We start from the raw sequence: 72,089 nt of genomic DNA, 5'->3' as shown, positions 1-72,089 counted from the left end.
TTCATTATGGTGACAATTAACTTTACATACAGGTACCGTTGTCATTCAACATCAAATTTAGTAAAAAATGTATTTCGTTTGATTCGACGCTGTTTAATGTTTTAACTTGATACCACACAAGAAAATATATTTATATTTAAGTTTATCCTATAGTGCGAAATAGCACAAAATGTTCAATTTATGTTGAGGTAAAATTGCGTAAGGTTGTAACATCACATTTTTATGTGTCATTTTCAGATGTCGCACAAACCATTGGCGCTCTTAGAGCAACACGAATTTGATGAACATTGGCATATACTAGAACTGGTAAGGTAACTTAACAATTGAAAATGATTACATATTTATGTTAGTATAGATACTTGAAATATTAACATTTAAACATGTGTTACTGAAACATACTGAAGTAAATAGTTATTACTGTAAACTATTTCAGGCAATGATTGATCTCGGTTCCAAGTGCGGATTGGTCAACATCAAGACTACAGTCAGTAACATAAAAACAAAAAGATGGGACCTTGAGACATGTGAGATGAAAAGTCTTCGAGGTATGTATACATGTTTAATGACATGTCGTATTATATCGATAATGAAGTGACCCCCCCCATTTTTTTTCTTATTCTTATACAAAATATTTGGCATAAATGATGTATTTCTACGAAATATTGGGCATAAATTATTGTTTCATTTTTTCCTTTTTCATAGAAAACACAAAGTGGTTCTTAGAAAAATATCAGAAGGAAGATCAGTTTTACGTCAAGACTAATTTCTGGAATCAAGCAAACACAATGCTTACCGAAAAACATATCATAATATTGACTGGAAATCCTGGTGAAGGAAAAACAACCATGGCAGCGTACCTAGCGCTAGAAAGATCTAAACCCGAAAAGTGTTTGAAGCTGGCTCATGCTAACGATTGGAGAAAGGTTGACTGGTCGCTGGGTTTATTTAATACGGTTATTATCGATGATATATTCGGTGCACGGGCGTTGGATTCAAACAATTTATCAGAGTGGAGACCTTTTCTTCAAGAAATAGAACGAGCCGCAAAACAAGAAAAACTGAATGTTATTTTAACTTCGAGACGTTATATTATTGAAGAGGCATTTGATGAATTGAATACCTACACTAACATGTTTAAAGATGAAGTTAAAAATTGTGTGCATCTAACGTCAAATGATCTAACAGACTCTGAGAAAAAGGACATTCTCGTTCAACAGGCAAGACTTAATGGCAAAGAGGATTTCATTAAAGACCATAGCATTAATATTGACGAATGCGTTCTGAAATCTAAGGGCACTCATAATACTGGTATTGATAGAGAGCAAAATTTCGTTTTTGGATTCCCAGAGTGTGCCAATTTGTTTGTGACTGGGGAGAACATAATGAAATTGGGAGCCAGGTTTTTTGAAAGCCCCGAGTCTCATTTCAAGACCTATGTCGAGCAGTTGTATAACTCAAGAGACGAAGACATGTTTCACAAATTTCTTAGTCTTGTCCTTGTGTGGGCCGAACAAAGCGGCCGCATTAAAGAGGACGATATTCTTAACGCATCGGTCGTTTCGGAGCACATAAAACACGTGGCAAGTATATTTGGAATAGAAATCAACCATCGATTTATTGAAAATATAAAGGTTTCTTTACAAAGTCATCAGAATGATTTCCTGATACACATAGGACATTCTGGAGAGTATGTGTTCAGTCATAACGTCGTTGGCGATATGGTGGGCGTTGTCCTTGGGCAACAAAGACACAAACCCGTGGAAACAATTAAACTGTGTTCACGCGATTTTCTGATGGATAGGGTTGTTTTGCATGAAGATGACTCAAATAACAATGCATTTCGAGTCGTTGTTGGCAAAGCAAACTATGAACATTTGTGCAAAAGGGTGGCAGACATGATTCTGCGAAATAACTGCAATCATGTTAATAAAAAGGATAACACGGATGACTTTAAAGAGCTGCAGCGTGGCGGTCAACGGTCAAATAAAATTGAAGTGGTATATGAACTTGATTTTGGCATTTTAAAACATAAAATGTTCACGAATGAAGTTTTTGTCAATGATTTCATACAATTTATCAAAAATGAAAAAATACAGGAACGCATTTTGCAAACACCAGTCATGAAAATGAAGGGGTATTTTTTACATTATGGTATTCAAATGAATGAGATGACGATGTGTGTTCCGGGCTATCTTTTATATAGTGGCATGAGCATATTTGCGAAAAGGTTGATTGAAGAAAGCGTTATTCAAAAGGATTCAAATGCCACTCTGTTACTTGCTGCACACTCAGGTGACACACAAATGTTAGAACTTCTTATATCAAAAGGTGCGAAGGTTACTGGAGATACAGTTTATGTTGCTATGCACAATAGCAAGACTACATGTTTACAAGCAGTAATGAGGGGTAATACTGCTGTAAATGATAACGGAAACATTGTAAATGGTAATTATCCGATTATTGTAGCGAGTAGGAAAGGATTGAATGAAGCCGTTACGTGCATGTTAAAAAATGGCGCAAATCCATCTTTGCAAAATGAGAAGAATATGACCGCCTTGCACATAGCAGTTCTTTATAACCGAGCTTCAATTGTAAAGGAACTTTTGGAACATGGAGCACAGATTAACCGGAAGAATAAGAAATATCAGAGGACTCCACTTCACATTGCTGCCGACAAAGGCCACGCTAATATCGTACAATATTTACTGGAAAAGGGCGCAGATATAAATTCCAAGGATTGCAGAGGCCACTATCCAATATTCCTGGCAGCTATTTGCGGTCATGTTTCGACCGTGAAAGTGTTTTTAAAACACAATAAACAACAGGACCAAATGCGTGTAAAATCCTATGGAACAAAATCACTTCTGAAAGGCATGTCGTTATATCACGTTGCTGTTTGGAAAAATAACAAGAAGATGATTCAAATGCTTATAGAAGAAAATGCCGATGTAAACGTAAAAGATTTCTTTGGTCAGACGCCTTTGTTTTATGCCATTATGAGTAACAAGAAGAGGCTTGTTAACATGCTACTTACTCGCGCAGATCAAACAATAGCTCAGAAGCAGGGTTTTACTCCACTTCATGCTGCAATCTTCAAAGGAAATACTGAATTAGCATCGAAACTTTGTGAAAAAGGCGATGTCAACCGACAAGATAAGTACGGCAGAACTCCACTTCACGTTGCCTGTGAAAAAGGAAATATTCGGATGGTTAACCTTCTACTTAATAAATGCAACGCTGACGCTCACTTAGTTACGAAAAGAAAGGATACGGTGTTTCATATTCTTCGGAGAAAAAGGCCCAACCAGGACAACAAAGATCACTGCAAACGTCGTTTGATCGAACGTATGATTCAAAACAAAGATCCGACAGTTTTTGATGAACTTAAAATAATTAAAAACAAAAGTGGAGTGTGTATAGACAAGATGCAAAAACTTACAGCTGCAGATGAAAAACAAATTAAAAAACTCGAAAAGGCTCTGTTGGGTAATTTTGAGAACGCTGACATTACAGTCAATGAGGATAGTGCAACGCATGAATCAAATTCAGACTCTGATGATGACGATAACGATGATTACCAGGATAACGATGAGGACAATAGTGATACTGATTTTGATGACGATAACGACGATGACGGTGATGACGGTTATGACAATTATGAAGATGATGACAATGATGATTATGACGATGACGATGTTAATGAAGATGATGATGATGATGATGATGATGATGATGATTATAATGATGAAGATGGTGACGATGATGACGACATGTACTCATAATAATAAGTAACGTTTTATTGATTTGAGCAGACACGCTTTCGTAGATGTTTCATACAGTTAGGAGAACATTCAAAATGTATAAGCCTCAATAGTGCATAGTTTGATTCCGTTCGATTTCTAATATTTATATATTATCACATGGTTGATCAAAATTGATGTTTACTGGTAGCTTAACTATTTAAATAGCTTAACTGTCGAGTACAATCTAAATTGAATATAAAGTGTATGTAGTGTACTATTATGACACTATTACAGTACTTTCTGTGATATTGACTTGCATGTGATAGTGCTGGTGTATATGTTGACATTTTTAAGTGCTTACTTTACATGTGGTGGCATATACGATGTAATATATGAGCACTTAATGACCAAAGAATAAAATGAGAGAAATAGTGGACCATAGAACAAAATGGAAAAATTCGCGTCACCTCTTTCATTTAGCAGCTCAAATAATAGTGTATGTTTTCAATATTTATCATTTCTTTACTTAACGAACATACGATATGGATACGAAGTGTTGGAAGTTATAAATTCATCCATCTGTATCTGCGATTTAAGCTCCCATAAATGTATAATGATTGTCTTATTTAATATGTCCATTATTAGGTTCTGTGTTATGTAATCTGTATGAATGAGATTAGAATGGTTGTTTGCGTTTTATTATGTAATATGATTAAAGTGCACAATAATTTTGAACAGGAGGATATGGTGTTGGTTCATTGATTTTTCGTTAGTTATGTGTTATAATTGACGAGTTATTTGAATATAATATATGTATAGAAATGGAATGTCGTGTCCGACAGTTATTTCTAGATATTGACGCTAGGTTGTGTTACACGGTACAGATTGAAAAACAAAAATTAACATACACCCACGTCTCTTGACGCTACGTTTTATTTGAAAATTTGTGCAAGATGGGCGGGCGGCTTTCCGCTCCCTAACTCGTACAGTGTTAATATAATCTTCACAAAACTTAATGAAAATGTTTGTTGATATCAAATGGAGGCCAAAGTCGACAACCAGCCAATATGCACCATGCACTTAACAGTAATTGCCGTTTGTTGATACTTTTTTTGTTCGCAAAATTCGACAATTTCGCTCTTTTAGTACCGTTTTCATCAAATCTATAACACCTTTTTTAGAAGATTTGTTCACAGTGATTTCATGTCAAGTACTCGCAGAAGGCACTACAGTGTTATTGCACTTTGTTGATATAAACAATATGCCAATAGCCGTTTCCGCTTTTTATTCGTATGTTGTTTGAACTTACATTTCAACTAGTTTTCACCAAACTTGTCATTTACGTTTGTCGCCATAAAATAGAAGACATGTTCGATTACATACTTACAATATTCCATTCCATGTTGTCCATTTTGTATGGCAGGTGTATAGATGTGGCCATGGCCTTGTTACACTTTTTCGTCATAAATTTCAAATGATTTGCATATGTTAGGACTTGCTTGTAGTTGTTTTGCATGTCGAGCTATTGACTCAGCGAATTAAATCAAGACAGTAATACAATCTCGGGTATCCGTTAAAAAAACGGTATACCCAGCACGCATGTTTATTTTACTTATCGACATGTATCGCGTAGTAAAGAAAGTTATTTAATAAGAGGACTTGAACGCACTGTATAGACCAGTGCGCATGTTATCGACCGAAAAATGGTATGCTGCCTCTATTATTGCGTAATCTTATCGGATACAACGTAAATTTTAAGGATTTGCTGAAAAGTCATAAGTACAAAGTTGCAATATTTATGTATTCAATAAATAATTTATATTCACATTACAAAAAACATATACGCATTTTAAGCATGGTCTTTCAAGAAGGTAATCTGTAAAACGGTAAACGGAAATACACAGTAGTTATTACTATTTTCTTCCCCATATACAGTTCACTTTAGTGGTAAACTCAAGTTAAAATTTGAAAACAAATTGGAGATACACGGTTACCAATACATAACTAACTACACGTTTTAAATCGTATACAACTGGACAATGAAGAATATAATTACGATTTAAGTTGTATATGCAACAACTTTATAAACCTTAACCTTTTGGTTGTGTTCACTTAACGTATTATTAATGCTCTCGGGAAGAGTTTTGGCATGCATTTCATTAGATTGTAATTATAGATTTGGAAATCGAAACTCCTCATACTGGCTCAAGAATTAGTTAATCAAGTTTGATTATTAATCATTTACATTTTGGCATAAATATGGATGAAATGTATAAGGCGGTGGTGGCTGTATATCCTTGCTGGGGAAGTATCAATAGCATCGTTCCTTGCCCTGGACAGATAAATGTTGAGGATATTTGTTCATGTCAGTGTAAGGTCGTTTGTTATTTCACGAGTGATCATAGAAAATATTATTTTTCCCTTTCGCTGAAAAGTTACCCTTTCTCCCGTGGCGTGCCTCTGACCTCAATACATTTCAATACACAAAATGACGTCATTAGTGTTTGTTATACCAGCGAAATTCTCCGGTTAAACTCTTTTACAATGTGAATAAGCGGTGAAAAAAGCATGAAATAAAACGAAAATTTGTTGGATTCGGTGGAATGTCGATTTTAACAAGCAAGTACTTGTTCAGTGGGTCAAACAAGGGAAGTAAATCTTGATATGAATATCTAAAAATAGAAAAAGTAGTTCCGAAAATTTGTTATTTTCACCGGTGAAAATACTTGTTTATTTTTCCTGCTGTTATTTCACTGCAGAAATGTCATATTTTATCATAAGGTATAAAAGAAAATACTAATCTATAACAAAAAGATATACGGCGTTGATGTTAATTGGTTTTTGTTGTTGAAAACGATTGTCAAATAAATGCAAAAGTTATTATTAATGGCTCTACTATTGTTAGCCTCTTACATTCACATGCATTTAAATGGAGACTAACGTAGTTTACAATCTTATCGGAGAACTAACTTCGAGAATGAAAACGTCCAACGAAGTTCAATATATGTGAAAACAAAATTGGAAACAAACAAACATGATATCTGTCACTCTGTTGATCACTCCAGATATCAATAACAAATTGGTTCATAAAAATTGGATATACAAATATGTCGCTTTGTTACTTTTTTCAAATAAGAATTTTAATTTGCAAATGCACATTTTACATTTAATACGTTTCTTTTCATATCTTCATGAGCACATTTCAATCTTGCAGTAAAATAAATTAGGCTCAGGAGTTTATATGTTGACAATATCACTGTTTGTTATTGTAAGCACAAGGCCGATACCGACACGTTCACTCGTATAGGTTGCAGAAATGAACAAAGATAGTCAACACGTTTGTTTTACATAATTTAACACCTTATGAAGACAAGACAGAACTTTTTCTATTTTGAATATATATGAGCCGTGATCTGTGTAAAGGGGGTTTAATGCATGTGCGTAAAGTGTCGTCCCAGATAAGTCTGTGCAGTCCGCAATCAGGGACGACACTTTCCGCCTAAACTTGATTTTTGCTATGAAGCGACTTTCTTTAAACAGAAAATATCATAAAAGCGGAAAGTGTCGTCCCTGATTCGCCTGGGCGCACTACACAGGCTTATCTGGACGACACTTTACGCACATGCATTTAACCCCTTTTTCACAGAGCACGGCCAATATATTTTAGGTATTTTTAAGCGATGCGATTATTCTAGTTATTCGTTTGGGCCAACTGGCTGGACATTTCTGCAACATTTTTTGGATCTCGATATATGTTATTTTAGGTGATAACCTGTGTCAGAAAGCTACGCTGATAATGTTTATTTACAGATCTTTGATTAAACAAATATTAAAGTGAAATACACATGTTAACTATGAATTTTAAACCCCAGAAGACACCGACTTAGCGAAAACATATCCCTATACTTATAGCTTACTATCGATTGAAGCATGTTATACCAAACATAGAGAATTTCAATCTGTCACAATGCATCGACAGATAAATCGATAGTTTAAACCTCTGTCGACATTTATTTTAAGTAAGGCAGGTCAAAGCTCTATAAATAAACATATATGAATATTTGTTTATAGATCTTGGAGCAGGTAAATGCAGCTTTCAACGTAAATATAAAAATATAAAATGAACAAATTTGCCATGAATGTAGAATCATAAGATAATGCATATTTCCGGAATACGATAGCTTATTTTTTGCGTAAAACTTGATGCCTGTACAGCGATATCGTTATTGTTAAGTGGTAGACAAGCACACAGATGAGTGTTAACCAGAACATTGTAGGATTCAGAATTGCCTACCTATATAAATATCGGAAATAACAAATATTAGTAGAGGTAGGAAGAACGCAAAAAACCCGTACCACTGAGTCACTGGCCTCGTTATTGCCAGACATTGTCACACAATGAAAAACACGTTATCGTGTAACGCACGGTTGATAAAAACCAATTTCATTTGCGACTGAGGGGCAACCTCAATACGCGTCTCTTACCTTACCTTTTTTGTTTTCTTATTAAAAATAAGCGCCGTCACTGTTTGTGCCTAATTTCCTTAAAGTATTGTTATGACCCACGTGAGATGTTGACGTTCAAAATTTCGTAAAACAGTCAAAGTTTATTCATTTACTGAAATCATATCTTTTGACGATTTAAAAACCTGAAAATTATAAATCGTTGCAACACGAAACGATTGCATATGTGGAGAGTTCTGTTGTTGTCGTTATATTTTGTGAAACTACGAGGATTGCTTATATAAAGTATAAAATACACCCAAGATTGTGTGAGTACGGATGGCCGAGTGGTCTAAGTAGTAAGTGGTAGACTTTTACTCCAAGACTACATGGGTCAGTGGTTCGAGCCCTGTTGAATGGTACTTTTTTGTCCTTTTTTAAATCTTATTCTTAGTGATCGGACCGTTCGCCCGTCCGTCTGTCCGTCCGTCCGTCCTTCCGTCACACTTTGCGTTTAGGTTTCGTGTTTAGGTCTCGAAAAATGCTCATAACTTCTATGTCCCTTCACATAGCAACTTGATATTTGGCATGCATGTGTATCTCATGGAGCTGCACATTTTGAGTGATGAAAGGTCAAGGTCATCCTTCAAGGTCAAAGGTAAAAAGATGCATCAAAGCGTCGCAGTAGGGGGCATTGTGTTTCTGACAAACACATCTCTTGTTTACTGGAGCTTTTAGATCATATGTTTACATTTATCTATATAAAGCATTTAATGACAACCTTCAATACAACTATGACGACAACAGTATAACCACTAGTACAAGTAATTAAATGTTCAGTACAGTATGTGCAAACATCAGGAAAGCGGTCTGTGTACTACTATGACGCCGTGGCCTTAATTGTGTCGAAAGTCGTCGATTATCAATACGGTATATCATTTTATATTTAACTCGGGTCATAAAATATTACATTATATATTACAGCTAAAATTGCCGGTATGGTTCTCGAAGGAACGTATGCTTTTTCAACTCTGAATGACAGAAATTCATGTGTTAAAAAATCCCAAATAGTTTTATTGCACGAAAGGCCTGCTTAATCTGTATTTGTTACAAACTCATACGAAGTTTACAAATGTTTGGTGACCTATTCTAAAATATACTTTTCAAATAAGTACCGTACATAACAACAATCCACGGATGATTTATTTTATAACCAACTGTGATAGATTGGGTCCTGTGACGTTCTAGAGGCACCATGGCCGCTGTGGCAGAAACATGTCTGATTGTAGCGTTGAATTGATCTAGAAAAACTGCATGCGAGGCGGTGTCGCTGTTAATTGTCGCATCAACTGTCGCTGCTTTGGCAGGTGTTGCTGCTGTAGTGCTGGACTATTAAGGCATGAATTTTAGAAATAATTTTATATTTCTCTTGACAAAAAATACATCAAATAATATATATACACACATAGTGATTAAAACTGCTGTCTCATAATTATCATACGTCTGTGAAAATTTGAAACATCCATTTCCATAACAGTCAGAACATAATCACTTTATTAATACATCATCGACTTACCGTTCATACATGTTTCTGTTTAGTTGACAAATTTAATGTACATAGTTGCAAAACTTTCTGGTAATATAAGCAATACTTCAATTTAAAGTGTTAAGCCATCACTCAACTAATTAAACAAGAGGACCATGATAGCCCTCAAACGCTAACCTTAGATAACCGACACCAATTTTTGAAGACATGACCTGATACAAGGCACGAACTTAGAAAGAAAAAAATAGGATAGACCTATGTTAAAAGGACACGTGCCAATAAGAAAAGGATCCCCCATTTTAATTTTGTGACAAAAACCTTATTACAGCAATATTTGAACGCGACAGTAAAGACAAATATCGAGTATCGCTTCGTGTGTCTAGTGTCGCGGTCTGAAATTAGACCGCGATACACGAGATTCGGATAATATGGGCGATATTTGAAAAATAAAACATCGTGCGTCGCCGCGACTGTCAATAAAAAGATCAAGTATCGCTTCGTGTGTCTAGTGTCGCCCTTTAAACGCGACACTTGACACACGAAGCGATACTTGATCTTTTTCTTGACAGTCGCGGCGATACTTGATCTTTTTCTTGACAGTCGCGGCGACGCACGATATATTTAACACGATATATCGCCTTTTTGGCTACCTTCACAAGGGCGATATATCGTGTAAAATATATCGTGCGTCGCTGCGACTGTCAAGAAAAAGATCAAGTATCGCCGCGACTGTCAAGAAAAAAAAGAGCAAGTATCGCCGCGACTGTCAAGAAAGATGATCAAGTATCGCTTATTGTGTCTAGCGTCGCCCTTGATGAAAGAAGTGCGAGATTATAGGTGGCACTATTCGGATTCCGTAGTTAAGTGTATGCAAGCTATCGCCTTTAAGCTGAGGTTATTTGCATGAAAGGGAGAACGGTCCCATTACGAAGCTTTGTAGTAGTACGCCATGTTACTAGTATTGTCCTTCTGTTCCTAATTCAATCCAAATGTCATGACAACCGAGACCAAAGATTGGTTTTAGTTTTAAAAAAAACGAACGGCATACGCCTGCATATGAATCATAACGAATGATATTTACGATATGCTTACCAGCGCATCACAAAGCATCTTAATATGTTGCTAATACTCAAGTACCTAAGTAGTCTTAGGAAGAAATGTGAAATCTCAGATATGCAAGATATAAAAGAAAATGCTTATTTCAAGATAAGTTATTCTTTCTTTGAAATAGAAGACACACAACTCCGCAGATGTTGCAGTATATAACTGCTACGGCACACCTAGAAGTGTTCTAGCAACATTTTTACATCCACCTGTTTGTCAGCTAACGGCTGCGGTTGACAAGAGCATTGCATCGGGACACGACCATGGCTGCATCACTAGACCAAAGTAGCATTTTATGATTAGCTCATGGTTGAGCTCTGTGGAGAAGATCATGAAACTATCAAGAAATTATTGAAAAGGTCAGCTGAGATATATGATGAAATATTCGAGAGAGCCCTTCATCGCCTATGGGAGCAACACATCTTGTACAGGGAGCCATTCGATATAGGCCTCTAGTTACCTGCCACTCTTTGCTTCTTGGTTTCTGGTGCAAGAACGAATAAAGAACTCTGTTATACAATGAGTGAGAAGCATGTTGATGAGGTGAATTTAAAAATCGTACCGACTGTTTTCTAAAGAGGTGCGACGGTTCTATTACGTTACTGCCTGAAAGCTCTGGCTCATAATATTATAATAACCATGCTTCTTTAATCAGTTTCCTACTGGCTATTGTCGACACTAACTAAACTTTTGTGTAAATTGAACTGGTAAGTGAGTGTAAGTACCTGTGTATTTCACTTCATTTTTTATGTCATGCATAAACATATTGAAATGTATGTCTATGTATTGCGATACGTATTAACTATTCAATATCAATTAGGATATATTTCACATAGAGCTATACTGCATCGCACTACCTGAAGAGTTTGTTTCTATTGTTTAACGTAACAATTGGTTATGTATTCATACTTATTTCGTCCAATGTACCCATCAGGATGTTGTGAGTCTCCCATAGACGTCCGAAGATATGAGTCATCTTATTGATATCTGGCTCGGAACAATAGTGTCCATTTTTACCAAAATGTGATAGATGATGCGGATCATCTCATAGAACATGGCTTAAATGTTTAGCTTAAGATGATATTTAGAGTTTTCACTCAGCTGAGTATTGACAATTAGGTCAGCTCAATAACAATCTATAATCTCAGCTATAAGGTTATTCACTTATTCGTGTGTGTTGTCTGATCTATTTTTGTCATTTGTGATTGCATCTAAAAAGAAAGAAATGCATTCATGAATATAATATTGATTAAATAGGTTTTGCAATCTATTAACTAATCATAAATTCATTATACTTAATATGAGTATGATTATTATTGTTACTTTTACTAGAGACACTTTTAATATTAGGCTCATCATCATGGAGCCATCCAAGGGAAACTTTTCAAACCACAAAGCTTGGAATGGACGTTATATCGGATTCGTCTTTTAGGAAAACAGACATGTCCTGGTTGAACAGGAATAATCATTGTCAGCATTAAAAATACGCATAAATCAATAAACATTGCCAATCAAATTATAAATGAAAACACTTTATGATCACACCAGTTTAAGTTAAATATTATTTGACATGTCAACATTCCACTTGTTGCGACAAACAATTGGGATTAAAGAAACAAAAAATGTTATCAAATTTTATCAAAACACCGACACTGCATTCTCAATATACGACCATATAATGATAAATGGGATGAGAGTTGATCAAATGCCAATCTTTATGACACATACACATGCAGCTTTCAACACATAGGGACGCATCGAGAGTCGGTATTCGACGAATATACTTTGTACGAGCACGATGAATATTGTGCGTTTTGTAAATACGAATAGCCCAAATATTGGATTGGGCGGCGACTGACATCCCTGCCGCCCAGTTAAGTACACTATTGTCTACCCACCCCCCTTCCGACTCAATTTTTCATAATGTGGAGCAAATTAAAATTAATTTGTTTGAAATGAGGCATTAATTCGACCTGATCTGATAGCGTCCTGATGGAGGGGGGAAACTATTCCGGAATGCTGTTGACGATCTTCGGCAGAATGCAAAAAAGAGCTTAAGTTCGCATATATGCGCTTTGAAAATCTTTTGGAAAGAACAAACTTTTCTTGCGCGAGTCACGTATAACATACTTACCGTTCGTCACATTTTTTTTTCGGTCAGTTTGCGCCATATTTACAAATTTTATCAATTCTCCATATTGCGTTCAATGGATTTACCTATTTGCTAAACACGATAAGCTTGATAAGTTGAAAAGTTTCGAGAATCCACCTGATATTTATGCTTACTTTTTAAACTGAACTTGTTTAAAAAGAAATATAAGGGCTCGATACAATGTCTAGACAGACGTGGAAAAAAGGTGGGACCAAGTTTAATCCCAAATACGCCCGAAAGAGGAAAAGACGAGGTAAAGGCAATAAGATGGGTCGGAAATGGAGTATGGCAATGTGAACAAAACACCTGCTACTGCTTATACTGCTCGAGATAACACATATTCAAGACTCTACATACATGTTTGTCATTTGAAGCAGAGACAATAGCGTAAGGATGACCAAACACAACACATATTTGTGTTCTAGATGGTGCCGATGGCAGGGAACTTACAGTAGACCTGGGAAAGAAACTGCAGTATCCCGACATCGTCCATACCAACCTGCACCCAGATGTTGGCTTCAGCTCAAAGAAACTCAAGACGTCAGTGACAATCAAGCTCAATTCCCTTTTGAAAGTGCGGCGTTTTCGGGCTAATGAGAGGAAACGGCTGAAGTTGGCAGACCTTGTTGCAGATGCCATAAGCTGGTTGATATGTCCGAAACGAGCAAGTTGAGATGAGATCCCGATGTTTCTAGCCACATTGATATGGAAGATGCTGACAGATTTTGGAAAGAATGGTTCATGTAGAAAACATGCATCGAAAACAAGCACACAAATACTGCTTAAAGGAGATAAATTTGGCTGTGGTTAAATTGGAGCGACCTGACCTGTCAGCCTACCAGTTGATGACGTTTGCTGGATGTATTAAATCTGTGTTGTGAATCTATAATATTTCGAATACTCTTACTTAATTCTAATAGCAAGACAAATACAATATTACCCCCCCCCCCCCCGGAATCAAACTTTGGTAGCAGAATATAACGAAGTTATCGATGAAAGCGATACAAACGAATAATCATTTTACCGTTTTAAGATTGATCGTTATCTGTAAACGAAGCAATGTTTATTTGAAGTCAGGATAATTATTTCAATTGTTTGAACTTCATGGTCTCTCACCATGCCGTAAGCGTTTTCGCTGCGTCTATACTGCGATCTCTGGGCGTTCACGTGCCGATCATCGGCGACGTCATGGCTTGCACACTGTGGTTTTTATGTTTTTTTCTACGACTATACTGATATCTTGGCATTTGCATTACAACTTAATAATGATCAAGAGCTCAGCAAACTCATAATACAAACCCCCAAAACGTACTGATGTGCATTAGGGTCGCCGCAGAAGCTCCGTGCGTCTGTGAACTTAATTCCTGCGTTTCCACGGCGATTCTAGAGCGATTATTCTAGGTCCCTTTTGGCGTTTCTATCGCGTTCCTGTTGCGATTATTGCGTACTCGGGGTGAGCAATGGCATTCTAGCAGTAAGAACGCCGACAATATGCTTTGAGTTTAACCATGTTTAAAGGGGTCGCCGTAACGTCGCCCTCTTTGCTATTTAATGATCATAATTATTGCGGGAGCAATTTGTATGAGTATCGATATTTTTACAATCGTTTCTATATAGTTTTGTTTTGATGTTCGTGTATGCCATTATGCAATTAGTTTTTACCCAAAATACAGTCATCATCCGATAATCTTAAAATTACTCCTGACATTTTAAAAGTAAATATGTGCGGGAAAGTGCGGCATGTGCTGCTAGAACTATCTATAACCAGGCGAATTGATGTTACCCAGGCACACAATACTTTAAACAATAACAGTTTGTGGTACCCTAAATATTACATTTGAACACTCGTATAGTACGTGTCGTTCAAGTTGTATCACATCTTCACATTGATTACTTATGACAAGCAAATAGCCAATCTCTTGCACGACGGTTACATGTGAGAGCAAGGAACGACAACTCTGCGTGGAGATTGGAAATAATAGCCTTGGTGTTGTGTAGCCATTCTGTTTGACATCGATACTTTTATTCGTAAACACACATTTTCAAGATGGCAGACAAAATGTCAGGTACGACCATGTGTTTGTAGTCAATACACGTTTATGTTTTTGCCTTTTATAAAATGTTTTAAAGAGACATTTTTACTTAACGTTTTTATATTCTAACATTATTTGTTTTTTGTTTGTGTCTGAAGTAGTTTTATATTTGGTGTCAGATAAGACGATTATATTTTTTAAAATTTGGAAACATTTCATTTTCCTCCGAACTTATTATCATTCTTTTCCATAGTAATTACAATTTTCTCATAAAAGTTAGGTTAAATATGATAACATTAGCTTACGAGCTAATGCTTAATTGATAAACATGTAGCCTGCAACACGGTATTCTTAGGGAATGTCTAAGCACCATGTTTATATATCCTCCAGGCTCCAGTTCCTGTATCAAGTGGTGAAAGAAATAAGTACAAAGAATCTGAAGTAATTCAAACTAGAAATGGCGCGGCAGAGGCCGACGCGTATCCCCACGCCGCATGTTTGACCCAAGGGCGCCCCAGGGTTGATCATGGGGCCATGCATAGTTGAGATTGACTGTATTGTCATAAGAGAAGTTCAGTATCAATTAGAAGTGAATGGGTGTAAAAATAAAGAAGTTATAGTAAAAGGCAATTTTGGGAGGGTGTGGCCTATGTGGGCGGGGTGCCCCAGGGTTGGTAATGGGGCCATGCATAGTTGAGATTGACCGTATTGTCATAAGAGAGGTTCAGTATCAATTTGAAGTGAATCAGTGTATTAATGAAGAAATTATAGTAAAAGGCAATTTTGGGCGGGTGTGGTCTATGTGGGCGTGGCGCCCCAGGGTTGGCAACGGGGCCATGCATAGTTGAGTTTGACCGTTTTGTCATAAGAGAGGTTCAGTATCAATTTGAAGTGAATCAGTGTAGAAATGAAGAAGTTAATGTAAAATAACCTAAATTTTTTTTATAGTAAATGGATTTTTTTGGTGGGTGTGGCCTATTAGGGCGGGCGCCCCAGGGTTGGGATTGGGGCCATGCATAGTTGAGATTGACCCTAATGTCATAACAAAAGTTCAGTATCAATTTGAAGTGAATCCGTGTAGAAATGAAAAAATTATAGTAAATGGAAATTTTTGGTGGGTGTGGCCTATGTGGGCGGGGCGCCCCAGGGTTGGGAATGGGGCCATGCATGGTTGAGATTGACCGTATTGTCATAGGTGAGGTCCAGTATCAATTTGAAGTCAATCGGTGTAGAAATAAAGAAGTAAATGTAAAATAACCTAAAAAAATGAGTGATAATTTCTGACGCGGCCCCACCCCAACCCCTATAACTTTTGACCCAGGGGTCAGATCAAAATTCCAAATAGTGCACCGTCGCACATATGCTCATAGCTACCATGTGTGTAAATTTCAAGGTTCTAGTGCTTTTAGTGTAGGAGGAGATAGTGGCCAGGACGGACGGACAGACGGACGGACAGACGGACGGACGGACGGCGGAGATCACCACAATATCCCCACCTTTTTTTCAAAAAGCGTGGGGATAACAATGCAGCAATAAACAATTTACCTTTGAAGATTTATTCATTTCCCGAAAAAATCCCTGTCAAATATGTTTATTTACAGCGTGTTTAACTATGCAAGACACTTAGTTGTAATAATCCAACTCCCAGCTATTGACCCTCCAGGTCGCTGGGAGTCGCAACTGGTAACAAGTTATTTCATAGAAACGTGCCGCCCAGATTCCGGGTGGCACTTTAATCGGTAATATTAGCAACATAAACTATTTTCTGGCATAAACTATTTTCTGGCATCGATAAACACTAAAAGATCTCATTTATATCACTAATGCTCACATTAAAACAACTCACATGATATGGTGTGCTCGCATAGTAATGATATTAATCCAAAGTTTCAAACACGTCAATGGTTAATGAAAATGTGTAAGTTTTTGCAATGGAAAACGCCAAGTGTTCCGAATTTGAAAATAAACATGTACTCCGTCAACTTTCTCCGGAATCATCTACGAGAAAGATCTCGTGTCTAATCAACCAATGTATTACATCAACTTTCTCCGGAACCGCAATAAGATAGATCAAATCATTAATTCAAAATTTCGGCTTTCGGTTTGATAACAGTTTTTAGCTTGACTATTAAATATGAAATGTATATAGTGGAGCTATCCTACTCACCCCAGCGTGAGCGTGCAAATGTAAAAGTGTACGTACAGTACACTCCACCTGTTTCCCCCAAAAAGGCGCTTACGCAGCGTTATTTTCCTGCTAGCGAGTGTTAACGCAGAGTTTGACAGCGAGGTAAAACGCGGCTCCGCCATGTTCGCTAATACCGGCGGCGTGTATTACTTTAGCCTAGTCAGTAAATGCAGACAATTTCCGTTCTTATCAGCAACCGCCGCGCAACACCGCGTTAGCAGTGTGCTACTGGGCATGCCAAAAAAATAAAATCATTGTTATTAAAAATTGTTTAAATACTGTGGCTTATAAAAATAAAGATAATTGTATAAACAATTCATATATGTTTTTATTCACAGGTACGTCGACAATATGAATGAATACACGACATGTAAAGCGTTTTGACAAATTAATATTTAATTCATAACACATATAACACCAGAATAAATGTTCCGTTTAAATTCCAGATAAGAATAATTGTTTGTAATCCGAAACACGCTTCCGATTTTTAATGTTAACACGACGTTTACAAGTGCTTCCAATATACAGTCATCATGTATATTTCCCGACAAAAGCGCGCGAAAATTATGCTGCAATGTACAAGTTCATGGTTTATGCGTGGAAAGTGTGGAAAGCGTGCGTGTATTTCAAACTTTGTAGTGCAGAGAACACTGAATTCTGTTGATTTCGTTTAAAAGTTTTTTAGTATTTTTTAACACAATTATATCGCAAATAATTATATATTTCCTCCAAATTAATTTCAATTCAAATATCTTTATCGTTACGGTATTTTAGTAAAGTAATTATTGAAACAGTTATTGTACTGTATACTGATTAAAGAGAACATCTGGACGGAACTGGATAAAGTGTTTGGCGTTATGAAAACACGCAAAGCTTGTCTACTGACTTGAGACTTTTAATAGGGTCCTCGGTCATTTGTTTACATGTTCAGTATAGAAAAAACACCTGCTAACATGAACACCTTGCATTAAATTATCAAAATAAAAACAATGTTGCAAACTGTGATTATATTAATTGGTATCAGTTTAAAGACGGCGTTTTGTTTGTCGTAAATCAACGAGTTTTCTATACAACTACTTCTACAACCACGTGGGGTTCGATCTATCTTGGTTGTTTTTTTTAATTGTATATAATATATATATATATAAATAAATATATATGTACTTGTTATATATGTAATTTTATATGAAAATCGGGAAGTCAAACAAAGTTAAATTGATCGTTATCTCGTAAAACACGGAGTTTCCTCGCATTGCCAACGCCGAGGGCCTCCGGCTTATCGATTTTACCGATCGTTCAATGCGGCGTCCAAAATCATGCAAACGCTGCGTATCACGAAATTTTCTTAATCTCCGCGGCGTTACTGCACGCAGCGTATGGAGGGAAATTGGGGAAAACGCGTGGAGTGTACTGTACCACCCCAAATATTTCCTATTTCCCTTGACATATTGCTTTAAAATTTTGCATACTTCTTTACCAACATGACCCCAACCTATAAACAAGAGCAGACAACTGTATCAAGCATTTTGTAAGAATTATTGCCCTTTTTTCACTTAGCATATGCATTTTATTGATAAATTTATGTTTAAGTTTGCATACCACCTCAAATATTTACTATCCTCTGTTCATTTCATGTATTTACTTACCCAACTCAAGCCCGTCTAAAGGCGGAGCGTTATTGTATTAGACACTCAACATTGACTAATGAGAGAGCGTGCGTTATGAGCAATAACCCTTGCAGGCATGCAATTCCTGCAGTTTAATTATGCCGGCAACTTGTGTTGTAGATGTTTTTGCCACAAAAATCTTGGGCAGTTATTAAGAAGACTGATGATGGCAACCTGCTGTAATTTTCGTGGAAATTGTGCATTTCATGAATTTTTCTGTCAAAACATGTTTTACTCTCGTAAAGCGTTTTAACAAATTAATCTTGAATTCATTAAGCAGTGTGTGATATCATTTTCCCCCAAAGGTTAAACTGCTTAAATCTTTACAAGTTTTATGTGATAATTTTTACAATTTTAGAGCAAAAATTGAAGAAGCTGATGAAGAAAAAAATGAAAAAGAAGCAAAAAATGTTAGAAATACAGAGTACACAGTTCAAAAAAGGTATGTTTACTTTTCTGTTGTAAGGACAATTCTATATTGAAGTGTTTCTTTGGAGTCCAAATAATTCTTTAGCATAGTTTGCTTAAAGGATGTTTATTTTATTTAACTTTAAGTTTGGGAATCCCCCTACAAATAAGACTAAATGAAACAAACTTCTTGTACATGTTTCACCACTGTAGATACATCTGATAAATTTGACTAATGCACTGGCTTCTTAGTTATTTTCCTTGGCATCAAATTAGCTGACGGTGGTTCTATTTGACAAAGTTTACTGATATAAGCCATCGATTTTGTTTGCACAATTGGGAAAAGTATTGGTACCAGCACAAGTGGGAAAATGTGCGCGAAAGACCCTGAAATTGGGAAAATTCTGGTAATGAAGTCTTCACATTGGCAAATTGGTGTATTTAATTTTTTGCTCCCAAATACGTTAACATTGATAACCAAGTGTTGTCAAGTTGTCATATTATATTCACTTAGGCTCAAGCCATATAGCTGCAAAGGGAAACAATCGAAATGTTGCATTTCATTTAAAAAAAGTTGTTGTTGGAAACTTTTAAATGGGAATTATTTGGAAGCAATTTTGAAATTTGTAGTTTTTTCCCAATTGCGGAAATGGCGTCTTTCGGTACTTTATAAAGAAGGGAAAAAAACGCTGTTAGCTGACGGCGGTTTCTTTTTGATAATTTTTATTGATATAACCTTGACAAATCCAAACAATATAAAGTTATTTAACCTTTTTGCTAATTCGATAAAAAGCCTGGCACTATTATTTTATTTATGCTACACTTCCTCTAAGATCTAAAAGTGATAAATACAGAATAGAAAACATGGAAGTATCTTTATGCGGTGTGACTGTATTAAACGTTTATCTTTGAAAATCGTTAGTAAAATATTTGAAATAGCTTATTTTCTAACACGTTGGATTTTTGTGTTATCTCAAATCGGGTGATCTATAACAGTTTTTCTATCACCCATACTGAGATATCAACACATTTTTATCAGCCGAATGGTTTATTTTGCACACCTTGACTTGCATTTTGATCATTCCAAATGTCATTTTCAAGTCATTTGATTGCTGGGTTTACATCAGCGATTTTTTGTCCAATTGGGAAAAGAACCTGTATTATACCAATTGGGAAAAATTGTCGCAAAAAAATCACGAAATTGCGAAAATGTGTGTCATGATTCTTCAGATAACTTCTTAGTATACATTGCATTAATTCATTTAATATTCATTTACATGCATTATGACTTGAAATATTCAGTTTCTGTGCTCATGTTATTTGTTAACTTGCAGATAATACTATTTTGGAACCAAATTGACAACATTTTCCTCTCTTTTGGTAATTTTTCAGATGGGCAATTGAAAATTTTGTAGTATTTCCTTAATTGGGAAAGTACTTTTTACAGGTACTTTATAAAGAAGGAAAAAGATCGCTGTCCATGTACGCTGATATTGCATGAAAAAATAATTTATACAAGATGTTTAAAAAGCTAGTTTGATGACTCATGAGGCTGAATTTTGCAATAACTAAAACAAGTGTTTTGAAGGTAATTTACTTAGAGTACGTGTATGTACTAACTAATACATTGCTACTAATTCCCTCTAATACCCATTTTAGTTCCAAGTCAAGTCAGTACACAACACCAGATGTTGACTCCAGGACAACAGCCAAATAAACGAAAACTGGAGGAAAACAATGGTTTGCTTATTTCCTTATCTAATTAAGATATTTTAAAGTGAAATGTGACAATCTCTTTAATTTTAAGCTCAGCTGTTTTCAGAGAAAACCCGAGGTATTGTCATAGCCAGCTCGTCGTGTCGTGTGGTCTGCGTCATGCTAAAACCTTGACATTTTGTCAAGGTTTTGAACATTGGCTCTAAAATCAAAGTGCTTCAACCTACATCTTTGAAACTTCATATGTAGCTGCACCTTGATGAGTTCTACATGCCTCACCCACTTTTGGCTCACTAGGTTAAAGGTCACTGTGACCTCTAAAAAAAAAATAATTTCTGACAAGTTTTCATATATTCAAAACTGCACCCGCAGCCGAGCGTGGCATCCGTTATGCTGTGCTCTTGTTACTGTTGCTGTGGTACACAATAATTCTATAATATTAGTTTACCGTCCTGTATTTACAGATACTTTGAGTCATCTAAATGGACTACTGTTTTAAAAGAATTTAAACCTTGTCTCAGATCACTCTTTCCCAAAAGTTATTAGTTTACTGTTACTTGTTGTTGTATTCTCATGTCATATTGTATGCTTTAGTCACAGACACAGTGAGTAAAAAGAAAGCACGACTTGAAAAGAAGAAAAAGAAGAAGCAGAAGTTACAACAGTTACACACTCAACAAGAACTGGAGGCCCAGGTCCTAGCAAATAAACATGCTGATGAAAGTGATGAAAATGATGATGATGATGGTAGTGAAAGTGAAGACACTGAGAGTAGTGCAAACATACAGAAAATATCCATAAAACAGAAACACAAGCCTTCAGTAAAAGAAAATGGTGACAAATCTGCAGAGGACAACAGTGGAGATGATGAGGAGGAAGATGATGAAGGCATGAAGCCTATCAAGGTTGGTCTACAAATTATTGAAATGTTCATATTAATCAGTTTATCTGTAACAGTTATCCTGACTTCGACAGACATGACAAAAGACCATCACAATTTACAGGCCTTACTGGCCTAGGAGGAGAAATAATTTACAGGCCAGTTGTTAATTTCACCGGACTCAATTTTCATGGTTAAATCTTGGTGGGACATTGCATATTAAATTCAAAAAGTAAAAGTTAACATGTGGTTGATTTATAAAAGGGCAAAAACAGTGTGAACTGGCTGATTGAATAAATAAATTAAGTGTATTTTTCAGTTTGAGTAAAATATTTTCACATAAACATACGTAATTGGGTTTTATTGATGTATTAAACACAGATTTATTATGCCCCCGGATCGAATGATCGGGGGTATAGTTTTTTTTGCCTGTCTGTCTTTCATTGTGTGTGTCTGTCTCTCCCAAAACTTTAACCTTGCTTATAAAATCAAAAAAACTTGGGTCTATGTTCTTTAAACTTCACATGTGCATGCACCTCATGGAGATCTACATGTACAAGCAAACATGGTTTGAGGTCACTAGGTCAAAAGTCAAGGTCACTGTGACCTTAACATACAAAATATAACATTGTTCCACAAATAGCTAGGGGGCATTGTGTTTCACAAACACAGCTTTTGTTAATATATAAAATACGTTTACCTTTTATTTTCTTCCATTTCACTAACATGCCAAAACAGCATACATGCCTTACGTCTTGGATTCCAGAAATGAAGAATGTGTCCCGCAGTCCCGGAAATCTGTCAAATGTCCCGGATTTTACAAAATCCATATATACATGTACCTTATCTTAGGTTTAATTGAACCTCGAATCTGTCTTCTCCACTGTGAATGAACAAAAACTGTCACGTGACCACAAAAGTCAACGTCAGTAGTCATTTTATGACAACAAACAGCCGCGCAAGATAGGTTTTTTCCAATATCTTTGCTGATCATCCTCTTACTTTCATACAACCTAGTGCAGGCAATATGGCATGCATATAGCTTTCTATCGGTATATCACGCGTTTTGTGTGTTGCGGTGGTTTTCGAGAACACTTCTGCGCAAATTTCCATTTAAGAAGCAAACGTCAGTAGTAAAATTACAAAGAATCAGTGTTCTCGAAAATTAACGATCACAGAACTGTCTATGCTTTACCGGACGAACATATATTACATATGTCTATGCATAAACAAACAAAAATATCTACCAGATATTAAATAAACGTTTAAAGAGTGAAAACAAATATGGCAAACGTCAGTAGTACGTTTAGGAATGGCAAACGTCAGTAGCAAAAATATGCAAACGGCAGTAGCCGAATAAATGCAAGAGTTCAGCTGAAAAAATTAACAGGTCAAAAGAGTTAGTTAAAATGTGGTTAATGACCAATTATCTGCAATGCATCTTGCTACCAGTTGTTTATAAAAATATATATTATATTCGATAGTTTACGTGACTGGTGAGTCCTCTTAGTCGAAATGACCCGTAAAACAAAAAAGTGTCTTTGTGTCGTATGAACGAATCTGCATAAAACTCAATTTAGATTCACATCGAATCATTCCTGTCGTCAGTTGTCAAAATGAAAGTACGGTTGATATTCAAAAGCATTATATTTCTCTTTCCGGGATATTTTTTCAATATGTTGATGCTGCATTAACGAATATACGTGTAAATGAAGTGAAAACACCAAAAATAAACAACGGTTGCGATAGACACCTATAAACTGTTAGATGCACATAATATCACTTAAACATAAGTTCATTTTTGTTGTTGCAGAATTTATATATGTCGTGCATTAATTTATGACATCAATATTAACTTGTTATATCTAATTTTAATCTAAATTAGCATAAATTATATTGTTTCACATGTTTTTCATTAAATTAAACGCTTGCATTTATTCGGCTACTGCCTTTTGCATATTTTTGCTACTGACGTTTGTCATTTCTTAACGTACTACTGATCTTTGCCATATTTGTTTACACTCTTTAAACGTTTATTTAATATCTGGTAGATATTTTTGTTTGTTTATGCATAGACATATGTAATATATGTTCGTCCGGTAAAGCATAGACAGTTCTGTGATCGTTTATTTTTGAGAACACTGACTCTTTGTAATTTTTACTACTGACGTTTGCTTCTTAAATGGAAATTTGCGCCGAAGTGTTCACGAAAACCAGAGCAACACACAAAACGCGTGATGTCCCGATCGAAAGTTATATGCATGCCATATTGCCTGCACTAGGTCGTATGAAAGTAAGAGGATGATCAGCAAAGATATTGGAAAAAAACCTACCTTGCATGGCTGGTTGTTGTCATAAAATGACTACTGACGTTGACTTTTGTGGTCACGTGACAGTTTTTGTTCATTCACAGTGTTCTCACTAATCCACAGCGTCTCCATGGCAATGCGTACCCAAATAGGTGACTACGCTATGTGTCATAATCGTTCAGTTAACAAGGGTCCTGTTATCATATCGATTGTCTCACGTTCGCAGTTAAACCGAAAAGGCAGCATTGTTTAATGTGGTTGTTAATTGGCTTTAAAATACTACGTTATAATTTCCCTCTGCGTAAGGGCAAAGGAGTTTTTTACACATCTGAAGATTCGTGCGGTTGTGAATTAGTCATGCGTGAATAACCCCGTGTTAATATCAATCTAAAGTTTCAGTGGCTTTGTTATACCAAGCACACTAATCGGTCCGTATTGTGTACTCTCCACGATAAAATCGTGGACAGTTACTTCGGAGACTTTTGATGAAAACATTGATGTTGTCCTCGTGGAAATTGTGCATTTCATACATTATTCAGTTATATCAAAACATTTATTTTTTATGAGAGATTAAATTAAAAAAACAACACACAAACAATGTGTTTAGCGCACCTGCCACTTCCATCATTTCTACAAGATGACGGACATTAAAGAAAATAAATTGTGACTCGGTAAACATGGCAAATAAAGATCGAATTAACGATGGAGATCATACACTTAGAAAAGATTAATGAAATACCTGTGCTAATCAACAATGCATAAAATCATTTTAGATGCTAACAACATATTTATTAGTACTTGTAACGCACTCAATTTACGATGTGAAAAAAATGCGTACCAAAGATGCATACAAGTCAGTCAAATTCAGTTAAATTAAATGTATCGTTACTCTGACAATTAAGTAAAACAGAGAAATATATAGTCTTTACTAGCATCACAAACTCATCTTAATTAAATTTATTTAGTACAAAAACACGGGACAGCATCATCATCTTCTCTTCTTACTCTTTATCTTCCTGGTTTGAACACAGTCAGCTTCATATTACTATACTTATTTCTGACGCGTTCTGGTTGCCTTGCATCGCATCCGCTGGTTTGGTTTCCTGGCTAACCTAGGAGTTTTGAAGACAGTGAACCTTCCATCAGAGGATGTTGCAGTGAGTGATTTCAGTTTTGCTGTAGCTTGGAGGAATTTTTAAAGTGTCTTCATGTCCCCCACCACTATAGTGAGGGACATATTTTTTTTGCCCTGTCTGTTGGTTTGTTTGTTTGCGTCAAACTTTAACATTTGCCATAACTTTTGCAATATTGAAGATATAAATAGCAACTTCATATTTGGCATGCATGGGTATCTCATGGAGCTGCACATTTTGAGTGGTGAAAGGTCAAGGTCATCCTTGAAGGTCAAATGTCAAATATATGGGTCAAAAGTGCTCATTTAATGTACACTTGCAATAATGAAGATAGCAACTTGATATTTGCCATGCATGTGTATCTCATGGAGCTGCACATTTTGAGTGGTGAAAGGTCAAGATTAAGGTCATCCTTCATGGATAAAGGTCATATATATGGAGTCTTTCACAAACACATCTTGTTTTATCTTGTTCTGATTCCACCATCCAAATTGACTTACTTGTGAAATATTTTGAGACTCCTGAATTAAATACAAAGTTACCAGTACCATATAGTGCGCATCTCATGTCCCTCATTTGTACCCTGACCAGTTTGTACACCTTTTCGACAAGCTCGTCTGTTTTTCTGGGCTGCCAGCCTAACACAACTTTGAGGCAGTGGTTGACTGACTCTGTGTTATTATCCCCTGCCATAGGCGGAGGGATATTGTTTTGGCGTTGTCCGTCCGTCTTTCCGTCCGTCCGTCCGTCGCCATATCTTGGAAGTGCTTTGGCAAATTTAATTGAAACTTGGTATGAATATGTATATGGATAAGAGGATGATGCACGCCAAATGGCATTGTACACCATCTGTTAATAACGGAGTTATGGCCCTTTGTATCTTGAAAAAATGCTTTAACGAGTGTCAAATATTATGCTTTTGTGTCCAGAAGCACATTGGCGGGGAATATCAATTCAACGAATTACCTTGTTGTTTGTCCATAGTTTTCCATTAACAGAAAGAATATGGTCGCGAATTTTCGTTTCAATGTGTTTCGTTTCGTATTCATAAACATCTTCGTGTGTTTCCTCAAATGGACTGTTTGTGAGTTTAAACTCCTCACTGTCAGTCGCACATGCCGCGCCCATTTGTGCAAATATCCTATTCACAATGTCTCAGTCTCTTTTTATGCCTCCGAAGGAGGGCATATAGTGATCCGACTGTCCGTCCATCTGTCCGTCACACTTTGCGTTTAGGTTTCAAAAAATGCTCATAACTTCTATGTCCCTTGAGATATAATCTTCATATTTGGTATGCATGTGTATATGGACAAGGCCTTTTCATACGCACACAAATTTTGTGACCTTGACCTTGAACTTAGGGTCCGTGTAAGGTTTCGAAATCTGCGTTTAGGTCTTGAAAAATGCTCATAACTTCTATCAAAGCGTTTATAGGGAGCATATGTCATCCTATGGTGACAGCTCTTGTTTCTTGCATAGTTTTAGGCATTTTCTCTGTAAGCTGTCTGATAACATTGTCTTTTATATGCTTTGCACACAGCTTTTTCGAGCGTCCTGGGAATGCAATTGTCAATGGCATTTGTCATCGCCCTTTCATCGTCGCTACCAATTGTTAATTCAATGTTTTCAATGTTAACCCCTAACACTCCTCGAAGGAGAGAGAAAAAAAATCTAAACTAACCATCCTGTTTACTGTCCCAATGCAACATTAGCGGTCCTAGCATGATTGGTGGCTCTCTATTGTTTCTACGTATGACTTTGATTAATAGAGTGGACAATACTAAACAAGATTATGAATGTGTGTATTTGAGATAATTTAAATGTCCGACTGTAATTTTTGGACTGCCTTTGCTATAATTGACTTGCCTGATATTAATTCAACTCTAGCACAAGTAAAGAAAAGAACAACAAATATTTATGTTCAACAATGTTTTCCATCTCAATATTTTCTCATTTGCCTTAAATTTGTTAATTTAGTGTGGGTTTATTTGACTTTGCGTGCCTTTGCTTGACTTTGCGTGCCTTTGTAGTGTTAAGTGTGATCGTGTCCGCCATCTTGGAATATTTGCAACATGCATGCAACGAAAAGAACAATGTTGAATGTCTGACTCTTTTCTCCGACATGTGAAATTATTCATGTTTTGAATTTTGCTTGAAATTATGGATGTTGCAAAATAATATCAACGTACGAAATTTGGCGAAAACGACCTTTGAATAATCGGAAATATCATAATTTGGTAACCACAAAATAATGTTGTAAAACTGCAACCGGGTTATTTTTTTTTTTTAAACAAAAATTACCGGACAAAAAGTCTGACGATCTTGCATTTCACTCTTAGCTTTTGAATTGTTCCTCGGAAATGTCCGACGGCCTTTCGCCATGTCTGCTTAGACTGCTTGCTTAAATTTGCACTTTGCCTTGTAAGCGTCATCATTTTTACGCCCCCCTTCGAAGAAGAGGGGGTATATTGCTTTGCTCATGTCGGTCGGTCCGTCAACCAGGTGGTTGTCATACGATGACTCAACAAAGCTTGGGCCTAGGATCATGAAACTTCATAGGTGCATTGATCATGACTCGAAGATGACCCCTATTGATTTTGAGGTCACTAGGTCAAAGGTCAAGGTCACGGTAATTCGAAATAGTAAAATAGTTTTTGAATGATAACTCAAGAATGCATACGCGGCCAACAGGGCACACTCTGAACAATATTACTGAAGCAACTGGTCTGTAATCCTAAATCTATAATTATCAGTCCATTGAAACATCATCCTTTTAGTAAAATACAGTGGATCAGTAAAAATATTATCAGAATATGAGATTTTTTGTATATTTTGTATATTAAATATGGCGTTAATGTTTAATTTTGTTAATTAATATAAATATAAGCAGGACAGGGGAGGTAATACACTATTATATCTTTCTTATATACAGGGGAAACAAATGCAATAAGTTTAAATTTATTGTTACAGCATTTGCCTCCCTTGTAATATATTTAAATTTTACCAAATGTAAGGCTAACTGCATTTTTGTAATGCATACTACTACTACTACTACTGCTGCTGCTGCTGCTGCTGCTGCTGCTGCTGCAACTACTACTACTACTATTACTTCTGCTACCACCACCACCACCACCACCACCACCACCACCACCACCACCACCACCACCATTTATTTAAGTAGACAGTAGAGGTCACAGTTTTCATCCAATCTTTATGAAATTTGGTCAGAATGTTTATCTTGATAACATCTGGGTTGGGATTGTATTTGGGTCATCTGGGGTCAAAAACTAGGTCACTAGGTCAAATCATATAAAAACCTTGTTAAGACAATAGAGGTCACCATCATATTGCTGATGGTCTTGCCATTTATATCAAAAATACTATTAATTACGAATACCTGGTAGTGAAAAACCAATTAAAACCGGATGGTAGCACAGCTATTGAGGCATTAGCCATTAAATTGTTTGTTGTAAACTGTTTATTTTTGTTATGCACACATGATGATTATAGTAATAAACATATTAAAGCTTCTTTTTGTAGTTTCTTCTTTAACACCCCTTAGCCTAGACTTACAACAGGTGGTTCCGAATGCTTTGCTAAAACTTTGGCTTTAGTTTCTAAAATTTGGCTACACAAAATTCCATTTGGCTAAAATGTTGGCTACAGAAATTTTTGGGCCAGGGGAGCCCTGTTTGGATTGTATTTGGGTCATCTGGGGTCAACAACTAGGTCACTAGGTCAAATAATAGAAAAACCTTGTGTAGACTATAGAGGTCACAGTTTTCATCAGACCTTAATGAAATATGGTCAGAATGTTTGTCTTGTTAAAATCTGGGTTGGGATAAAATTTGGGTCATCTAGGGTTAAAAACTAGGTCAAATTAAAAAAAACACTTGTAGACAGTAGAGGTCACAGTTTTCATCAAATCTTTATGAAATTTGGCCAGAATATTAATCTTGATGAAATCTGGGTTGGGATTGTATTAGGGTCATCTGGGGTCAAAAACTAGGTCACTAGGTCAAATCATAGAAAAACTTTGTGAAGACCATAGAGGTCATAGTTTTCATATGATCTTAATGAAATATGGTCAGAATGTTTATCTTGATGATATCTGATTTTGGATCGTATATGGGTTAAAAATTAGGTCACCGGGCCAATTCTAGTAAAACCTTGTGTAGATGAAAGAGGTCACAGTTTTCATCACATCTTAATGAAATTTTGTCAGAATGTACTAATTAATGAAATTTGGCATGGGATTGTATATGGGTCTAATAAAATTTAAGTTCAGGAAGCAAGGTTAGTCAGGTGAGCGATTCAGGGCCATCTTGGCCCTCTTGTTTTGTTTAAAGGTTTATAACTTGGCAGTTTTTCTTCTAAATGTTTTGTTGATTTTCAGACATCTGACAACCATTCAAGTGAAGATGATGGTGAGGAGGATGCTGAAGAAGAGAATGAAAATGAGGACGATACAACCATTACGCCACCAAAAGAACAGAAATGTCAGTTTGCGTTCTTTTTCTTGCAATTAAATGATCAACACAGAGATATATCATTTTAGAAGTTGATCCAGTAATTGTTGACAGATTGGGCATTGTGGTCAATTAAATGTTTTTTGGTGAAATTAACACAAATGACAAGTAATATTCTCATAGCATATTAGTATGATTTTAAACTTATTTAAAGTGTTAGTCAAGCACTATGCTCACTGATGTGCGTACATGTAAATGTTTTCCCTAATCTCTACCAAGTATAAAGTACATGTTTAGTATATCGTATCAATGTTGATAGACCACTGGACCTCAAGTCCATAAATAATAAGATTTATACCTGGCCATGTCTCATGTCTTGCTGGTATTGGTCAAGCAATTATTTCTATGCTGTTGTGAGTTTGTCTGTTATTGGCATAAATACACGCACTTATCACTGGAAAACTAGACAACCCAATTAAAGTGTGACTGTGGGTAAGTTAACTGACCAATGTGGTTCGTCTGAAATAAAGTTGAAAAGGGAAAAAAATCCAAATAAACAAACAAATGAGCCTTGCTGTGGGAAAAAGAGGCCAAATGCATAAAGTGTTGTCCGAGAGTAGTCTTGACAGGCTAATCAGGGATGACACTTTCCACTTTTATTGTATATTTCATTGAAAGAAAGTCTCATTTTATCAAATCCAATTTAGACGGAAAGTGTTTTCTCTGATGAGCCTGTGTGGACTTTACAGGCTAATATGGGACAACACACATAATGCACATTAATTAAGCCCCATTTTCGAAAAGTGCAGGTACAATAAAACTTGCTATGAAGGTAACGCTATCCAGCCCTTCCCATTGTAGTGCCGGGCAGCTCCCTGGGTGCGACCATCATGACTGACAAGTCGTTTTCTGCTCTGGAGGGTAAGGTGTCCTCCAGTACACTGGACGCTATCAAGGACATGGGCTTCACACATATGACTGAGATCCAGTCCATGGCCATACCACACCTCCTGGAGGGCAGGTAGGTTCCAAATTATAATTTTGTGGATTGAAATACTTTTTTCAAGAGATTTAATTGAAAGTTAATATAATTAAATATCAGCTCATTATTCCATCAATTAATAGGAATACCTCAATATTTACCAATCATTTAACAATTTATTTAACAACTTCTGTCACTCAGAAATATTCATTGGCAAACTATATATATTTGCTTAAAAAACTATATTGGTCTTAAAATCCAAACTAGTATATCATCAGCATGAAGAGTAGTTCTGAAAACACAGTTCTGACTTGTAGTTATCCACTCATAACACAGTTTTGACTTGTAGTTATCCACTCATTCCTGAGATAACCCTTGGGCATGGCTACTCTGTAAAATGCGTTTGTTTTTTGGCATGAAGTGTTGTACATTTGTATAGTGAACTTCTACATTCCTCAAACCATTAAATTGAAACTTAAAGTGCATATGTGAAAAACATTTTCACATGCACATAAATGTACATGTAACTTTTTGGCATTAGGACCATGGTTTTGACAAAGCAGTGATAGGTTAGTTATTCTATTTTTTTCAAAGCTCTTGTGGTACTTATGAGCATGTACTTTGACATTCTATGATATATGTTGTAATTAAGTACCATTTTTAGCTCACCTGTCACGAAGTGACATGTTGAGCTTATGTGACTGTGTGATGTCCGGCGTTGGTATGTGCGTGTGTCCGTCAACAGTTTGTTTGTGTAGGCAGTAGAGGTTGGTCAGAATGTTTATCTTGATGAAATCTCTGTTGGGATTGTATTTGGGTCATCTGGGGTAAAAAACTAGGTCACTAGGTCAAATAATAGAAAAACCTTGTGTAGACAATAGAGGTCACATTTTTCATCCAATCTTTATGAAATTTGGTCAGAATGTTTGTCTTGAGGAAATCTGAGTTGGGATTATATATGGGCCATCTGGGGTCAAAAACTGGGTCACTAGGTCAAATAATAGAAAAACCATTAACAGCATAATTAATTGTTTTTCACTAAGTGTATAATAATAATTTATATATCAGATTAAAGAGAATAAAATTTTATTTATTATGGTTTTTATTTCATGAAAATCCATAAAGGATAAGTGTTATTAATCGTTGCTTAATTATTGAACAATGTGGATTATCGGTATTGATTTTTTTCCTGACAAATGCCGTCCCAGATATTTAAGTCTTTCAGCTGTAGACTGTGCATCAATACATCGCCGTGTTATTGACCTGAAAAATTGATACACAGTCGGCATTAACACCGGTCAGAACCGGTCATCGAGACAAAGGAATATTACTGGTGTGAAAACAAAACAATGATGTAATCGTATATGGTAGCAGCTTAAATAAACAATTACATCTGATTAAAGATTAAAGATTGCTGCTGATTTAAATCAATTTGAGTAAAAGCTGTTAGCGAATTATCAACTTAGTCACACAATGAACGTAAGTAAAGAAGTTTATAATTGATTTTAATTTCGAGAAGTTCGTAATGTTGTAATGATTAAAGGCTAAATGTGTTACAATTGTGAATGATGATAGATGAAAGGGTATAAAACCCTTGACATTTTCTGTATAAAGTGTCGGACATTGCGACTGTTATTATGGCGACCATAGGCAATAAGCGTCCTTTGGACTCTGACGAATCTAATGACCAGGTCTCAAAAAAAAATCAAATCTGATAATAGATTAGCTAAAGAAACTTCAGCGTACAGTTTATATAGTGTTGACAGACCTGTACGCTGAAGCCAACCCCGTATCGAAAGTCAACCAGAGTCGTAACATATTTATGTCACGCTATAAATAAAAAAAAGCTAATTTTCTTGGACACATTTCTACGTATATTGGTGAATGAATATAAATTACTGCATCGGGGAATATTTTAAGGTTCAAATGTTTCAAATGCATCTTACAATAGATGAAAATAACTCTCATCAGTCTGAAATTCACAATTTTGATGCCATTGTCGCTTTGCTATGTGACGAGTTTTCATTTGGATACTTTCGGATCGACCTTGACATTTTTTGCTGAAATTGTAAACATTACTTTCGTTTTCTGAAATCTATTATTTGTGATAAACAACTTTCGTCTGGTGGATTATAAGACTGATTTCAGTGTGAATCAGGGAGTTTTAAATAATATTTACCTTGAGTTTGTATTTACACTACAATTTGTTTACAAAACAAGCCATAATAATCTAAAATACCAGGAAATGTCATTCTGTATTTGAAAACACTTGAGCACATGGTATGTTGCTAAAAATAGAAATAACGTCATATGACAGTGAAATCTCAGGAGATTAGCATTTCAAGAAAGTCTGTTTTTCTCGATTTTTAAGAGCAGAATAGATAAATTTTAAATGTCTAAGATAGTATTTTGTGAAAGAATATGTCAGTTAAATGTGAAAAATGTCAATCTTTCTGATCAAGTGGTTGATTTGGGCCAATAACTGCATTTAAAAGCTGTTTTGGACCGGTCTTTGTTAACTGTCAACTTTTCGGGAATTTCTGGTTGACTTTACTAATGGGGTTGGTCCATAAATATGAAGTCGAGCCTGTTGAAAATCATAAAAAGCGACATTAAAAGTTATGGTAGCCAGAACTAATAATAGATCATTCAAAGATGTTTGGCTTTCGGAATTCAAGTAGTTAGATTATAAAATAAATATGCATTGATGAAATATGGGTTTTTGAAATTTTGTCAGAATGTATTAATTAATGAAATTTGGCTTGAGATTGTATATGGGTTTATTAAAATTAAAGTTCATGAAGCAAGGTTAGTCAGGTGAGCGATTCAGGGCCATCATGGCCCTCTTGTATATAAATCTTGTCAAGGAAATGTGTTATAAGAAATTGAGTGCTCCTTTAATCAGTTATTGTATGAGCTGACAACTTGTGTCAGATCATATTCGAGCCTTGTTTTGGTATAACTAGGCTTAATGCACGTGTGTAAAGGGTCATCTAATGTTTACCTGTGCAGTCTGCACAGACTAATCAGGGACAACACTTTTAACTGAAAGTGAATTTTTATGTCCCCCACTATAGTAGTGGGGGACATATTGTTTTTGCCCTGTCTGTTGGTTGGTTGGTTGGTCTGTCTGTCTGTCTGTCTGTTTGCGCCAACTTTAACATTTGCAATAACTTTTGCAATATTGAAGATAGCAACTTGATATTTGGCATGCATATGTATCTCATGGAGCTGCACATTTTGAGTGGTGAAAGCTCAAGGTCAAGGTCATCCTTCAAGGTCAAAGGTCAAATATATGGGTCAAAATCGCTAATTTAATGTACACTTTTGCAGTATTTCGATATTCAAGATAGCAACTTGATATTTGGCATGCATGTGTATCTAATGGAGCTGCACATTTTGAGTGGTGAAAGGTCAAGGTCATCCTTCAAGGTCAGAGGTCAAATATATGTGGCCAAAATCGCTCATTTTATGCGTACTTTTGCAATATTGAAGATAGCAACTTGATATTTGGCATGCATGTGTATCTCATGGAGCTGCACATTTTGAGTGGTGAAAGGTCAAGGTCAAGGTCATTCTTCAAGGTCAGAGGTCAAATATATGTGGCCCAAATCGCTTATTTTATGGATACTTTTGCAATATTGAAGATAGCAACTTGATATTTGGCATGCATATGTATGTCATGGAGCTGCATGTTTTGAGTGGTGAAACGTCAAGGTCAAGGTCATCCTTCAAGGTCAAATATATGGGTCAAAATTGCTCATGTAATGTCACTTCTGCAATATGGAAGCTAGCAATTTTATATTTGAAATGCATGTGTATCTCATGGAGCTGCACATTTTGAGTGGTGAAGGGTCAAGGTCAAGGTCATCCTACAAGGTCAAACGTCATATAGGGGAACATTGTGTTTCACAAACGCATCTTGTTATTTATAAAAGACCTCGTTTAAAAGAAAATTTCCTGCACAGGCTAACCTGGGATGACAATTTATACATATGCATTAAGCCCAGTTATCACAGATCGGAGCTCATTTTTTGACACAATATCTACTGTGATAGAGACTTGATGGGTGCAGCCAAGACTGGAAGTGGGAAGACTCTGGCCTTCCTCATCCCAGCAGTGGAGCTGCTTTACAAACTGAAATTCATGCCCAGAAATGGTTGGTATTATATTTAGTTTACATTTAAACTTTATTCCATCTAAAGCTGAAGGCTTATATCTTCATTTCCTGGATAGATAGGGGTGTCTTTGTGGGAGATCTGAAGAAAGCTTCGCAGTGGGGATCAAACCCATGACCTCCAAGTGGCTAGGTCAACACCATATCAATTTCATCATAGAGACCTTTAAGGCTTTGTATTGTAGTGTTCATGCCTAAAATGGTTTATAATTATTACCACTGTTGACTAAAGTTAATGCTTTTGAAATGGTTTATATTACCACTGTTGACTGAAGTTCATGCTTAAAATGGATTTTACTGTTATTTGATGAATTTCATACTGGGTTGAATAAAGAAACTAAAGATGAATAATTTTGATCCCACTCCAAAAGCCTATGGATATAGTATAAGTATTGTCCATCCGTCCGTAAGTCTGCCAGTCTGTCCGGTTGTCTATAACAAGATTTTGTAGGGCTATATCTCTATAACTATTTAAGATATAAACATGAAACTTCAAATGTGTATATATATATATACAAATCAATGAGAAGAAGTGCCATGGACAAGAACCATAACCCTACACTTTCTTAACTAAGAGTTATTGCCCTTTGTTGTTTTTGCATGATGTAACTTTTCAAGGCTACAAGATTTCAACATGAAACTCAATGGGTGTATAGATATTGATGTAGAATTTTGCAACACATATAAACTATTGCCCTACACTTTATTATATTTATCCTTATACCGTATATCAAGTGATTTACACCCATCCACAAACACAATTTATTTGACGGGGGGTATCAATTCAATTAATTTGCTTAGTTATCATTGCTTAGTTATCACAACACGCTGCTATTCAACATCCACTGATTCCTCCCCCTCTGCCTGCAGGTACTGGTGTGATCATCATCTCACCCACCCGTGAGCTGTCCATGCAGACATTTGGTGTTCTGAAGGAGCTGCTGGCCCACCACTGTCACACGTACGGGCTGGTCATGGGGGGCACTAACAGACAGGAGGAGGCCAAGAAACTTGTCAAGGGAGTCAACATCCTTGTTGCCACACCCGGCAGACTGCTGGACCATCTACAGGTTGGTAGCTAATGAAATTTAAGGGGGAAATCTTTGGGCTAATCATTGGCCTCTTTACCCAAAAAATTACATGATTTTGAAGTGAAAAAAATTGGGCCCAAAATAATATATTGTCTTTACATTTTCATAAAAAACCGCCATATGTAAGCTTAAGTTCTTCCAAATTCATTGAAAATAAAAAATTGACTTTTAAGCCCGGTATATTTGAGCAGACTATCAAATTATTCCCTGGGTGTTTACTTTCAGAACACACCTGACTTCATGTTCAAGAACCTGCAGTGCCTGATCATAGACGAGGCTGATCGCATACTGGACATCGGCTTTGAGGAGGAGATGAAACAGATCATTAAACTTCTACCTAGTACTTAAACAGATCATTAAACTTGTACACATTTTGTAAACAGATCATTAAATTTTTACCCAGAACGTAACCATGGCAACCTTCTTGGGGATGGTGCAGATAAGAGATCATTAGACTTCTGCCCAGTATGTTGTGACCATGACAACATTCTTGAGAGTGTTAGGAAAAACAGATCATTAAAATTCTGCCTAGTATGTAAACATGACGGCCGTTGTGTGATTGTCAATCTTATAATTTCACATCAAACCCTCGATTGTTCCACTTCAGAGAGGCGCCAGACGATGCTGTTCTCGGCCACTCAGACTCGTAAGATTGAGGATCTGGCGAGGATTTCCCTCAAGAAGGAGCCTCTGTATGTGGGGGTAGACGACACTAAGGAACTTGCCACTGTGGAGGGGCTTGAACAGGTAGGGGAAAGTGTTGAAGTGCCATGAAATTCCTGAGATCACTTTCTTACATGTGTATACCCTGTCAGGGAGTGTGTATCAGGTGTATTTAGGGGTTACTGTTGATCAGTCAGTCGGTTTGTGTGCATATGTATGTGGAGAAAACAATTCTTAAAAAATTAAATTAGAATTTAAATATGTATTGAACACATTTTTTTTTTTTTTAGCTCCACTGGCCAAAGGCCAGCGGGGCTTATGTCATGGTCCTGTGTCCATCGTGTGTGCGTCAGTGCGTGCGTGCGTCCGTGCGTTAACTTTTTCTTTAAACATCTTCTTCTCCTAAACTACTGGTCCATTTCTGATGAAATTTCTCAGGAATGTTCATGTGGTGAACCTCTTTCAAATTTGTTCAAATTATGCCCCTGGGGTCAAATTTGACCCTGCCCCGGGGGGTCAAAAATTGAAAATTTGCTTATATAAGGCTTATTTTGTGCAAACTTTAAAAATCTTCTTGTCCATAACCATTGGGCGTAGGGCTACCAAATTTAGTATGTAGTGACATCTTATAGTCCTCTACCAAGTTTGTTCAAATTATGTCCCTGGGGTCAAATTTGACCCTGCCCCAGGGGGGTAAAAATTGAAAATTTGCTTATATAAGGCTTATTTTGTGCAAACTTTAAAAATCTTCTTGTCCATAACCATTGGGCGTAGGGCTACCAAATTTAGTATGTAGTGACATCTTATAGTCCTCTACCAAGTTTGTTCAAATTATGTCCCTGGGGTTAAATTTGACCCTGCCCCTGGAGGTTAAAAAATTGAAAATTTGCTTATATAAGGCCTATTTTGTGCAAACTTTAAAAATCTTCTTGTCCATAACCATTGGGCCTAGGGCTACCAAATTTGCTATGTAGTGACATCTTATAGTCCTCTACAAAGTTTTTTCAAATTATGCCCCTGGGGTCAAATTTGACCCTGCCCCGGGGGGTTAAAAAATTGAAAATTTGCTTATATAAGGCCTATTTTGTGCAAACTTTAAAAATCTTCTTGTCCATAACCATTTGGCCTAGGGCTACCAAATTTGCTATGTAGTGACATCTTATAGTCCTCTACCAAGTTTATTCAAATTATGCCCCTGGGGTCAAATTTGACCCTGCCCCGGGGGGGGTAAAAAATTGAAAATTTGCTTATATAATGCCTATTTTGTGCAAACTTTAAAAATCTTCTCGTCCATAACCATTGGGCCTAGGGCTACCACATTTGCTATGTAGTGACTTCTTATAGTCCTCTACCAAGTTTTCTCAAATTATGCCACTGGGGTCAAATTTGACCCTGCCCCGGGGGGTAAAAAAATTGATCATTTGCTTATATAAGGCCTATTTTGTGAAAACTTTAAAAATCTTACTGTCCATAACCATTGGGCCAAGGGCTACCAAATTTGGTATGTAGTAACATCTTATAGTCCTCTACCAAGTTTGTTCAAATAATGCCCCTGGGGTCAAATTTAACCGTTCCCCAGGGGTCACAAAATTGAACATATGCTTATATTGGGCCCATTTTGTGCAAACTAAAAAAATTCTCTTGTCCATAACCATTGGGCCTATTTCTACCAAATTCGGTAGGTAGTGACATATAATAGTTCTCTACTTTGTTTGTTCAAATTATGCCCCTGGGAACAAATTTGACCTTGCCCCAGGGGTCACAAAAATGAACATATGCTTAAATAAGGCCTATTGTGTGCAAACTTTAAAAATCTTCTTGTTCTTAATTATAGAGCCTAGGGCTACTAAATTTGGTATGTAGTGAAAACTAATAGTCCTCTACCAAATTTGTTCAAATTATTCCCCTGGGCTCAAATTTGACCCGGCCCCGGGGCTCACAAAACTGAACATATGACGTTTACCAGTGGAGATTACTGCGGCTGTTTGGCTGTGACCAACAACAACATCAACATCTTGAAAACATGAGATAAAACCCTGTCATTTAGTGCCATTTTAGGTCAGATGGTGACTGCATACAAAGGCATTGAAGTAAGAACATGTGTTATGAATGTTTTTCTTACAAACTGAAAAAAAGATTTAAATATGTCGAAAGTGACCATATATCCGGATGAAAATATTTTGGATGACATGTTAATTTCATGTCTTTTTTGTAGTGTTTAAACCAGTTTAATATGCTATTGATTTTAAAAATACAACTTCCATGAACATAATTATTTCAACAAAAGTCAATATATAATACTGCACGGTAAACTCAAACTTTGTATCCAAGAGAAGGTGTTGAAATTAATGAAGTGCAATGTTCTTAACTATCGTATATGCTGCTTTTAAATAACAAATGATTCATTGTTCCATTTGTGAATCGTGACTCACAAATTGTGGATATGATTGTCAATTGCTCAACAATCCATATATATTTCTGACCATTTTATAATTTTCTTAATATAAGTTATGAATTGATCTTAGAAGTCAAATGTATTACTTAATTAAATACATTTATAAATATAAAGAAATAATCTTGAGATTATCATAATATTCTCAGGCCTGTTGGTCTTAGGGATGTGTGGGTTGATGAGCAATTTCTCCTTTTATCACAATGATTTCTACCCTACCTGATCATTTCCTTCATATTCCATTTTAATTTAATTGACGTCTGCAAACTCTTTCAAATTGGGAAAGTCCAAAATGTGTCGTTTGGTAAAGGGTTAAGGCATTTTGATTCCTATGGGTCTTGTGAATCTGTTTCAAATCAAATGCGAAGATTTGATCTTCAGCATCTAAAAATATGTGACATAGAAAGAACGACAATATCTTTTGGAGAGATAAATGTACCTAAGTTATAAGCAAAGGACCTGTGCAACAATTCCCGGGCTTTTAAGTCTGTTTAGTAAACACGGTAGTAACTTTTTCCATATATAAAAATGCTCATCCTTCCAACTTTAAACCCCCCGTGGGACGAGGGATAGAAAGAGAAAGTCACATGCTTGAGTACATTTCAACCCATGCGCATTGCACGTTTTTTTCGCAAAGAAAAAACAGTGGAGCGATACAGGGCCATCATGGCCCTCTTGTTTAACTTCTGGAGGGGATTTTTTCTACAAAATTGGGGAAAAATGTATACTCTTTCTTGAAGGGAATGGGTCTGAATATCGGCCCCGAAATTGCCATTAAAAAAATACTGTGTGCAGTCCAAACAGGCTAATCAGTTACAGCACTTTCCGCTTTTATGGAATTTTTATGCCCCCTTTCGAAGAAAAGGGGGTATATAGTTTTTGAACTGTCTGTCAGTCTGTCACACTTTTCGTGTCCGCTCTCTAATTCAAATAGTTTTCATCAGATCTTTACGAAACTTGGTCAGAAGTTGTATCTAGACAGAATTTGTATCTAGACAATATCTAGGTCAATTTCGAATATGGGTTATGCCGGGTCAAAAACTAGGTCATGGGGTCGAAAAAACACATCCAAGGGAAGTAATAAGCTTTAAATGGACATTATGATCTGACCTGCCAAATATATATTTTTGATAAATAAATCAAAGGGGCACAGTAGGCGGCATTGTGTTTCTGACAAACACATCGTGGTAAAAGGTCAAGGTCATCCTTCAAGGTCTAAGGTAAAAAATACAAATCCAAGGGAAGTAATAAGCTTTAAAGGGAGATAATAATTCAATATTGAACATAGCAACTTGATATTTGGCATGCATGTGTATCTCATGGAGCTGCACATTTTGTTTGGTGAATCTACAGTCACAGTAGTGGCTTTTAATTATTTGCTACTAAAAATGGAGATTTGTTAGAGACAAGTATTTTCAAGGGAAGTAATTTATAATTAATAAATATAAATCTCTGATTATATATTTCCTTACCAAGAATTTAAGTTCTTTTCACAGTTACTGTACATTTTGATAATTTATAACTCAAATGATTGATTTGTCAAAGTTTTTTTTTTCAATGATATAATTATCATTTCTTTCCTGTACTAAAGGATCACGCATGTGAGTTTGGTTGGTGGTCACCATACCGGACAGGTGGGGTTTTCACCGGGTACTCGGTTTCCCCCCACAGCACAAGACCACCTCAAAATTAAAAACCTTTCAGTAAAACAACAAATAGCCGGAAATTGCAGCTTTCATTCAAAATTCGTCCCAACTTTCGTGAGTCTAACATCTGATTAGGAAGGAGTGCTGGGACACACTCCGGGTCCTCACCTAATGCAGCCTCTGGCGCAGAGGGACCTCATAAACATTGAAATACACACACATACTAAATTGTGAATGGTAGGGTTCATTATGTACCTGTGGACTTATGTCCATAGATACATGATGAACTCTGGCTATGATCTCTTTGATAAACCACAAGCCTTGGTTGTCAGTGATGTCTGAGTTGGTCATTTTTAACTGTCTACAGACCCCTCCCCCCCCCCCTCCCCCCCCCCCGGTTGGATTGGACAAAATCCAAGGGTAGTAATAACCTTTAAAGGGAAAGGATTTCTATACCTGCCAAATGATAAATAGAAATTTTATTTCAAAGCGGCGCAGTAGAGGGCATTGTGTTTCTGACGAACACATATCTTGTTCAATTAAATGAAGCATCTCCTAAACAAAAATCAAGTAAACGGCAAAGTTTTGTCCCTGATTAGTCTGTATAATACATCTGTTTTGATTTCCTCTAGGGCTATGTCGTGTGTCCATGTAGTGAAGCCTGTATAACACATCTGTTATGATTTCATCCAGGGCTATGTTGTGTGTCCGTCCGAGAAGAGATTTCTGCTGCTGTTCACTTTCCTGAAGAAGAACCGAAAGAAGAAGATGATGGTGTTCATGAGCTCCTGTATGGCAGTCAAATACTACCATGAACTACTCAACTACATAGACCTGCCTGTCATGTGTATACATGTAAGTATTAGGCATAAACAATGTTACAAATTACTTGAGCTCAGTTGGTAAAGTGATTGACTTCAAAGCCAAGGGTCGGGTATTTGATTCCTTGCCCAGACAAAACACTTGATGGGAAAGTAAATAAGGCTATTGTCCCCTACCTCTGATCAACGAGGACAGTTGTCTTTTCCTTGTATGCATAGGTTGACTGACAGTCTTGAGATGATTAAAATTCTCTAATAAAAAACTATGTAGAATTTTTTTTTAATAAGCACATAGGAATCCTTTCATAATTTATAATCGTCCAGCATGACAAAGAGAGCAATTGGATTATTTTCTGATTGTCCCTAATTAGCCTGTTTCAGACTTCACATGTTAATCTGTAACAACACTAGTTACACTAATAAGGCCCAGTTTTAACCCTTTTCCCATAAGAAGCAAAGTGAAAATTGCTTTTACAACCAGCATCAAACCAGAACAGCCTGCGAGTAACTTGCAGTCTGTTCAGGTTTCGTGCTGTTTGCTGCTCATCAGTATCTAAATTAAGCCTTTAAAACTTGAATTTAGTAAGAAAGGTCTTAAATTAAATGTAACTTTCTAAAGGACTACAAATGTGTTGAAATATGTATCTAAGTGGTAAAAGGTTTACAGAACTAGGCTCATATGACTGAAATAGGTACTGAAATAGGTACGGAAATAGGTACTGAAATCAAACAAGATAAACAGCAACAATCAGGACACCCTTCTACCTCCTATAGGGCAAGCAGAAGCAGAACAAGCGAACACAGACGTTCTTCCAGTTCTGTAACGCTAAGGAAGCCATCTTGCTGTGTACGGACGTGGCAGCCCGTGGACTGGACATCCCTGCTGTAGACTGGATCGTGCAGGTCGACCCACCTGATGACCCCAAGGTGGGCGCATACTGATTGGTCACATGATTTCAGCTGATGATTTATTCTATTTTATTTTTGAGGACATTAATTTGATTTACCTGGAGATGTTTTGCAAAGACAAGTTTTGTGAATTATATGTTGTAAACTGTTGAGTTCAATAGCTACATACGTGAAGCAGGTGATAAACAAAATCATATCCAATTTAAAGCACTTTCCTATTTGTTAATCTTTTTTTCATTCAGCACTTAAGTTCAACATAATTACAGACATAGGCATTTTAATGGACTATTTCTCTGATTGTATCATTTTAGAATTAATGATGCCCCTTTTTTACCGATATAGAATTCTCTAGTTAGCTCAGAACTACATATATCTAATCTGTACTGCCTATTGCAGGAGTACATCCACCGTGTGGGTCGGACTGCCAGAGGGGAGGGAGGGGTAGGCCACGCCCTGCTGATACTGCGCCCGGAGGAGCTGGGCTTCCTGCGCTTCCTCAAGCAGGCCAAGGTGCCCCTCAACGAGTTTGAGTTCTCCTGGAGCAAGGTGTCTGACATACAGCTACAGGTAGGAGGGGAGGCAATTCTGTGTGAAGAGAGGGAGATTTACTTTATAGACACAATTCCATTAAAGCAGAAAGTATGGTCCCTGATTGGCTTTTGAGGCCTGCACAGGCGAATCTGGGACAACACTTTATGCATATGCATTAAGCTCAATTTAAATGTAATGGGGAAAAAAATTTTTTTGGGGGGGGGGGTGGGGACTTTAAGTAGATTTAGTTTAATGCATTGTTAAGAGTGTTTGGTTGGGTTTGACAGTTCAATGGCATTGAAAAAAAACTTGATATATTCTTACATTAATTTGTAGCAATTCGTCTTGATGAATGCTGTTCCATACTGAAGTTTAATCTCAAACCTCTTTCTGACACCTGAGGCAACTGATAGCACTATCTCAAAATGTTTTACTTTTTAATATACATGTGAAGACCATGGTTATTGGAACTTACTTATTTAAGGTACCCAGAAATCTGTGTTATAAAGAACTGTAAAAAAAAACACATTTAAACTATTTATTAATTTTTTTATACAGGATATTCAGATAAATAATAACTTCCATCGTATATGTCATTAATACTTGTGAATATTTAGCGTCGAGTATAATGTTAAAACATGATCAAGCATGTGTTTAGTAAGTATGAAATTATACAGTATTTCCCACCCACCCATCTATCCACCTTGTGTTTCAGCTGGAGAAGTTAATAGAGAAGAACTACTTCCTCAACCGGTCAGCCCAGGAGGCCTACAAGGGCTACATACGAGCCTACGCCTCACACAGCCTCAAGAACATCTTTGATGTGAACACCCTTGACCTTCAGAAGGTGGCGCTGTCTTTCGGTTTCAAGATCCCGCCATATGTAGACCTCAGTATCCTTAAGTGTATTTTTAACCACTTCGGAAATAGGGCAAAGGGTCTTTGGATTGGGAAAACTACGTTGTTTTTGCTAAAATTCAGAAATAGGAGTTGTTGTTTTTGTTTTTGTCTAAGAAATACTTTTAAATTGCGAATCAGTGTTTTCAATTTTATATTATCTTACATTTACTAAGGGTCAACCCATAGAGCTGGATTGGGAAATATAAGTAAAAGTTGCATTTTATTAACAACAAAACCAATTGATGTTTTTGGGGAAAACCTTTCATTTAGAGTTGTATGAATTCATATGGGGAAAATATATCGTTTTTTACATCAGGAACTTATGACAGTTGTTTTTGCTCATAAGAATTAAATATACTTTATTTATAAATATTAGTATGTGAAAAAAAAGTATGTGAATCAGGCATGTGAAAGATTTAAATGTAATTAATAGAATTAACTATTTACAGAGGTTTATGCTAAGCAATTATACCACTTCAAAATTACATCGTGACCTAAATTTGTTGTACTGTGTTTAATATAACAGTTTCTCAGGGGAATGACAATAAAAGATCTTTATGTGTAACTTATTATCAACTTGAAATTCGCTTTTGTCAGAAGGCTTGAAACATGTTAAGAATTAATTGATTTATATGCAATTTGATTCCTTGCCAAAGCACATAAATTGTGTTGGGAATCGTCATGAAATTATTTCGAAGGCCATTCTACCCCTACATCTGGTTCAACCCCTACATCTGGTGCAAGTAAGCCAGTGTTAATAACATGTCATCTGACCACATGATATGACTTGGATACTGTTAAAGGGGCAAAAAATATTGTTTCCTCATTTAGACTTTTAGTTATTTAGTTTACTTTAAAAAAAAATTGCAACATACATTGTATTTGCATTTAGTGTGAAGTTTGAAACTTCACACTTCATAAAAGATGACAGCTTGTTGCGATTGAGATAACATAGAAGCTCATGCTCAGACAACTTTTTGTACATACAATCCAATGCAGTGAGTAGTAAGTAGCCATCCTTAACTCTCCTGAAGATGTGCACGGGAGCAAGGGCGGGGCCCACAAGGGTCGGCACGGAGGCCAGGGCGCAGGCTATACCAGGAACAAGCAGCAGTTCAAGTCTAAGATCTTCAAGCAAGTCTCCAGCAAAAAATTCAAGGGAGATAACAGACAGTTCACGCGATGATTGTGTGGTGTTGGTGGAAGCTTTTAAAATTTCATCTTTATATACCATGGTGTAGCATGTTGTAAAAATAAAGTGTACATTTGAAATACTGTGTGATGTTCTTTATTCTCTTTTTGAATACAAAGCTTATCCAGAAAGTGTAATAGTTTCTTGTTTGAACATTTTATTACCAGTAGAGTACTAGGGACAGTTCATCAATCTACAATCAATCAGATCTGATATTGATTTTCTTTGGGGGTTTATTTCTAGCTCACCTGAGCACAACGTGCTCATGGTGAGCTTTTGGGATCACCTTTCGTCCGTTGTGTGTTGTCTGTTGTCAAAATTTTGCCTTAACAATCTAAAGGCCACTCTTTATTGTCTGATTTTCATGAAACTTGGTCATAAGATGTGTCCTAAAGATATCTTGGTTGAGTTCGAAACTGGGTCACGTTGGGTCAAACACTAGATCACTAGATGAAATTAAAGAAAAAGCTTGTTAAGACTTGAGAGGTCACATGTACATGTATTGTCCAATCTTCATGAAACGTCAGAACATTTGTCCCAATAATATCTCAGCTGAGTACGAAAATGGTTCCTGTCAGTTGAAAAACATGGCCGCCAGGGGGCGGGGCAATATTCCTTAAATGGCTATATTAAAACCTTGTGAACACTATAGAAGTGTTATTTTTAGTTCAATATTCATGAAACTTGGTCAGAACATTTATTCTAAAGATATCTCGGCTTAATTCTAAAATGGTTCCAGTTCGTTAAAAAACATGGCCGCCAGGGGGTGGGGCAGTTTTGCTTATATGGCTATAGTAAAACCTTATTAACACGCTAGAAGTTACATTTAATGTCCAATCTTCATGAAACTTGGTCATAACATTTGTCTCAATGATAGCTCGAATGAGTTTAAAAATGGTTCCGATCAGTTGAAAAACTGACTATCCTATAGTGTGATTTTAATGTGTCGAAAGAAAACTGCGTTTAAATCAAATATTAACATACGATATATTTCGATAGTGAAGAAATATACTCATAATAAGGCATGTGAGGACACATATGATGTGCACTCCCGAAGTATAATTTTTATCTACTTACACTAATTTGTGGTTTGACAATGATAACACACATTTAATGCGGTGAATATGCGACTTACAAGTGAAAAAAACACAATAGTTAAACTTTTGTTTTCATTTTATTTATTTAGAAGCGTAAATTGCAAACTTTATTTCAAAGTCAGCATTTACGCACTCTACCTTTTTAAAAGATATTTATTGTTATATTTTGTTGTTTTTTAATATTCGGTTTTAGCGATTATAAAGCATTTTGAGGTTGTCTATAGTATACCTGTAGTAATTGGTGAACTCATGTTCAACGTTTTATAAATTGAGAACAGTGAATATAAACAAGCTTAATCTTCTACTATTGCGTTGTTAGCACCCGTAAATACAAAAGAACGCCGCTATCTGTTGAGAACAAAAAATGTTTACCAGAAATATCAAATTGAACCCCGCTGTAGAGGCATGAACGACATTACGAAACAGATAATTCTTGATATAATTAATTGTTTTTTATATTCGGTTTAAGCGATTATGAAGCATTTTTGTTATTGTCTATCGTATCCCTGAAGTTATTGTTGAACTCATGTTCAGCGTTTTTATTAACTGAGAATATAAACAAGCGTAACCTTATACTATTGCGTTGTTTTTCCGAATCTAGTAATAGCCTCGGATTATGAATGACCTGTACTACGTCATCAAGACGCAGCAGATAGTGGACTATTTTAATCATTCATAAATTATTTCTTCCGCGACACGTATAATACAAATATTGTTTATTGATTATTTTCTATATACGCTTCGTTAAAAAATATTCCATTTAACACGATATTCACATAATAACCATTTGAATATAGTTGGAGAACTCAAACCTCTTGCATAAATTATACAACTCTTTCTCGCACGGATACGGCAGGTGTGGCGGGTAGCAGGCTTTTCGTAGATAAGCCGAACTGACTTGAAATTTTCAGTAACAACATTAGCTGTTCGCTACGCGAACAACAAAAAACAACAACAACAATTTATCACAGCTTTTAAGAAGCACCAAAACTGTTTAAAAAGAAAAGTTTTTTTTGGCAGTTGTTTTTGCAAAAAGTAATGTATTTATGCTACAAATGTTTTGTGCATTTAAATTGCAAATAGTTTGACAGTTGTTTTTATATCATACATTTTCTAATATCTTGTGTGTGTTTACCTTTATATTTGCACACATTTGTAACTATGAGAAAGATAAAGTGATGTTGTGTACCTTAAAAGAAGATCACTGTTCAATTTCTAGTACATATTCTCATGCTAATTTACTTCTTTTAACCGACTTTGATATATGATAACAATTCAACATATTGTATTTAATTATGCAAAAACTATTTTAATGATATCTCGGCCAAGTTCCCGTATGGTTAAGGTCTGTTGAAAACCATGGCTGCCACGGGACGGGGAAGTTTTCCTTAAATGGCTTTATAGTGTAACCTTGTACACTGAGAATGAAATTTATACATATAATGATATTTATGATCTCCACGCAGTCATCTGAATATTAATTCTGCCGATAAGATATACAGTTAAATTGCCAAAACATATTATTTATTTTTGTTCCTGTCTGAAAAGGATTATTATTATGATGATGGTTGGGGTTGAAACGCAACAAACATGTTTTATGCCATCTGAATACCCTTTAATAAATATTCTCAATATTTCAAGTAGTAATATTGATTTCGCAGAAAATTACTTATGGGAGAAAAAAACTGTATATACCTTGAATTATGTTTGACCTCCAATCATGAATGCATGGCTTGTCAGGAATGCACTCTATATCTTCAATTGAACCCATTCAGCCACCTGCTTATCGGCAACTAATTAATACTCTATTGACCTTGCCTGCCTGCATCGTTTTGGTACAGTAGTTTTCATTGATGCCTTTTGAAATGGCCATGTGATTATTGTGTAACAGGTTTGCAGCTTAAATTCCCTTAGTCCCTATAAATCAACCTTAGCTGGGAACAAACATCAAATACCCTCAGTCTGATAAGAGTGGAGAACACATTTTTATGGCACACAGTTTACAAATGAGGTCCGTAGTTTTGGTGTCATTATCAAAGATGTGTGTTTTAAACAGGGTAGGTTGTTGTTTTAATTGAAATATTATTGCAAGGTGAGACTAAAAATAGTTCCGGTTTGTTTAAAAACAAGGCCCTCAGGTCGGTGGTTGATTTCTTTTTACTGCCATAGTGAAACATTGTGAACTCTCTAAAAGTCACATTTTAGTTAAATCTTAAGGAAACATGCTTAGAACATATGTTCCTATGTTATCTTGATTTTGTTTGAAAATGGTTCCGATGCTCTGAAGAACATTGTTTCCAGGGGCGAGCAATTTTTTCTGTGAACCGTATGATAGTATCTATGTTTCATGAAGTACTTTTATTATTTTGAACTCCACCTTCCAATCATAGTTTAGTTCCTTCGGGTCTCAAGTGAGCGCCTTAGGGCCCATGGCCCGCTTGTTCCTAAATTTGAGTTTGAAAAGTATAAAAACATACATCTGACCACGTTGTGAAAAAACATTGACCCATACGTCCCCGCTCCTATAGACCATACCGCTTTTGCCTTTCATAATTAGCTCTCCAGAGCACAAAGCTCATGGTGAGCTTTTGTGATCGATGTTTTTTCATCGTGCGATGTACGTCGTGCGGCATCAAAATTTGCCATGTTTACACTCTAGAGGCCACGTTTATTATCCGATGTTCATGAAATTTGGCCAGAGGATTTGTGCCAATGATATCCTGGACGAGTTCGAAAATGGTTCCGGTTGCTTAAAAAAATGGCCGCAAGGGGAAGGGGCATTTTTCTTTGAATGGCTATAGTGAAACTTTGTTAACACTCTAGAGGCCACATTAATTGACCGATCATCATGAAACTTGGTCAGAAGATGTTTTGCCAATTATATCATGGACGAGTTTTAAAATGGTTCCGGTTGGTTGAAAACCTGGCGGCCATTTTTCTTAATATGGCTTTAGTAAAAACTAGTCAACACCATAAAAGTCACATTTATAGTCCAATCTTCATGAAATTTGGTTTGAACATTTTTTCTTATAATATCTTGGATGAGTTCGAAAATGATTCTGGTCTGTTGAAAAACATAGCCGCCAGGGGGCGGGGCATTTTTTTCTAATATGGCTGTAGTAAAATCTTGTAAACACTCTAGAGGTCACATTTATTGTCCGATCATCATGTCACTTGGTCAGAAGATTTATCCCAATTATATCTTGGACGAGTTCGAAAATCGTTTCAGTCGCCAGGGGGCGGGGCATTTTTCCTTATCTTACTATATATGGCTATAGTTTAACCTTGTTAACACTATAGAGACCACATTTATTGTCTGATCTTCATAAAACTAGGTCAGAAGATTTGTCCAAATGATATTTTGTAAGAGTTCAAAAATGGTTCTGATTGATTGAAATGGCCGCCCGGGGTCGGGGCATTTTTCCTTATATGGCTGTAGTTAAAACTTTTTAACACTCTAAAAGTCACATTTATTGTCCAATCTTCATAAAACTTGGTCAGAACATTCGTTTTAATGATATCTTGGATGTTTTCGAAAATGGTTCCGGTCTGTTGAAGAAAATGACCGCCAGGGGGACGGGGAATTAATCCTTATATGGCTTTAGAAAAACCTTTTTAGCACTTTAAAAGTTACATTTATAGTTCACTCGTCCACGGACTCTATAGATGAGAGGTCAATAATATACGCTCCGTGACTCGTCATAAAGCATGGTCAGAATTTTTTTTGTAATGATATCTTGAGCGTCACAGAACAGGTCAGTTCCTTTGTATCTCAGGTGAGCGACATTCAGGCACTCTTGTCAATTTTATGTGTAGTATGATAAAATCCCTGAATATTATGTTTAGCAATAAAAAATGCGTTTCATCAGTATGCAAACAGTCGGTGGTTATTTGTGTGATTTTCACAGTGCATGTAGTATTACATCATTGCAAATCATGCCTTTAACCAGTGCCCCAGATAATTATTTGGGAAATAGGGTTTTAACCTAGTCATTTTTAAAAATAGGGCGATTTCATTCTTGAAATAGGGTAAATGCGTTATAAAAATGCATACAGTCAGGTCGTCAGTTCCGAATCACTATCGAAACTACCCATGTATATTTTAAAACGGCGATCGATTTCAATTTCGGATATATGGCGTATTACATATAATTTTAATTTTCTATGCTTCGCTTACCTTGATTTTGAATTTGGTTCTAAATATAAATGAGTGTTTATGTTATTCCTAAACCGAAACCTTTCTCCATTTCCGGTTAATATTCTCCAATAGTGAATCACGTGACAACAGGTGCACTTTATGACTAGGGGTCGTCTCAAAACAAACTTGAACTGTCAAAATAGTTCATTTAACGTTCAGAGACATATAACCAGATTAGCTTTTGATCACAGATTTTTGTAAAAACCATAACAATGAAGAAAGCAAAAAGTAAAAAATAACAAAAATAAAATAAAATGGACCTCTACCTGAGATCACAGAATGAAGGGCACCTGCATATAATATACATATGTACTACAATATACAGTAAACGGTTTCCAAGCAACAACATAAAAAACAAGAAGTAGAAATAAATTAAACGAAATAAAATGGACCCTACCTGAGATCACACACTTGCACTTGCATAAAATATACTAACATATAAAATCTAATGTTGCCCCATGTTATCTTAGATTAGCCTCTGCCCACTGGAGACAGCACAAAGTTTCTGAGAGGAAAGTTTCATTTCTCAGAGGACAAATTAGAGATTCTAAACAAACAATAACATTAAACCTGAAACTAATGATCGATTTCAACCTGTGTAGGTTGCACATGCTAATTCGAGATTACAGTTAATGCAAATAACCATGACCAGTTTTCTCAAGGAGTATTCAATAAAGTGAACAGTCCTGCTTTGCTCTGACAGGGATGGCACATTTTAATGCAAAAGGGAGTGATAAAAATAAATGCATATATCTAGGTAGTGTTAATGCTTGTATAGGACAGCATTTTCTGATACCGAAATGGCTGTACAAATAAATGAAAACATCACCTATTCTTAGTTGTTCATGTTTCAGAGGGGATGAACCAAATCTTACAAATCATATCAATTCAACATATGAACAACTGACCATGAACAATAACTAAATCAATTTCTAGACAAATAAGAATTCAAGCTTTTGGTAAAAACTTAAATAAACAAACAAACTAGGAACCAATTAAAATAAAATAAGGAAAAGGGAGGTAAATTAGCAACTGCCAGAGAGCTTTTGCGAGTGTACAACACTTGTAAATTCACATGAATAGAGCTAAACACATCTCATATGTATGGGTGAAAGGTCTGGGCTGCTGCATTACCCCTGTGCCTTTCGGGGCGCGCCTGAGTCCTTCACAATACTGAAAAATAATGATATAAGCCTTACTATTTTAATTATACCTCACGTGACTAGCACATGTCAAATTCCCATTTACCCATATTACAGTCACATGCGACCTTATTTTATCACCATCTTTTGGAGCTTAAAACAGCACAACTGGTTTTCCGCATCAAGAGAATATATAAGTATACTGCATTTACTTTTTATACTGCATTTACTTAATTTACTTTCTGGCATTTGCATATTGTTTAATAAAACAAAAATAAGATCAAACAAGTTATAATGTTTATAATCAGATTTTATTAAATTGGCATACATTTGTTTTCCTTGTCTATGAGCTCATACCAGCAACCTGCCTTTTAAACGTCCGCGCATTCTTAAATGTATGAGCCGGAGTGCTTAGTAAATGAATAAACTAGCTATCATTTTTCTCTTATTAAGCTGTTGTGTTTTCTTTGTTCAGTATAATACAATAAATATCAAACCCATACAGGTTGATAAAGCTGGGTTAGGTTAACATAACCATTCTCGGGTAAACATTATGTTGTTATCACCCTGTATGGGATGTGATACATGTATTTATATATGTTTAAAAATAAACTTGCAATGTAACTTCAAGCATTATAAAGTAATATAAGATAAACTTGAATTATATTTTCAAATAGTATGAAGTAATAAATAGTAAGATGCTCATATATAAATGGTTACATAAATTTTTGAATCTCCTGTTTCTTCTAGTAAGTTCTATTCACGTGTTTTCATTGTAGCAACAGCATGTTTCCTATTCAATAATGCAAAACAAAAAATGCTGATTGGGACCAAATATAATTACATTATTTTCAAGCAGTAAGCATTAAAAATAAAAGCATTTCACCCCAGGCCATGTGTAAAGTCCAATAATAAAATGTACAATATCACGCAACAATGTTTGACAGGTTGAAATTCGTTTGAGATTATCCCTGATTTACTTCATGTTTGTTTCGGAACTGACACCTGTGGCCGGGCCTGTGGCAGTGAGTTATTTTCGAGACTCTAAATTCACCGTTTGACTGAAAATGAATTAGCCTTATTTATTTCTTATTACCTGATAAATTACCTTCAAATCAATACCAAGATCACTTACCGTGGACAATCCGTTATAGAAGCTAACTTGTTCTGATTTCCGATCACCGATCGCGCAGACAGGATTTTGCCGCCATTCGAACATATGTCTGCGAGCGTTTTGACAATTCAGATTGTTTACATTTGTCTATTTCTTTCGGTTTGTTGCGGAAAAAATCTTCAAATATTATGGTGTATGGCTGTACAATTTGTTCAATCATATGTGGTAAGACTTTTTTTTCAATTTTGAATGAAATGAAATTTGTTGCGGAACTGGCGATTTTTCGGAACTGGCGATCTGACTGTACCTTTAAATCATTGGTGCTTTACTTCTGTTGAGGCTGCACACTAAATTGTATTGATTCAATAAAATTGTGAACTATCATAATTAACTTTAATAAACTGATGTTTCATAACATCGTTACTCCTTGAAACTGTCCATAATATAAACTTTAAACTAAAAAAACAACATATGTTAACTGACATGTTTTTAAATGTCAAACATATCGACTGATATTTTGGCGCTGCAATTGCGGACGTTTTTCGACCTCTTTTAGACATTTTTTATTTCGCATCGTAATAGAAACTGAAAGTACAGACGCTTTACAAATACATGCACAATGCACGACGGATTAAGTCAGATTGAAAACGCATGTATGTCATCGTAAATAATTTGGTCAAACGATTTATTTAACTATGAGATCTAGTCCACAGAGCGTTTGAATAACTTTGACTTTTTGTCCTGCTCCGTCATCAAAGGGCTTGCTGAATGAAACCGTCGCTGCGGTAACGATAATAATTCCAAAGAGAAAATACAGAAAATGAGCAAAGCATTTTCGATCGAAGCTATTGTATCGTACGCATTAAATTTTACGAATTTGCGTAAATGTCAAATTGGCTGCGTTTTCGATACGCATGCTATTGTATTTCTTTGAGTATTTAAATATTTTAATAGGGTAAAAGATGAGATACGCAGCTTATCTGGGGCACTGACTTTAACTGGCTAGATTGAAATTTGAACAGGGTCGGTCCATTTTACGTTACTTACCCAGGGGACAAAAATTCCACTCGTCCGCTCGTATTGACGAGTGAAATCTTGAAAGGACGAGTGAATTTCCCTAAAGCTCTCGTCCTACAGGACGAGTGAAAAAAGCTGATGTTAAAATATGTATTTTCTGACCAGTAAGACACTTTTTCATTAAATAAAATCATTTTTTTTAAAGCATATCTATTCCGAAAGTAGAACGCGAATGAACCGGATATTGTAATTGTAAATTTCATACAGCAGGTGCGCGTTGTTATGCGAGACTCTGTCCCGAGTAAATATTGGTTTTTTGGTGTAAACTTTGCGCGTCCATGTTGACAGGGAACCATCCGATTTTTAAAGAATTATTTATTGGTGTACGATCAATCGTGATACATCGGCTATCTCGGATTCCTCCGTAAGATAGGCCTCGTGGCTAACGTTCGACATATTGCCTTGTATTACTACTTTACTACCCAAAAGGTTGTCAGTCTATTGTTATTAGGCTGTATACGATGCGCGTTGAATTAGCGCCAAACGTTTTACCGAAACTTTGATATTAATAGCACTATTAACGTTCATTTGTGTTGCATTTTGATCTATTATCCAAGTGATTTACTTTTCCATTATTATTTAATCACCCTATCATCCAATTTTTAAGATGAAATTACGGTGTTTACAAAACCAACCAAACCGAAAGTGAAACTTGATGCATTACGTTTCGCGATGTAAACATTAAATATTTGTTCAGTTTGAGGAAGCGAATCGATAATAGAAGTTGGAATATGTATGCAATACAGACTATCATTGCCGATTGTAGTACCAGCTAAAAAATACCTTTTATGACAGGTCATGTATAGAACGTTAATCAAATAGTGACCATAAATCACTACAAATGTCTGCGTTGTTCATTAATATAATTAATGCACGTTTCTGATCTAATTGCCTGTATCTAGTTGTAATTACCATGATATTGATAAAAATAAACGTTTTTTTCATAAATTAACATTACATGTTTTATTTTTATCATTTAGGGAATAAATAATTGTATCATTATCATCATTAAATATTCTAAAAATAATCTAAATTATCATGATTACTTTAAAGTAGAATTTTTAAATTTTACTCATTATTTTTAATGAATTTCCACATTTGCTTGATTCAAAATGAAATGTATTAATAAGGGTTTCAGTTGTTAGTTTTAACCCATTTTTAGTTCGATTAAATTTAAATTACTAACTACGTACATGTATGTGAAATGCTCTTGAGTTCGTTTCCTGGGCCTAGAACCAGTACTTGGGTGTCTCTTGGAGATTTCTTAAGAATGCTCCCACACTGGGGATCAAACCAGTGACCTCCAGATCATTAGGTGGACACCACATCCATTACACATCAGCGACCTTTAATTAGTAATTTACTTTAGTATTGCAGCATTATATAATATAATGTTGCTACATATTTTTGGAAAATGATTAATGTGCAGTACTAAATAAATCTAAATGCATACAATTTTAATTGTGTATATTGTGTGATTATTAGTTACAAATTCCCTTTTTACAGGTATACTGGATTATGAAAGACTGATAAACATACAATTGACAACTCATCTCCCCAACGATACTAAGTGTGGCTCATTCTCAGAACAAACCCATAGTCAGTGAGAAAACTACAGTGTAAAAAGACCACTTGATTGTGACAATTATGGCTGACCAAGCAAATGTTATCATTTAAAATAAAGAAAACTTCCAGTTCAATATACATTTTATACCAATTATGACATTGACCAACACAGAAAATAATTATAAGGTTGATTTTCCAAAAATTGACTGTTACAATTGGATACTGTTTTAAGCTTCACTCTACTTTGTCTGAAAATAAAAGTCCTAAATGATGTAAAAGAAACATACATATTTAATTTTTAGTTTTACAAGGATATATATATATATATATATATATATATATATATATATATATATATACATATATATATATATATATATATATATATATATATATATATATATATATATATTATACTATCTTTTTATCGATGGTCAATCAATTTAATATATACATATATTATAATATCTTTTTATCGATGGTCAATCCATTTAAGTTTAACTAATATATACATACACATTATATACAAGTGTATGCTTTGATTTTTTTCTATTGAAGCCAAATTAATATCCCATTAGATAGATAGATAATATCACAGCAGTATTCTTAGTTTGTCTGCAAGTACTGCAGAAATATTGGATTATTATTTTACTGAGTCAGCCTTAATCTTTATATTATAATTGTTAAAACAGATTAAGATGTGCATAATACAATTGAGGATGCATCAAGATTAAAAAATGGTACATGTATAAATTAATAAAGAATCACTAACAATCAGAAACTGTGCATTTTTTTCAGTATTGTGTGAAAGGATTTGAAGTAATTATGTGTTTTTGAAATATGATTTATGTGAATTTGAATAAATATATAAAATTTAGTGATTTTCTCAGACAAAACTGTTAATAACATACTAAAGTATTCAGAATGTATTATTGTAATAGTCATTCGAATTTTTTAGTACAAAAAGCACTTTTCCCTGGCATTTGTATTTATAGTAATTGCATATTTTATAATTCTGACAGCATTTATAAACTGTGTTCATGCAAGCATGAACACGGTTTCATTTTTTGAGTATTTAAACAAGAGGGCCATGATGGCCCTGTATCGCTCCATTGCTGAAAAAAAAGGCTGAAACAAATTTCTCTGCATGTGCAAATACTTAAATATAGGCCCTATTAAAGCACATGTACACTTTTGTGACCTTCTGGGCTGGGTCAAATTTAACCCCAGGGGCATAATTTGAGCAAACTTTGTAGAGGACTACTATATCTCACTACATACAAAATGTGGTCGCCCTAGGTCCTAGAGTTAAGGACAAGAATATTTTTAAAGTTTTCACAAAATAAGCAAGATATAAGCGTATATAATGTTCAATTTTGTGACCTGCGGGTCAGGATCAAATTTGACCCAAAGGGCATAATTTGAACAAACTTGGTAGAGGACTATAAGGTGTTACTGCATACCAAATTTGGTAGCCATAGTCCAAATGGTTTTCGACAAGAAGATTTTTAAAGATTTCACAAAATAGGCGCTTTATAAGCGTTTATTCAATTTTGTGACCCCCCGGGGCAGGATCAAAGTTGACCCCAGAGGCATTATTTGAACAAATTTGGTAGAGGTTTATTAGATGTCACTACATACCAAATTTGGTAGCCCTAGGCCCAATGGTTATGGACAACAAGATTTTTTAAGTTTTCACAAAATAGGCCCCATATAAGCGTATGTTCTGTTTTGTGACCCCGGGCAGGGTCAAATTTGACCCAAGGGGCATAATTTGAACAAACTTGGTAGAGAACTATTACATGCACCTACATACCAAATTTGGTAGCCCTAGGCCCAATGGTTATGGACGAGAAGATTTGTAAAGTTTTCACAAAATATACCCTATATAAGCATATGTTCAATTTTGTGACCCCCGGGGCAGGGTCAAATTTGACCCCAGGGGCATAATTTGAACAAATTTGGCAGAGGACTATTAGATGTCTCTACATACCAAATTTGATAGCCCTATGCCCAATGGTTATGGATGGGAGATTTTTAAAGTTTTCACAAAATAGGCCTTATATAAGCAAATTTTCAATTTTGTGACCCCCAGGGCAGAGTCAAATTTGACCCCAGGGGCATATTTTGAACAAATTTGAAAGAGGTTCACCCCAGGAACATTCCTAAGAAATTTCATCAGAATTGAACCAGTAGTTTAGGAGAAGAAGATGTTTAAAGGAAAAGTTAATGCACGGACGCACGATGGACACAGGACCTATGGCCAGTGGAGCTAAAAATCAAATTAAACATTAAGTTTTGATGTTAAATCAGTTTTTATATGCAAATGTCTATTTCACTTATAAATAAAACAGTATATTATTCATTATTGAAAAGATTATTCCAAGCTTGATGTCATATTTCAACTTTGCATAGTGTAGGTAATTGAACTGTATGGGCAGCTATATTTTTTAATTTATGTATGTTGTATTATACAAAATGCATTATTTCTACCACAAGTAGACCATATAAGGCCTACTGCTACTAAATAGGCACTGGTATGAATTTGACACTGTTTTTGATGCTCATACAAAACTTTAATTATTACTACACTTTAGTATATTAAATATTTTCAAGTTTTTGTTCAACATTTTTTGCAAAAAAAAGAGTGTCTTAATGCATTTGAAAATATACTTAAAACAAACTAAAATGCATTTTAACATACCTTTTTTCTGGTAAAGTGTATTTGGGATGATAAAAAATACACTTGAAGAGTATTAATGCTGGAAAAATGCAGAAAAAAAACATTTGTTTCTGTTAGAAGTGTGTCTTGTCTGCATTTTTAAGTGTATTAAATGCACATCAAATGCAGATAAAAACAATGCCAATACTGTTACATGTATTGTAATGGACATAAAATGCACTTGTTCTTGTAATTAAATGCTTAAGTGAATTGAAATAACCTTTTATAACGTTTTAACAATTAATAATACCTTTTTATATAAATTTTCTTTTGAAATGTGACACTCAAGAGATCAATAGCAGCGTGCTACATGTATACCCTGCTCCTTTCTACATGACTTGATGGTTTTTAGTCCCCAATTCTACATGGCTAAGGGAAAATTAATGTGAAGATTTGACAAATAAGTCTTAACTGGGATCCAATAGGCAGACTTTCATATTACTTGTATTTAATTTAAATCATGATCTGAATTGCTCTTTGGCAAATCTTCGTTGGTCACAGTATTTAACTGAATTTTTTTCACTTTGTAGTGATTATATTTTCTATATTTATCAGACAACATCTTTCTTCAAAAGTTTAACATGATAGCTTGGCTAATTTAGAAACAAGATCAATGCATTATAACATAAAATGAAAAATGTGTAATAGTAAAAATGGCAGCAAAAAAGCACCAGATTATCTGCCTTAAGTCTGAGACGATATGCTGATGTATTGGAATTTCTCATAAATAATGTGTCCCATAGTTGTATAATTGTATAGTCGCATGCATGAGTGGTGTCAATGTCACAATACCAATTAAAGCCTATAATTTACTAAAACAATTTGAAGTTTGATGTGTTTTTTTTTCAAGATCTGTTATATATATATATATTGTTGAAAAGTTAACATGCAATAAGTTTACTGTAATTAAGTAACAAATAGTTTTACTGATTTGGTTGGATGCATATGTGCAGATATATCATGGTTTGTGCAGAGGACAGTAGCAAAAACAAGAGCTGTCTCCGTAGGATGACATACGCCCCCGATAAACGCTTTAATAGAAGTTATGAGCATTTTTCAAAACCTAAACGCTGACCCTAAGTTCAAGGTCAAAGGGGTCAAAGGGGTCAAAATTTGTGTGTGTATGGGAAGGCCTTGTCCATATACACATGCATATCAAATATAAATGTTACATCTGAAGCGACATAGAAGTTATGAGCATTTTTTCGAAACCTAAATGCAAAGTGTGACTGTTAGACAGACGGACAGTGCGATCACTATATGCCCTCCTTTGGGGGCATAAATATGTGTTTCACATTGTTTTGGAAAATTAGTAATGTACAATAGGGTCGAGAGCCTTGTTGATATGGGGGCTAAACACCTGAAATCAAAGCGACCCAGGTTAAAGGCCGAGGCAAAATAAATAAACCAGAGGCCGCATGAGCCTGCTATACTCTGAACAAGTATTGTTTCTTCTCAGAAAACTGGCTTAAGTGTCTTGCTAAGCTTTAGACTTTGAGTTTCAGTGCAATCTATCTAAAATAAATTGGTCAAATTAAATAATAATTTGTAAAAAATAAACATTCTGCACAAATTCAATTATTTACTTTACCTGTGTGCAGGAATCATTTCAGTCTTGATGGTTAGTGAACTATGTCAAAAGCACCATAGCTATGAAACACTTGTATTTTGAATATTGCAATGTTGCACAGAAATGATACTGATGATAATTCTACACGATGATGAATTAGATATATTTCTAAATTCCATTTCCACCAACAATTCGGTTATACCACTACCAGTTCAAATGCTTCGTACACAGTTGAAAATAACACTATTCCACTCAACAACCGTGACACATGTACTCAATTTTTCAACTTTTCGCAATTAAAATTGTCTTCTACTGTTATTGTTTTTGTTGTACTTTTGAAAGTAGTTCGAAAGATGGCGACTATTAACCCAGAGATTGATTTATGAAATAAATCGTCTGCTGATCCAGAGTGGTGTACGATAAGACCAAATGTTCGCAAACTGTCCAAAATGTAAACTTTATTAGTCATATCAGCCCTTTGCGATCTTTATTTCACACATATTTCATTATTTGAAGAACGAGTGCATGTGTTTGCAGGACGAGTGCAATTTGTAATGCACTCACCTGCAGGACAAGTGAAGTTTAGAAATATTTTTGTCCCCTGACTTACCCCATTATAACTAGAATCAAGTCTTATTCTAAAATAGAATAATACTGCCTTTCAAACTCGAGTGATTGAACTTGTTGCCAATGTGATATTTGAGAATGCACATAGAGCGCAATTGGCGCGAATGTGAACGCAGGGATTTCAATTGATGAAGAAACTGTGTTTACAAGTTTATAAAAAGCTTAAAAACATCGCAAAGATGTGATATGGGACACTCCCCTCGAATAATAAAAATTATCTCATCTTATTTTCTGACGAAGAAAACTTATCGCAGCGGAAGCGAAAGATCACAAGCGAATCCAAGCAAACACCACCACCGATGTACAACCAACATACACTAATCAGAACGAATGTTGGTTAATTGCTTTTTGCAAGTATTTATACATAAATTGACGAGGAGGCCTTTATCTATCTATTGAATGAATTTGCATTCTATCCATTTGCTACAGCCTTGAACATTTTTCGGAATGCAAATTCATTATTTCCTCCTAATAACTTGAACAAGTCCGAGGATATTATATACATGATTATATTTAGCGAATGTGTATTAGACACAGAAGAAAATACACACTTTGTAATTTACTTATATCTAACCGAACGGGTAATTTAAAACGAAAGTGCAACTATGTTTGAGGACGTTATACTTGGAAGCTTTTTTACTTCCGCCCTGGGACGTTTAAGCAATAACAAAGAAATATTGTAAGTTCGATGAAATAGTTATCTCTTTGTTATGTTTGAAAATCTGGTGATGTTAATTACAATTTGCTAATGGATATGTTACACTAGTACCGTTTTTTGTCATTTTATCCATTCGCAAAACAGATCCTCATATCATAAAATGCGTCCTTGGATACCATCTACTCAAGGACGTTAACCTGCATTTGGACAGTTTTCCAACAACTTTTGATTTTAAGCGTATCCCTATTGCGCATTCATAAGTTGATTTACCGGGCGTGATGATATAATATTCATGATTATATAAAGTAAGTAAGTAAGTAAATGTGTATCACAAAGAGAAAATACAAAGTTTGTAATTTACTTATATGTAACCGTACGGGGTATTTTAAAACGAAAGTGCAACAATATTTGATAACGTTATACTTGGAGGCCTTTTGGCCTTCGCCCTGGGGCGTTAAAGCAGAAATACAGAAATATGGTAGGTTCGATGAATTATTAATTTATCGGTTCTCTTTGATAACTTCTACTATGTACCACAATTCGCTTATATAATACGTTCGAAGCGGTATTTTGCAATTCTATCCATTCGGTAAACGGATCATAAAATGCGTTGTTCAATCTAATTACGATACTTAGGGGAAGTTAACCTACAATTGGCTATTGCAACGATACAATGCTAACTAAATGGGTTGAATTTAATTTAAAATGGTTCTCAATAATAATAATAACAACGGAATAATTAAATAATAATACGAAAAAAAAGTATTTTTAAGAAGTAAGGTATCAATATTTTTAACAATATTTACCCAAATATGTGTCAATGTAATCTGAATAGAAATCTAAACTAGTTGCATCAATCCCCTGTCCGTTTCTACCTCCGTCCATTGCTCCCTCCGTCCCTCCCTTGGTCCCAGCCTCCGTATCTCCCTTCGTCCGTCCCTCCCTCCCTCCGTCCGTCCCTTTCTTCCTCCGTCTCTTTCTTCCTCCGTCCCTTTCTTCCTCCGTCCGTCCCTGCCTCCGTCCCTGCCTTCGTCCCTGCCTCCGTCCCTGCCTCCGTCCCTGTCTTCGTCATTGCCTCCGTCATTGCCTCCGTCCCTGCCTCCGTCCATGCCTCCGTCCCTCCCTCTGTCCCTCCCTCTGTCCCTCCCTCCGTCCCTCCTACCGTCCCTCCATCCGATTCTCCCTCCCTCCGCCCCTCCCTCCGTCCCTCCCTCTGTTCCTCCCTCCGTCCCTCCCTCCGTTCCTTCCTCCGTCCCTCCCTCCTTCCGTCCCTCCATCCGTCCCTCCCTCCGTCCCTCCCTCCGTCCCTGCCTCCGTCCCTCCCTCCGTCCCTGCCTCCGATTCACCCTCCGTCCCTGCCTCGGTACCTCCCTCCGTCCCTCCCTCCGTTCCTCCCTCCGTCCCTCCCTACGGCCCTCCCAACGTCCCTCCCGCTGTCCCTCCAACTGTCCCTCTCTCCGAAAATTTCCGAATCTGAAACAACTTTTTTCAATTTTGTCAATTTACCAATCCGTGAAAAGATCCCTTTAATGAACGATGAGCTTTACATAGTTTTTTTTATACATACGTTTATTTACATAGGATAAATCCCCAATCGACAGGTTGTTGTTCAACAATTTTTCATTTGTGCCAGGTCCATCTTGTAGTGTCACTTATACACCGATACGTTAAAACCTCATTCAAACAATTCGTATTAAAATTTCATTTTAGACTGAAACAAAAAGCACATTAATGCCATACCATACCGTGTAAGAGCGGTACACAGTATAGCGTGTTAAGCAACCAGTCTGTGCTAATGTCAATGTTGCCGCTTTATGCTGTTTTAGTCGGCTGACCACTATTTTGATGATTGGTCAGCTGATATGTATCACCCTTATTCAATGAAACAAAACCAATCGCAGAAATACTGACAGTTTGTTTATGTCTAACGTAATATATACAAGTATATGCACTAGTGTCTATTATATTTGCGTATATATTTATTCAAAGCAAACCTCAGTTCTTAGGCTGAATTTATAAACAAATTATTCTAAGCTTTTTAACACTTAGCATAGTTACGAGTCAACTTGAAGTATATGTTGTACATATATATCATTTTTATATGAACAATTCAGACTTTTATTCCATAAACTGTATCATTGGTATTTAAATTTATCACTAGAATACTTGATTATATACATATATATTTAATGTAACTTTTCTCAACTTATTTAATAATGTGTCAATGATTTTGATTGTCTTGTCTTGGCGAAATAATTTAAAACGATATAAAACCTTCACATAGTTTAAACAAAATAGTATAACATATATAATAAATAGTAAACTTTTAGTGTGTTTCTTGTATTTCAGGTTAATTTGCTTGTGCCAAACCAAGCGTAAAACTGATGCTAGGACAACACAGATAATACAGCACAACACCATGTCACTCTCGTCTGCAACAAATAGCTAATAAGCGCATTTGGGATTGTTTGCATGCACTGAGGGACATTTGTGGAGACTTCATAGAACCAGTTAGCAGATGTCTCATTGCCGTTTAACAGGTTGAATAATGGCTTTTATCTGGAAATCTCTGGACTCGTTTCGCCGTCTATTTCAGCAGGTGACTGTTTATTAAAACGTGTGGTAAAACAAACCCCCTCAATACCCTATATTATTTCCTTTCTAAGGATGTCGCATTTATAATATAATCTAAACATAAATGAATATTTATTTCAATAAAAACCCATATATTTCAAACATAGCAATATACTGTAAACATAATTTGTAAGTAGGAAGATACAGAAAAAAGACAAATTGGGAATAAAAAAGTAAATCATTTGTAATCTTTCACTTTTGATCTCTTTCTCACTCTAGTGAGTCATTTGTTTCGTTTTATAAAATAAAATTATATTTTGAAAATTGGTTGAAGGCAAAGAACGTTCTGGTTTGAATTTGTATGGTACTAAGGTCGGTTGGAGGAGAGCACATGTTATTTTAAATTATGACCCAATGGTCAAGATTGATTTAAGATTTGTGCTTATATTCAAGCACAAACTTGTCTTTAACTTATATCATGGACATTAACATGATATAATGAAATGGGTAAGATTAATTATTGCGTACATAATTAATGGGAAATGTATTGAGTCGCATTAGTGATTACATTGTATAATTCATTTTCAGATACGATTGTTTAGTGTCGAAATATACACTGTTTAATAGTGACCCTTAAGGCTTCGCATCAATGTATTTCTTGTCCAAAACTGACATGCTGGTTTCTTTGAGGAAAGCAAGACGCTGAATTATTTTGATTACCATAGAGCGAATGCAGGGAACGCAGCATAAAAAAACGGCTTTTAACAATGCCAATAAGTCATAGGGGTCGCAGATACACGTATAATATTTTGATTTCGTTTTCGTATAATTTGCGGTATTATGTAGAATATTAATTTATGATATTCATTTTTGTAGCTCTTTATGCGCGGTTCCTTTATACATTTAATTTTATTACATGTCGCAACGTCGACGCTAAATGACGGAACCAACTCTAAATGTAGCATCTGTAACGCGTCAAACAATTGCTCTGTCTTAGCTGTATTTATACGCATGACTTAATCGTTATCAATAATCATTTACGTTATTGTGTTTGCAGGCTGAGAAGTCTGACAACTGTCTGTTGGTGGCGGCCATTGACTTCGGAACGACTTATTCCGGATGGGGATTCTCGTTTAATCATGACTTCCAAACCGATCCAACACACATTTCCACTATGAATTGGTCTGATGGCAAAACGATTTCTCAGAAAGGCTAGATGATATTACCTTTTTGCTAGACGATGCATATTACACACGTTAATCTTATTATTGTTACTTGTGTGTATACGAACACGTTTTTATCAATGGATAGAAACAAATAATCCTAATCTAAAAATATATGTGCTTCTTCTAATTTCATAAGTATATACCTTTAAATCATTTTACTAAAATATAGGCTATTTCGCTCTTAAATAATACCTACTGCTTATCCGAATTTTTACAGGATTCAATCCATATCCGTATTCAAATGCTGGGGAAGCGTCCAACTTTTATGTGCCTTGTATCGTTAATGTTCGCAATGGGCGAACACTTTTTTATTTAAAGACATCCATTTGACACATATGAAATGTGTTTGTCATCTGAAGTATTCATACGCGGCTTTAAATACTATATGATTTCTTTTTCTCGTGTGTGTAAATACCGATTTCAAATAAAATCGTTGTTTTCGATTAGTTGCTATAGTAAGGAGAGATATAATAAATGGAATATAACAATACCGTAGTGTACCGATGTGTTGTAATAAATAAATAGCTTTTGTGGAATCGTTTTTAACTCTCTCTCTCTGTGGGCTTGTGGAATACTATCAACTCACGCGCAACTCACGCGATACAAAACATGGGTACACACAGTCATGTCATATTCCTAATGTATATCAAACCCTATATCTAAAACAAAATATATTCACTCATATAATTTAAACAGCTAGGACATTTATGTTAACAATTACCTAGGTCCAACATGCATACTAATCAAACCGGACGGCAAAACGATTGATACATTTGGATTTGAGGCTGAGAAGCGTTACAGCGAGCTCATTGAGAAGGGTGAACACACGAAATGGTTTTATTTTCACAGATTTAAGATGATGCTCTGGAACAAGGTATATATCTATGTTTTTTGTTATGTGAATGTCAATTAAATATATCGGCTCTGTTATTGTTTTTTTTTAAAGATTTGAATAGCATTTTTCTGCATTGTATCGGTCTATAAACTGTGGGGAAAATACAGCCAAATTTGCAAATCGCCTATGGAAATTGTACCCATGTAAGCGAACGTGATTTACAAAATCTTAACCTTTTAACAATATATGTATTATACATGTATTCTAAATTTATTGTTTAAAGGCTATGAGTTTTCGTACAACACGTTGGCTAATAATGTGTATAATTAACCCGGTAATTTGTTAATTTTATTATTGTAGCCTATAAACAAAGACACTATGTTGGATGATGAATGCGGTAAAAGCCTTCCAGCTCTGACAGTGTTTGCATTGTCAATCAGGTTTGTACATATAAAAACGGTCAAGTGAACACCAAAGTGTATGCCACGAAAATGTACTTGCGTTAACTGGGTTTATATAACTGAGTAAGACGTGACACCGGAGAGTGGCATCAAATTGAACCAAGTTTACATCTTCATATACATGATTTTAATTTAAAGAATAATCGTTGTCTTTGAAACTTTGCTGTAGACTGTTCACAACAGAACAAACAATGCATCTCTAAATCTGAAAATATAACGCACTGCCTATGCGATATAAAATATATCTCCTTTGAATCATCAATAATTTGATTTCTCATTATGCAATACCCAGTACATTAGGTATTTTAACAAGTTAATACTCGGTTCAAGATCACCCGGAAATCCGTGAATATTTGGTATTGTTTAACCCTGAAAACGTACATCACACACTACACTATTTGTTGCAAAATTGTAGAAAAATATATATCAATAGTATTCCCAACTTATCAAGCCATTCCCGTTTTCGACCCAGGTTCATACACACAATATTTAACATAATCGAGTACCTACATTTTCAAAGCGAACATTTCAGGTTTAATGTGTGAATATTAAATGGTCAAAAGTGAGTATATAATGGTCTTTGCAATTCAGTTGGCAGTTTTATTCATCAAGTATATGCCATAAGTTTAAAAACATAACGCGTAACAGAAAGCGGAAATTTATTTACCAATTACGTATCATAGAGGGTTTCATATGGTATAAGCCAAATCACGTCGTCTATAGGTTCGAGTTGTTTATGTGAGCGCCTGAAGATTAAAAATACATTTAATATTGTATAACTTATATATATTCTTCTTGATACAATCATATATCATATACATTCGGATTGCGACACGGATTTCTCTTCTGAAGCTTTGTTAGTATGTATTCAATTTCATATGATTACACAGCATGGATGGTCAACGGCTTTTTCTTCGATATAACTATTTGTTCCTACAAAACGGTGTCCGAATGATGACGCAACAAAGGATTGAACAATTTAAGTTAATTTTGTTGAATTAGTATTGTGTTTTCAAACACAATAACTCACGAAACGTTCCACAGATATACACGTTTATTAACTCACCTGATTGCTCAGGTGAGCTTTTGTGACCGGTCTTTGTCCGTCGTCCGTCCGTCCGTCCACATTTGTTCGTAAACACTCTAGAGTTCACATTTATTGTCCGATCTTCATGAAACTTGGTCAGAAGCTTTGTCCCAATGAAATCTCGGTCGAGTTCGAAACTGGGTCGTGTCGGGTCAAAAACTAGGTCACTAGGTCAAAAAAAGGAAAAAACTTGTAAACACTGTAGAAGTCACATTTCATGCCCAATCTTCATGTAACTTTGTCAAAATGTTTGTCTTAATGATATGTTGGTTGAGTTCAAAAGTGGTTCCGGTCCGTTGAAAAACATGGCCGCCAGTTGGCGGGGCAGTTTTCCTTATTTGGCTATAGAGAAACCTTGTAAACACTCTAGAAGTCACAATATTTGCCCAATCATCATGAAAGTTGGTCAAAACATTGGTTTTATTGATTCTCGGACGAGTTCGAAAAAAGTCCAGATCGGTGAAAAAACATGGCCGCCAGTGGACGGGGCATTTTTCTCTATATGTATATAGTGAAAACATGTGAACACTCTAGAAGTCACATTTTTGGCCCAATTTTCATGAAATTTGGTCAGAACATTTGTTTTCTTGATATGAAAGTTGAGTTCGAAAATGGTTCCGGTCAGTTGAATAACATGGCTGCCGGGGGGGGGGCAGTTTTCTTATATTTATACAGAGTAAAAAAAGCTTGTGAACACTCTAGAAGTCACATTTTTTTGCCCAATCATCATGAAACTTGGTGAAAAGATTGGTTTTATATATATCACATAATTAATGCCATAATTATTGCCCTTAGATTGTCTAAATTTTCATTATATTATACAAATCCTTGTAAACACTATAGAGGTCACAATTTTGTTTCAGATTTTATGAGTCTTGGTCATAATATTTATTTTTGTAAGCAAAGTTTGATGTTTTGTAAGGGGGTCAACTCAAAATATAGGTCACCAGGTCAAATCTTACAAAAACAAAAACACTCCATATGCCAGAGTTTTGGTTCAATAATGATGAAACTTGACCAGGATGTTTGTCTGGACAATATCTAGGTCAAGTTTGACGTTTGGTAAAGATTGAATGAACCGACTCCTACCAGGTGAGCGAACTACGGCCATCTTGGCCCTCTTGTTCGATTTGTGGTTCCCTTTCAAGATAAATTCTATTTTCCGAAGAATAGTAAATTTGAAAATAATTGGATCGGAGTAAATAGTTATAGCTTATTTGATCAAGTACCAGTTCAACTAAGTTTACACATGACCTTGTGCTTTCAAATTAAAACGTATCCAGATGCAACTCATTTTCCGTAAAAGCTGAAATAGGACAAGTGTATGAACAGGTAAAGTTTAACTTCAGGAGTACATATAAACGAGAGCTTGTCTGAGTAGTGACAAATGTCCACAAATCGCCACCCCAATAAGTTGACAAAAACATTTTCGCGTTTTTTTTTCGCTATATAAGTATATATAAAGTGTATGAACCTTTATAGTGGCAAGATTTGAACCTTGTGTCATCATGTAATGAAATCTAGTATTGGGTCATTATTCCTTACAGGATTACATACAAAATTAAAATGTTTGGTTCTTATGGTTTCATGGATGTCACTTCTCTGATAACAATGTATTAAATTTCACATATATCATAGTAGAACATTTCTCAGATTCAAACATAGCCTAAATATGTTCAAGATAAATATTCTGACCAATTACATTTAGATATTTATGTGACTTCTTAAGTGGCTACATGTTTTTCCTATATATCCTGGTTATTTACTGTTTGTACACATGTGATCCAATTTCAAAATTTCAGCATAGCCTAAATCTGTAAAGATACACACTCTGACCAAGTTTCATCCAAATTTGGCGAAAAATGAGATCTAGAGTGGAAAAAGTAACACCGTACACTACATGACACAAGATGAGTGTCACCGGCGTATAGTTTTTAAGAGTTTAAACATAAATCAAAATAGCATTTAACAGATAAAAATATATTTGTTAATTATTTTCTTAAAGGACATGATTCCAAACGGACAAGAGTTATTATTATTGTTAATTTGGAAACAAAATTTCAAATACAGGTGCAACGTATGAAGCCAGAAGCCAGAATGGCACAAAAAAGATGCGAACGAGTTTGCTTCGAAATGAAATTGTTTCGAATTAAAGGAACGATTTTTATTTTAGTATAATTATTTAAAATTCATCCATACAAATTTCTTGTCATTTTTTTTATGAAATCTGTGAACAAGTCATTTTAAAAAGCTATACTTGCTTTTTATATGCAATCATGTCGTTGTTCACGAGTTATGATTGAACTCCATGTTACTTTTATATTTTCCATTTCAAATAGTAAATAAAAACTTTATACCAAACTAAATTTCAGGTACATGATGGACGCTCTGTTCAAAGAGGCCAAAACGCGGGTCGATGTATTAAATGAAAAAGACATCTACTGGGTACTAACTGTTCCTGCGATATGGAATGACTCTGCCAAACATTTCATGCGACTCGCTGCTCATGAGGTTCTAGTATAATTTATAATATACATTTCAGAGAGCTATTGTCTCAAATTTATGGTGTAACATTTTATCGTGAGTTTTACGTTTCTACGCACGATAAGGCTACACCAGAACATATAGTTCGGCTGTTCTGCTCTTATGATGTTTTGGCTAGTTTTCGGATTGGTATATTCTTCGCATTCATTTTAATTATCACAATAACCAGATAATGTGTCAGGCGTATGTCGTCGTGCGGTGTCCAATGTGACATTTATGACTCGATCTTAATGAAACTTGATTATAATGTTTATCTTGACTAATTATAAACCGGGTTCGAATTTGGGATACGTGCGTAAAAAACTGTCATCAGGTAAGTGTTAAAAAAAACCTTTAACCACTCTCTAGACATATTTATTAATCGATGTTGATAAAACTTGTTCAGAATCTATATGGTGACATTTTCTAGGCCGTTTTTGACTCTGGGTCACATGCGTCAAAAAACTAGATCAAACTTGGTCAGAATGTTTATTAAGACAATATCTGGACCTTTTTGTGTCTACACACTAGTTCATCAGGTCAACTCTACAAAACAATCTTTCCTCTATAGGAGCTCAAGCTTGATGAAACTTTGTCAGACTGTTTCTATCTTCTTTAAGTTTGAATATGGGTCGGATGCGTCTGAATACTATGTCACCAGGTCTCATTTAACAAAACAATTGGTTCTACTCAATGGCCACATTTATTTGTCAGTCGTGATGAATCGTTGTCAGATTGTTTGTCTTAACAATATGAAGGCCATGGTCTGAATGTGGGTCAAGAGTATTCAAAAACTAAATAATTTTGTCAAGTCATCAGCATTTGTTGTCCGATACAATTGTCAGAGCGAGTTCACGAGTAATTATTTAAACTAATGTTACATGTCTCTAAAAAGGGCATAATATAGCAATATTTTTACTAGCAACAAGTATAAAGGGTTCCGAAGTTTCTCTTGGCTTATAATATTTCTATTAAACGGTCATTAACTAATTCTCATCCATCGTTTAAAGTGATGTATTAAAACGGTATGGGACACGTTTGTGCTCGACAGTTCTTAAAGAAATTGCAATTTTCTGTGATAAACGAATTCTGTGTTCCTTCATCACAAAGTGTGCATGCGCATTTCTACATCTGTCCGGAGCGCACAGTACTAATTGATGTTTTCAAAACAACGTCAAGTATGAACCTCTGTGACGGTGATTAAATAATAGTATTTTCCGGTCTGTTCAATAAAACTTATGGTTATTGAGTGTGGATCTGGGTACCTACGGTCGGGCTACTACAAATACTCGTATTCTGATTCTTCTTACAAACTTTACAGTGTTTACGAGATGTGCACTTTCAAACTCGATAGAGTGGTAGACAACTACACAAGAAACGTTTTTGTTTTGTTCTCTTGATGCACTCGTTTTTTTACATCAGAAAAATGGCACACCTTCCTCAGATTTATGATTTCCATCACAGATTGCACATTTAACGAAGGTAGCAATTATTCGTTCCTATTTAATTAAACCATCGTAGAAATACGCTGTGAACACGAACTCCGTCATTTCGTTTATAAATTTCTATGGATTATTTATTTACAGGCCGGAATAGAGAAAGAAAAACTTACTATAGCATTAGAACCTGAGGTTGCGTCTATATTGTGTAGACATGCTAAATTGCACAACGAAGGTATTGGTGGAATTTCAGCTCTCCAATTAGGAAAGAAATACTTAGTCGTAGATGCAGGAGGTAATATCACTTGCAGTATTTTTTTGTCAAAAATATGTGTGTAAAAAATATTATGCCACATTTCCCAAGCGTCTTCCAATTAGTTTACAATAAAAGTCAGTAATCGCTTGTACAAATCACATAATATAACGGTTAAAATATTTTTAGAAAAGCGCACGTGAGTTTTGTTTGTAATTGATAAACGATGATGCGTGGTGGATGTTTTGTTATTTTTGATTCATTGAAATCCACTCCTTTACACAGAGAAGTTGTATAGTTTTGTGTATTTTAATAATTGTTTTCTAATCGCGAAGGTGGAACGATCGATATGACAGTACATGAAGTTTGCTTCGGTGGTGCGCTCAAAGAACTTCACAAAGCCACTGGTGGACCTTGGGGTGGAACAATGGTGGACAAAGCATTCTTGGATTTTATTGCAGAATTGATAGGTAAATGAACATGTTGCAATTTAGCATTGACATGCAACTGACTGTATGTTCATGTTCTGTTTTATATTTATGGACTAATGTTATAGTATATCTGTTTTATAACCAGGGAAAGATGCGTTAAACGGTTTAAAGGACCAACACAAGGAAGATTACATAGACCTCATTAGTGAATTTGAAATAACAAAGAGAAACAGAAATTTACAATCAGATGGGCGTGTCACCATTAGAATTCCGCAAGCAATGGTCGAACTTGTAAACCACTTTAAACGACAACCATTACAGAACATTATACAGA

At 35.6% G+C, this 72,089-nt stretch overlaps 3 protein-coding genes across 7 annotated transcripts in view; all 3 read left to right on the top strand.

Moving 5' to 3' along the window:
* Window positions 1–4,483, top strand: part of LOC127847976 (uncharacterized) — a 5,599-nt gene extending 1,116 nt beyond the window's left edge. The window contains exons 3-5 of the mRNA XM_052380230.1: window positions 238–306; window positions 434–545; window positions 703–4,483. Coding sequence (XP_052236190.1) covers window positions 238–306; window positions 434–545; window positions 703–3,782 — 3,261 coding nt within the window. The 3' untranslated portion in view covers window positions 3,783–4,483. The remainder of the gene's footprint in view (window positions 1–237; window positions 307–433; window positions 546–702) is intronic.
* Window positions 4,484–14,984: 10,501 nt separating this feature from the next.
* Window positions 14,985–45,235, top strand: LOC127848128 (uncharacterized). Its single transcript, XM_052380425.1, has 15 exons — window positions 14,985–15,054; window positions 19,235–19,318; window positions 20,944–21,024; window positions 21,595–21,905; window positions 29,719–29,821; window positions 30,653–30,812; window positions 34,832–34,932; window positions 35,821–36,020; window positions 36,267–36,381; window positions 36,649–36,788; window positions 41,496–41,657; window positions 42,398–42,550; window positions 42,929–43,099; window positions 43,779–43,956; window positions 44,998–45,235. Exons 1-15 carry the CDS (start codon window positions 15,036–15,038, stop codon window positions 45,147–45,149), a joined length of 2,130 nt encoding a protein of 709 aa, XP_052236385.1. The 5' UTR covers window positions 14,985–15,035; the 3' UTR covers window positions 45,150–45,235.
* Window positions 45,236–60,848: 15,613 nt separating this feature from the next.
* Window positions 60,849–72,089, top strand: part of LOC127848801 (heat shock 70 kDa protein 12B-like) — a 13,667-nt gene continuing 2,426 nt past the window's right edge. For 2 of the 5 annotated variants that reach the window (XM_052381429.1, XM_052381426.1), the window contains exons 1-9: window positions 61,306–61,404; window positions 63,276–63,525; window positions 64,558–64,711; window positions 65,452–65,600; window positions 65,922–66,001; window positions 69,482–69,620; window positions 71,219–71,366; window positions 71,660–71,794; window positions 71,901–72,089. The exon at window positions 71,901–72,089 is cut by the window's right edge and continues 20 nt beyond it. In XM_052381429.1, coding sequence (XP_052237389.1) covers window positions 63,475–63,525; window positions 64,558–64,711; window positions 65,452–65,600; window positions 65,922–66,001; window positions 69,482–69,620; window positions 71,219–71,366; window positions 71,660–71,794; window positions 71,901–72,089 — 1,045 coding nt within the window. In that variant the 5' untranslated portion in view covers window positions 61,306–61,404; window positions 63,276–63,474. Of the gene's footprint in view, window positions 60,948–61,102; window positions 61,232–61,305; window positions 61,405–63,275; window positions 63,526–64,557; window positions 64,712–65,451; window positions 65,601–65,921; window positions 66,002–69,481; window positions 69,621–71,218; window positions 71,367–71,659; window positions 71,795–71,880 lie in introns of those variants that run through there. The other 3 variants (XM_052381427.1, XM_052381428.1, XM_052381430.1) reach the window with 3 other exon arrangements.

This window comes from Dreissena polymorpha, chromosome 10 (assembly GCF_020536995.1).
Source record: "Dreissena polymorpha isolate Duluth1 chromosome 10, UMN_Dpol_1.0, whole genome shotgun sequence".
In the NCBI taxonomy this organism is placed as follows: domain Eukaryota; kingdom Metazoa; phylum Mollusca; class Bivalvia; order Myida; family Dreissenidae; genus Dreissena; species Dreissena polymorpha.
The sequence above is the reverse complement of the archived record's forward strand: the minus strand, read 5'-3'. Positions and strand labels throughout refer to the sequence as shown.

What these genes read in the sequence shown, in the direction of transcription:
- LOC127848128 (XM_052380425.1), top strand. An exon ending in GAGTACACAGTTCAAAAAAG is followed by an intron (nt 19,319 to 20,943) that starts GTATGTTTACTT and finishes TACCCATTTTAG; the next exon opens with TTCCAAGTCAAGTCAGTACA. An exon ending in GCCACCAAAAGAACAGAAAT is followed by an intron (nt 29,822 to 30,652) that starts GTCAGTTTGCGT and finishes TTCCCATTGTAG; the next exon opens with TGCCGGGCAGCTCCCTGGGT.